Genomic DNA, 72089 nt, shown 5'->3' on the forward strand with positions numbered 1-72089 from the left:
GCGGATTGACTAATATGGAGTGGGGTTGGCTTTTTTTGATGTTATGAGGGTTGATGCTTTATCCAGTGTTTGGCATGTAGGATAATGTTTTCCTTATCCGCCGACTATCAGGTCATTGGCGGATTGACTAATATGGAGTGGGGTTGGCTTTTTTGATGTTATGAGTGGGGTTGGCTTATTAACTTATCCGGTGTTGCTCTGATTTGCGAAAATAGTACAATTACAAGCATGTCCTCAGTCAATTTTTATAATTCCATTAGATGCCCCCATTTTGTATTCGTCGATCTGAAAGAAAACCTTTCTTCTCCGAGACAAATCTTCCTCTCCTCCACGACAAACTCGAGTTCTCATCTGGCTCCGGCTCCGACACCGTCGCTTCTCTCCCGGTCGGTCGTGGGTCGCCTCTCTTCAACGGTTGCCAATCGCTCGCCAGTCTAGCTCGCCGCTCACGCTCGATCGTCGACTTCTAATTCTTCTTCTCCATGTCGCTGCAAGTCTCACTCGCCGCTCCAGCCATCATCTCTGTCTCCGTTCCCGTTCCGTCGACCTCTAATCAATCGGCGGCTAAAAAATTGAAGGTAATTCGATTATAAAGCTCGTGGTGTTAGGGATAGAAATTGGGACTTTTTGAAATTGAGCTTAGGGTTGTTCAATATATAGAAGATTGTGTAACTTTTTAGGGTTGAATTGGTTGATTCTTGTTTCAATTTGTTGTAAATTCGATTTCCCAGATCAACTTTCATGACTCTGGTCTCTGGCAAAGCAATTCAAAACAATAACAACTGATGATGTTAATTACATGACTCTTGCAAAGCAAGCGAAAAATCAAATGGGAGGAGGAGGAGGAGACCATTAATGGTGGATTTCTTTTGATTGGTGCGTTGTCTTCTTTGTGTTACATTTTGTAAATTTTACAATGTCCCTCGTTTAAGTACTGCAAACCTCAGATCGAAACTGGGGTTTGTCTTTTTCTTGGCTCATTTTTATTGGATTATTTGTTTTTATCCGTCTCGAGATTTGTCTTGCTCAAGGTCTCTTGTATGCTTGTCTTGTGATTGTCTTTCGGAAGCTTTGTAGTTTAGGTACTTATTTCTAGTGTACTGAAATAATCAATTCCTGGTGAAAAATTGTTGGGTTATCTCATTTCTATTATATGTAGTATATACCAGATAATGTCTGCTCAGATTTTTCATACGAACATCTTATCGTCACTGTTGCTTCATTTTGTCGGTGTAGAGCTAAAGTGATCAGTCATTAGCATCAGTTTGGAAATGAGTAATGAAGTAGCTAAGTGATCAGTCATAGTGTTACTTTTTAGTCTCAGCCTTAGATGGTTGTTTGATCTATCCAATTTTATAGTATCTCATTTGGAAACAACTAATGATATTACTTTGTTTCTTCTATGTATCAGGCATTCGAGTTGCTTCTGTCGACAATCATGAAATCTAGATGCTTGATTGCTTTCTACTATGGTGGACAAAAGATTTGGATGCTGAGAGAAGATATATTGGTTACGGGGTCCATGCTTTATTGGAAGGCGTGAAGGCTTCAAGTTTTAAGCAAGCATACTCTTTGCCAGGGCACATTCGAGATCCTCCTCCGAATGGATATATGTGTACGCCAGAATGAAGCTGTTGTTTCCTTCTCCATATCTTGAAGGATCAAACCTTTCCGGCTCTGGGAAATACTTGGATTCATATTTGTGCTACTCACTGTCCAATATATTTGGAAAAATAAATGTAATTGACTATGAATATATTCCTATAAGGTAGCTTCATTCGGCTGGATGAGATCATGAATCTATTTATTGCCTTCCATCCTTTAGAAGTTGTGTATCCGGCACATGAGAAATCCGTTAACGCCTCTCGGAAACGTGGAAGATTGTGGATTTGTATGACTTCACTTGTTTTTATTTGTATGGAATTTTACATTTCATGTTTTAAGACTTCAATTTTTGAATCAGATTCTCAAAAATAAATAAATTTATTTGAGTCAGAATTTTGTGCTGCTGAATATGAATATTGCATGATTTTAAATTAGGTTAACTTATAAATTTATGTCTTTGATCATTGTTTTTACTTTTTTATCATGACAATGAGTTGGTTAAAATGGTTTGAAAACAATAATTATATTTATAAATGAAGTATTGAAGCTTAGTTTGCAATTCTCGTTTGATCAACAGCATTGTTTTAGTCAGGAGGAAATTTTAGTAATTAATAGCTTATCCTGCTCGTCTTATCCTGTCGAATCTAAATATATAATAACATAATTTTATTTTAATCACTATTCATATCTTTATCATATTTTTTATCCTATCAATATGAAATAAATCCTAATGGAACTACCAAGACTCGTCAGAGATTTTTTAGACAGCACTTCTATTTCCAAGAGTCGCAGAGGATTTTTTGGACCGCACTTCTATTTCTTTTTTAATTAATCTCTAGAATGAAATTCAGTGTCGGATAATTGGAAAATGAATCACAAAAATTATAATAGTCAAAATTAAAATTCAATAAATTGAATAGTCAATTTGAAATATAAAGTGAAGTCTTTTTTTCTTTTTCTTTTTTTAATAAAATTGTACTACTACATTCTTGAAGTTTATGGAAGAAAAATGACTAGCAAAAAATTTGCCAACTCTGTATATTCCATGCCAAAACTCATAATGGGTGATAGTCACAAAAAGGTACATAAACAACCAAATTGATTTGTTATTTCAGCAGCTAGGAGAGCTAGGGAAAATATTTTTTTGTTCTACAAATTGTATCTACATTAATGAGTTATAGGAATACTGAATCAAATCAAATGTTGATGATCTTAAATTTGGTTCAGTTACTACATAAAAAACATTTTCATCATACTTCTGCAGAAATTTTCTATTATCAAACGTCCAACATATAATATTCAAGAATATTCTTAATATTGAAAAGAAGCTAGAACATCAAAATATTTAACAAGACAATGATATATATTCCGAAGCCATTGTATTACATCAACATTAAACATCCAATTAACATACCATACTGTCTACAATACAAAACATTAAATATCGATTAAAATCTCACATTACATAATCTCAACTTCTACTCGCTCTAATTGCTGGACTGGAGCAACTCTGGTCGGACATAATCGGCATCTGCTGGAATGGAGATCAGCTGCGCACAAACCTCAATGGCCTGTGCACGGAATCAAAGAGGAAGTTGCTGATCAGATCATGGTTAAGTGGAGCACCTTCCTTGATCCCAATCTTGCCGTCATCGAGCAGTTGTCCATCATGAAGGAGACCTCCACGAGCATAAGGAAACAGAAGAAATTAAATTAACTGTACTATGTACTAACTTGAAACAAATTAATTCAAAGAAATTAAGACTACAACTAGCTAGTATAGTAATAAGGGAACAGAAGAGTCTGGCTGAATTATTATTCATAAGAATGATTTTTTCAAGCCTTGATAAAAGTGTTTAGTAAAAGCATCCATTTCGGCCCTCTTAAGTTCCAACCCAATCTGAATCCCACCTTCATCATCCTTACATCTACGCAAACTTAAAGAATTTAGTGAATCAGAATGAAGTGTGAATGCCTTATTTGGGAACCCCCAGCCAAAATCTTCCCTGTATTGGCCGGCAAATTTAGGAGACCCAAAAACTTCGAATAGCGAAGAAAATTGCTCTTCGTCCGCAGTGACCCACCTTTGTAGCCCTCTCTGGGGTCCTTGCCTCTCGAGTTCTTTTAGGTTGTTTATGATAGCTCTTGCTGCAACAATAAACCCATTATGCCCCACTAGCTCACTTCTATTAGCCACCACATAGGTTGATACTATGCAATTTCCAAAATATGTTGCAGGCAAACCAAGTCTATTGCGACAATTTGTTGGAACGGAAAGACAGCATGCCTTGTCATTGGCATCATCATCACTGCTTTCTTCTAGCGATTTTAACAAGCATACCCATATGAATGAACATGTTACAACAAATGAAGATAAATTATTTAAGAAGCATGAGAAATATTTTTTTAGTTTCTCAATTTGGCTTCGGCTGATCAAAAAAGTTGATCTGACTCTATCTGTGAAAAGGTTATCCATATCACATTCTTCGAAGCTTGAGTAATAATCTTGCCACTTCTGCAACATAAGATGCTCGAGATCATAAGGATCTTCAATTGCTTCTCTGTTAAAAGAAGGTATCAAATGACTGTCAACCACACCATTGGATCGGCAGATCGAGGTCCAGGACTGAAAGAAGTTGTTAAAGGACATCCCATCTGCTACAACATGCCTGGAACCAACGCCAATGCAGATACCCTTATTTGGAAACAGCGTTACTTGGATTGCCTGAAGAGATTCCACACTCGATCCGTCAGGAGACACTTGCGGTGGGGGCAGCCTCGGAGCAAACTGGCGCAAAACACTAACAGGTTTTGTCTCATCGCTTACGAGGTAATCAAAATCATAATCTGAACAATAAGCAACGGTGAAAGAAACAGAATCCCCTTCGGTGAAGAGAACGTACGGCTTTTGTGGTGGCGGAGAGAGGATGAGTTTCGAAGCAAAAGGATAAAATAGTTTTAGAGTTTGCGAGAGAGAAGATATAAGTGAAGGGACGGTTATTTGAGTGAAGTGGTCAAGATTATGGGGGTAAGCGTAGAAGAAGAGTGGTCTCATGGTTTGCCTATGAGTGAGAAATAGCAAACGAAGGTCGAAGAAAGTGAGTGGTTGGACTATTGTAGTTGGTAGGGAGCCTAGTGGGGGAGCGACTTGGAATTCATGAGTAACTTTCCACTTCGTGTGCCATAGCTACCAATGCTTTTTCTTTTTTGATTAGTTAGCAATACATAAATTTCTAATAATAATCTCCTCCTCCTTTATAAGGAAAAAAAAAAAGCAATACCTTTTGATATTTAAAGAAGGAAAGGGATCCAGAAAATATAAAATATCTTAATTCTAAAAAAAAAAAAATCCAAGGTACCAGATTTAAAATTGCACGTGGCTAGTTGCTATTAATAATTCTATAAAAAAAATTAAAAATAGTACGTAGTTGACTAGAGATAGTTTCGGTCCCCATACGGCATAACTCAATAATAAACAGTTAAATATATAAATATGGTTTGAATATAAATGTGAACAGGTATTGTGGTCGTTATTGGGTAGTGGAGAGTAATAGGAATATCGGGAACATTGTTTCCGACTTTACTTAGTATCGGGATTACACACTTAATCAACTCATAATCGGTAACAATGGAAACGAATTACATTACTAAACACATCATTACACAATGATTACACTGCATAATCGGAAACATGGTTCCGGATTTTGGTTCCACACAAAATCGTCACCACCGTTTCCGATTTTGCTTGGTTTGGTTTGTTGTGATTGGCTGATTTTTGGACTACACAAAATCGTCAACATCGTTTCCGATTTTGCTTGGTTTGGTTTGTTGTGATTGGCCGATTTTTATACATAATCGTAAACCATGTTTACGATTTTAGCTTTTTCAAAACCGAAAACAAATTTATCGATTTTGGTTTGTGGCAGTGTATTTGATTGATTGGCTGCGTGGAGGTGTGTCAGTTGACCGTGTCAGTTGACCAGCCGTGTAATTGGCTGTGAAGGAGGTGGTCTTGCTCTGTTTTTGCTGCATAATCGGAAACTGTGTTTTCGGTTTTCGTAGTCAACTCTCCCATCACTTCCGCAATTTCCATTGGCTGTGTAAGGCGGTGGGGCTTGTGAATCGTCCCGTTACATGCAAAATCACCACCTGTCGACGCCCCGTTACATGCAATAGATTTTCTTTGGATAACCTGCCGGTTCCATCTCCTACAAATACCCTTCGTCTCTTTCATTTCTGTATTTATAAGAGAGTCTCCTTCACAATTCTCTTCCTTCACAATTCTCTTCACTACTCTTTCCTTATAATCTCTGTATCACTTTCCTTTCTCTTCCGAAATCACAAGCCTCTGTATAATTTTTCTACACAATTCTTTATATTATTAAGGTATCATTTCTTTTTCTTTCTATATTTTTATTTATGATTTGTAAGTAATTATTACATGGTATTATATTTAATGTATGAATTGAAATTCACGTAGTTATTATATTTTTTTGTTTCGATTAAATTTATTTTAATCAAAATGTTGTATATGGTATGTTTTTCATAAATGATTTTATGAATGTAATATTGATTGTTAAGAGTATGTAATTAGTTGATACATTGTATATGAATTTTTATCATATTTTAATTTTATAGATTGTTACATGTTATTATATTTAATGTATGAATTGAAATTCACGTATTAATTAAATTTTTTTACCGAATTCTTGTTTCGATATTTTCCCATTATATTTCTTTTAATCAAAATTTTGTAAATGATGTATTTTGATAAAATCATTTTATTACTGTAGTATTGATTATTATTATTGATTATTAGGAGTATTTAATTAGTTGATATATTATATATTATATATGGAATTTTGTTTCCTTTAATTATAAATATGTAACTACTGAACGTGTCATGTTTTTTAAATACCTTACGTTAATAGTTCTTATTTATTTTTTGGTTGTATTTCATTCAAATAATAAGTAATATTTATTCTCGTACAGATTATGGAGGCGTCTACATCAGGTGTGGCCCAGAGAACTTCGTGGGTGTTGCAGGGACCTGAACTGGACGGTCTTCTGTGGATGCAGCCCCACCACCGATCTGCTCATATATTTCGCGACGAATCGTTGTACGCCGATGGGTTGACTGTCAAAAGGGCGGATAGGTTTATCTGGGATTTAGTTAGAAGTTTGGAATACTGTCCGGACACCGGTCCGAGGACAAATCGACAGACTTGGGTTTGGGTTGTTCACCAGGATCGGTGGAGTGCATTATGACCATCATTTAATAACGGCGTTGGTTGAGCGGGGGCGCCGGAGACGCACACATTCCACTTCTCCATGGGAGAGGCCACAATTACGTTACAGGACGTGGAGGTCCTGTTAGGCCTACGTGTTGATGGTGATCCAATCACAGGTTCGGATGAGACACCCGAGGATCCTCCAGAATTCTGTCAAAGGTTGTTCGGCTTCATTCCAGAGATAAAAGAAGTCGAAAGTAGCTCTTAACAGCCTGTATGACCACATACTCACATTTAACGAAAATGCCCCGGCCACTCAAATTCAAGCGTTGCAGCGGGCAAGATGCTTCGTCGCCTATTTGCTTGCGACGTGTTTGTTCAATGATAAAAGGAACACACATGTAGATATGTTCCTACTAACTCATATTGAGGACGTACACGCATGTGCCAGTCTTAGTTGGGGCAGCGCCCTTCTCGCTCACACGTACCGCAAATTGTCTGCAGCTGCACAATTTGAGGCTAAAGATATTGACTCATGTGGCCTCCTCATCCAGACATGGGCTTGGGAGAGGATTGCTAGGATCAGACCGAAATTTCGTTATGGTCATGTAGCGCCAAATTGATGGTCTTCCATTGGCCACGAGGTTAGCTTACGCGGATAAGTCATTTCAATTCCTTATCCTTATCATGTTATTATCTCCCAATGCTATAATATAATGTATCGACATGTAATTTCTTTATTAGGTGGAGTAGGTACCTTAAAAAAACACAGGTGGCTAGCCACAGCCTTGTGGCAATCAGGGATCAGCTGTCGTGGTTGGGCCTCGACGATGTAAGCTCCCATCATTCGATCCTTTATTCGTCACTTTAATTACTTGTAGTTCAAAAAATAATTGTATGTCCTTAACTGCCAATTTTAATTTTCCATACCTTTCAGTTCGATTGGACGCCATACGACAATCTCCACCACATACTTCCTGACAGGTGTCGTGCAGGAAGTGATATTTGGGGGTCTGTGACTCTTCTCCATTACTACCATATCGTGGAGCCACACCAACCAGACAGGGTCATGCGGCAGTTTGGATTGGTTGCAGCCTATTCCCGGAGACCCTATTCTTGATCGAGAAACCCAACGTCGTCTGCAAGCGTTGAGGAGGTCATGGAAGAGTAGGAATTGGGCTGAGAGGCATGCCACATACATTGACCGTTGGAACATGCGGGCACATACAGTTGTCCACGGGATAGCTGTCGGGTATCTGACGGTAGAAAATGATTACTTTGAGTGGTATAATAGGAGGACAGTCCACTTCGTTGAAGATCCCGGTCATAGGCGTCGAACGACCGGTTACCGTGGTCACACTTCTGTAGCACGATCCGTGGTACGTATATTTTAATTATATCAATACTATACTGATCTTTTTATTGAATTAAATTCGTAATAAATCTTATTTTATGTTTTTAAAAATTATTTGCAGGTAGGTACGCTTAGGAGTATATTTAGAAGGGGCCAGCGGAATGATGTGTACTCTAATTGGACGGCAGAACAAATAACAGATACGTTTCTGGCTACGGGAACACAGGTATCTGATCCGACAATCGGATTAGATCAGGGATACACACAAGTAGATCCGTCCCAGTCACAGGACTTGCCCCACGCTAGGGAGCGGGCGGGCCACCGCCGGGCCCATCGAGGCGCAGCCGACCATCCTCCTTGTGCCGGAACACCACCTCCTCCGCCACCGGAGGTGGTTTCCGCAGATGCCACATGACCAATCCGCAGCAAGTACATCCCAGGGGTTCGTTGAAGGATTGTCATACGATTTCTTTGCAACAGGTTCACACCCTTCAGTCAATCCTCCGCAATTTTTGGCATATGGTTATTATCCGGCATCTCAAGATGTGTCTGCGCTGCTAGATGACCCACAGTGTCTTTCCCGTCCAATTGAGCGGGATTTTCTTCAAAGCGGGCATCGTCATTCCATGAGTTCTGAGTATCCGGCTGCAAACCTTTTTCCACAGTTTCAAACACCGGTACTCGACGCTACTAACCGTGTTGGTTTCGGAGCTCATACAGTTTCACCAACCGAATTAGGTTATGGATTATATACAAGATCGTCTACACATGCCGAATCAACGTACGAGCCCGAGAGTGACGATAATCCAAATGTGGTAATTCCTGGACAGCGTTATCCAGTGCGTGATAATAGAGGGAACCCCCCTAGATTACGCGGAAGTTGTTCCGATCCTAGACATGCCAGAGGGGGACATGGCCACCATTAGTTAGTTTTTAAAACCGTTCAAATGTATTAGTTATGTTATTTTTTAAAACCGAGCCCGAGAGTGACGATAATCCAAATGTCGATTTTTATCGGTATTATATACATGTTATTTATATTTCATATTAGATTATCCATAAATACTACCAAAATATAATATATAATTTAATATGTATTCCTATATTGTTATTTCATATTAGATTATCCATTATATTTGAAATTGATTATGTTATGGATAACGTGGATTATTAGATCTTGGCATATTATTATTATTATAAGTTATTACTTTATTGTACGTGGAGTCTAATTCATATGTTTTCGATGGAAAGAATGTATAAGGGATTAATCAGTTGCTTCATGCTATTATTGGCTATTTTCATGTTTTTAATTTGCTTCGTTTTTTGTGACTTGTCTCGATTCAAATTGTGATTTTGGATGTACGTATATGATTATGTTTATTTGAAAATGAAAGGCAATTTATATTGAAAGGAACTTGATTAAGAACATAAACATAAACATAATTAACATGAAGACAAATAACATTTATTTATAGGTTTCGTATGAACGGCAATCTTATCAATCGTCATCTTGATGATCATCATCGGAAGATGGATTTCCATGCAATCCATATAGGTCGTAGATCATGTTTGTCGGGACTCTGTCTGATGGGGGTCGACTAATCTTACAGCCAGTGATTTTATGATCGAAACTACCGCACCGACTGCACGAAGGTGGTCTGCGGCCTTTCCTGTTGGCGTAGTCCATTGCTCCTTTTCGTCTTAAAAATCACTTTCCAAAAATTAGTTTCGTTGTTCAACGAAACTCGGATCCTCCAATTGCAATCAATACCGTGACGTCGCTCTACGGAATAGTCATGCTTGCGCGTAAGGCACTCTGCAACCCAGGTTTTCTTGTTACTCTCTTTAACGTAATAGCCTCTTCCCCTTTGGGCAGACCACCTTACTATCGCATCACTAATCTCTTTCTTGCCCTTGCTAAAATTTGTTCCGATCGTTATCGAATTAGGATCACCCGAGTACTTAGCTGGTGGAGGTGTCATGCGGCGATTTGATACGATGTCAGGTCCTTCCATATTGCTATACACGTGATAAGTAGGTCGTTCGTGTGTTACGGCTGGCTAGATGTAATCCTCGTCTTCAGATGTTTCCTCGTCGTCCGAAGTGTCGTATTCCTCGCAGTCTTCTTCCGACTCAATCATAGGGAGTCCGGACAATTCTTCATCGTCACTCTCTACTCCAGTCGTCGTCCTCTTCGTCACAAATGTTTACCCGAGACCTACTTGATTGTACGTCGTTATGGTATCCCAATGTTTCTGCAGAAGTTTGATTTGGAGCGACGGATATGAAGACTTCACGACTAATTGTCGCAATTCGATATATCCACGATAGTGAATCGTTATCATGGATTACTATAGGAGCTTGCCTTTCACCGTTGCCGTCCGTGTATACAAATTGGAGGTACAACTGCACCGAGTCTTCCAGACGAATACCAATACTACTATACATTAATTCTAAAAATTCTTCGTAACCCATCATACGGTCAATTAAACATTGTGAGTCGGCGATACCGTAACACATGAATTTATTATCGACCAACTGCAAAGAATTCTTCCAATACAAATTCAAATAAAGAAAAGACATCTCGCAAACGAATTATTGAATGAAGGGAAGATTCAAATGATTGAAAGACAAATTCGTTCAACAGAGATAGAGATAGGAGGGAATGAAATTTTTTTAAAAGAAAAAGATAGAAAGAAATTGATGTAGCTTCTCGTTTCAGCGGAAGTATTTATATAACAAATGAGAGTAACTAATATTCAATGGATTACAACGAACATTCTATTTCTTTCGACAGATACAACAAACATTCAAAAGTTTCGACAGATATAACAAACATTCAAAAGTTTGTAGCGAACCGTGAAGAATTAAATCTAATTAAATCTACGTAATAATCAATTACATGCGTAATAAAAAAATATGTGGCATAATCCACAACAGTATTGTCGAGGTTGGCGTGGAATAATTGGCTAATTATCATGATAGCGTAATCATAGCGTAATTTTTCTTTTTTTGCACATCAAAATCGGAAACGGTGTTACCGTTTTTGCTTAGAGCAAAATCGGTAACATTGTTAACGTTTTTGCTTAATCATCGGTTAATTATCATGCAAGCCAAGGCGAACCAATTATCATGCAAGCCAAGGCGTAATCATAGCGTAAGTTTTTTTTTTGGACATCAAAATCGGAAACGGTGTTACCGTTTTTGCTTAGAGCAAAATCGGTAACATCGTTAACGTTTTTGCTTAGCGTTTTTGCTTAGAGCAAAATCGGTAACATCGTTAACGTTTTTGCTTAATCATTGGTTAATTATCATACAAGCCAAGGCATAATCGGTAACAACGTTGCCGATTTTGTTTAATTATACTTAATTATAGCATAATCGGTAACAACGTTACCGATTTTGGTTAATTACGCATGATTAAGCGCTTTAATCCATAATCGGAAACCATGTTTTCGATTACTCTATTTCCGTTTACCGTTCCGTTTCAAACACTAAGACTGTAGCGCGCTCCAATAATAAATATATCGGGATTAATTAAATACAGGCTTAATGTACATCTGACGACACTCAAATCTTTTATAAGAGAAATTTTCACGTTAGTTCATACGTCTTTTTATAGTGAATTAATTAATACGTTAAAGATTTGTTTTGGAGATTTGTTATGGTGGTGTTAATTCATAAGTGTGGTGACCGAACATTCAAGTTTAGATTTGTTTAGACGGTTTTTAATTTTGAAAAATTTGATATCATCATAAAGTTTATTTTGTCGAAACAATTCCGGATATGTATAATGTTTGGCGCCGCCTCCGTTGGTGGTTGTCGGATTTTGAAATTTTTTATGTTTTGGATGCTTGTGTCTTTTTTTATAAGTCAACATATAATATTTTGCTTATATGGATTTGACTGAGCTACTTAACAGAGAACTGTGCCACGTTGACAGTATTTGACGAAATATATGATTTTGTTAGAAAGACTAATGGAATTGTATAAAAGCATTAGCTGAAAATCGCGAGGTTGTAGTTTGTTGGTTTTGAAAATTTTGACATACCAAAAGTGTTATTATTTTTAAAATGATGAGTTATTAATTAGACACAATCAAATCAAATATTGGAGATCTTAAATTTGGTTACATTTTCTACCCAACTACTACATCCGTCCCTAATTAATTTACATAAAAAAAAATGACATTTAATTAGGACAGAAATAATAATAAAAGATAAAAGTAATAAAGTGCCTAAAAATGCTTTGTTCCATTTTTACTATTTTGTAAAGTAATATATAATTTATTTTGCAAACCCAACCTTTTACATAAAATTAATATTGCATAATAAGGTCTTGCATGATGTTCATGGCAGAAACGGGCAAACTCAAAACAGCAACAATGCCTTTGTTGTTTTCTTCTTGGCCGCCATAAGGAGTAAGCAATGCGTTTTCTGGGGACAACATGCATGGTCCAAACTGGGTGGCCTGCCCCCATCCAAAATCTGCAGACGTCCTGAAAGGAATCCTTGTCAGGAAGTTATGATCGTAGTGGCCATTAAAGAAAGACGTGGCCGTTCCTTTCTCTCAAATGAATCTATAAATGACTGGATATACTCGTGATCAACACCTTTAACAGCATCTCGCACCATCTTCACTGCGGACGAAAATGGCTTTTCAGTCAATTCAGCAGCAGAGCAACGACATTCTGCATATGCGATCGCATTCCCAAAGTACCCTTTGGGCAATTCTAACCTGGCTCTGAAATCAACTGGGAAAAGAATCCTAGTTACTTGATCAGGGTTCATCTTCATTGCCATGCTTTTTAACCTCCAAAGTAAAGCTGCAAGTACTGTAAAGTTTGTGACTACCTCCGATCCTGCACAATCCTTCATGGCTAGGTTCTTTAATTTTGCGAGCTTTGCAGCATCGAAGGTAAATGCTTCGGTCAGCGTTTTTTTCTTCTTTGTAGAGTCGTTCTAGATTTGAAATGTCAATGATATTAATACTATCTACTTTGTAGTTGATCCAACATGGTGGTTGTCGCGGTTTGATTAAACTTCTATCGAGAAAAGGTTTAGTGGTCAGTGGTAGACATCCTTTGGCTGCTGTTTCAGCCCAAGAATTCACAAACTCTTTTCCAGCTATGCCATCCACCATGGAATGGTTGATCGACAAGCCTAAAACAAAGTCTCCACCTTCGAATCTTGTAACCTAGATAAAATTAGGAATGAGAAGCATATGTTGCAAATTTCATTGGCAATTGGGGAAAACTGAGATTTTACCCTCACTGTTTCGAGATGACGAGGATTTACCCCCTTATACCCTAATTGTTTCAAAATGTTAAAACATTATACCCTTACATAGTTAAATCGTGCCAGATGATAGATTATGATCAGAAACAAGATACAAGCTGTTCAACAAAACAGAGGATTTGTGTTTATCAATTTCCACCGGAATCAGAAGGTATGGATCTAGGATCTAATTTTTGGATGGTCAAGAAGAACTTTAAAATATGGTCACTCAAACGAAACTTTTTGATTGGATACATTATTCGAATTTATCAAACTTCTAATCTCATGAAAAGTCGAGCAAGAATAAGGCAGAAACGTATGAAATCCGTCCCTGGGAATCAAAGGATATATATAGTAAGTACCTGTGCAGTCATTAGAGGCGCATCTACACTATCAGCTTCTCCTGGAAAAGAATAAACAAGCTGTCCAAGAACAGAGAAATCCGGAATAGTGATATCCCCAAGAGCCTCGATTATGCAATCAGCCGTGACTGGACACGTCCGGTCCGGTCCGCTCCGTGCGGACTTCTCTCGATAATGGACCGGATATGTCCGTTTGTTTGATGGATTTTATATTTTTTGTCCATATCCGTCCGTCACGATCTGATTTGTCGCTTGAACAGATCAAGTTGAAAGTTGTAAATTGTAGTAGCTTTTAACATATTGTAAGATAGATTGAAACCAAGTTTAGGAATTTTGTTACTTCACCAGGTAGGAGAGAAAAATATATTTTGTTAAAACCATTATATCAAAATTGATGAGTTCATAGGAACTCTGAATCAAATCAAATGTTGATGATCTTAAATTTGGTTCAATTACTACACAAAAAACATTTTCAAGATACTTGCGTAGAAATTTACAATTATCAAATGACCAACAGAGCAAGACGAAGCTAGAACGTAAAAATATTTAGCAAGCCAATGATATATTCCCAAAGCCAATACAGAGTATTAGATCAACATTCAACATCCAATTATCTCATTTTGTTATTTTGTTCACTACGAAGAGAAAACATACCATACTATACATTACAAAGCCTTAGATATCGATAAAAATCTCATATTTCATTATCCCAACTTCTACCCACTCTAATTGCTGGACTGGCGCAACTCTGGTCGGACAAAATCGGCATCTGCTGGAACGGAGATGTCGACGGTAGGTCTTAGCTGCGCACAAACCTCAATGGCTCCGTGCACGGAATCCGAGAGGAAGTTGCTGATCAGATCACGGTTAAGTGGAGTACCTTGGTCAACTGCTACCATAGCTTGCTGAGTCAGGATGTAGTCGAATCGTGGGGCCCACTTCCTCGATCCCAATCTTGCCGTCGTAGAGCAGTTGTCCACCATGAAGGAGACTCCACGAGCATGCATGAAAGGATTCAGAGAATCAACGGATTCTATGACACTTTCGTTTATAATTTCAGAGTATGAATGGCCTTTCTTCCTCAATATCTCAATCTAGAAGGACAAAAAAAAAATATATAATTTCACAATTACTATGAAAAAACTACGAAATAGTATTCAAAATTAATTTTTTAGTTTATATATACCTGTGCCATCATCAATGCGACATAAACACCAGCAGTGAAAGGGTATAATGGTCCAAGGTCGCCTGCTGGACGAGCTGCTCGGACTTTCTCACCAACTTTCCACATTTGTGTTTGATCGATGTTGCCCATAGGGAATGCTGGTAATCCTTCTTTCTCCTGCGAGCAAAAGTTGAAGGCAAATGAATATAAGAAATTGCATAAACCTAAATATAGATTCATATAAGGTAAAAACACATACATAAAAGCGACGACCAGCCAAGACGACACTCCGAATCTCACTGCCGGAGGCAACATCTTCATAACACTCATATAAAATCTCCATGCAAGGATAAAAAGAGGCACTGTATGCAATCTCAAATTCCTTCTTCCCGTCTTCAGTCAATGAGTCGTATACAGCCAACATACCCTATAAAAAATTTACTTTTAAACTATCTGTACTTACAAAAACAAAGGAAAATAAACTAAAAGGAGACTTTTTCCTGACCTTTGTCGAGATAGTCCTGGATATGATTCCTGTAATGCACTCAACTGTGTTTTTGTAAGCATCTTCCTCGCTCATTCCATTTAGTCTGTACCTCCTAAACAAGGACTCCACAATTCCATGAACTGCTCCAAGTAGAATACCTCTCTCCCCAAAGATGTCGCTCTTGTATTCTTGTTCCATTGTCGTCGCGAACGTGAAAGGCGAGCCGAGAGCAACTGACCATCCTAACGCGACTTCGGTGGCTCTACCATCGACATCCTGACGACGACAAGAATTCATTATCCTCCATTTACTTATTTGTGTATTAAAAGTTTAAAACAAGTCCAAATGAGAGAAAGAGAGAGAGTTAAACCTGGTGGACAGCAAAACTGGAGTTGATGCCAGCACCATTAACTTCTTTCCCTTGAACATATAATCTCCGAACAGATGGGCCCATTCCCTTGGGGCAGACGGCAATCACACTAATGTCCATCGGGAAATCAAGACCCATTGACTGCAAATGGCCAAGGAGAAATCCATGGGAAAGCCCAAGGATACTACCAGGCTTCATGTGAGAGAAAACTTTCTCGTAATTGTCTGCCTGCAAAAATAAAAAAAGAGCGTCCACTGAGCACTATTGATTCAGTCACAATTCTGGAAAATAGTTTAGAGTGAAAAACAGACTGACCTGGGCAGCATCAGAAATCAAGAGCAATACAAGATCACTGCCTGAAACAGTTTCCCAAATATCACCTAATGTACCGTTCTCCTCAGTGAAACCAGCACCACGGGCTTCGGCGAAAGACCGGGAGCCCTTCCTCAGTCCAATCTGGAATATAAAAGAAACAAACACCATTCAGACAAGCAATTGATCACTTCATTAAAAAAGCAGACTGGATAGGTAAAGGCATATATGTCAATAAAAAAAGTATAGAGAATGAATAAACTAACCTTGACCACAATATCAGAGTTTACTTCAGCAAGAGAATCTCTCAAGTTCTGAGCTTGTGCAGGTCCCTACAAAATAAAGGCAAGTTAAAGGAAACACGAAACAGGGTAAATCAACTAGAGACATAATATGTCGATCGAATAGCACAATAGATGGAACCAACCTGGGAGCCCCAGCCGATAACACCAATCTGTTTGATTCCCTTGAATGCTTCTGGCAACAACGGGAAAAGATCCCTTCCTCCTCTCACAATGTACTAGAAATAGAGATACAAACAGAATTACGAACAACAACCATTATAAAAGAGACAAGTAACATTGATAAGAAAGATAAAGCTTCCACATTTCTATTCAAATAAAGTATAAAAAAATTAACTTCTTTAGTTCGCAGACCACAAAAACTCAAAATGGGGTTCACTCAGTTCCACAAATTTGAACTTTCAATTAAATAAAGATACTAAATTTACTTAATCTGTACACATAAAATTCATTTCTGTACAATCCATTATCCTATCCACAATGATAAACTGAGCTATTAGCTATACCTCTTCGTGACCAGCTAGAGAGATATTCTCCTTCCTGAAAACAGAGGTTTCGAAATCGAGTGACATTGGAGCTTTAACCGTAGCTGGCATGGAAGATACCATCATACGAGCAGCCATTGAAGACCCACCACAAGAGCTAGCTTTCAGAGGCTTGATTTCATTGAAAAGTCCAAATTTGAAACCTAAAAACGAAGATTTTGGGTTGGAAGAGGTTGAGGAAGACGGCGTGGATAGAGATGGAGTGAAGGTGGAAGCTGATGTTGCAGTGGCCGCCATTGTTAAAAGCAAAATGATAGGAAGATTGAACAAGTGTTCAAAGGGTTTTCTTATTTATAGTAGACGTGTGGCAATCAAAAAGATGCTTCAACCTAGATTAGGCTAAAAATAGTACCAACAGATTTGTACAGTATTTTTTAATATTGTTATCTTGATAGACCAGAAACAGAATCGGTTCGAGTCCTCATTTTCCACTCATGATTGATGAATTCATTGAATTCTTCAGTTCAAAATTTATCAAAATGTTTATATTTTGATTTTTTTTGTTGATGAGTTCAATAAATTATTGAAATCATGATTTCAATTATTATTTTCGAATTAGTTGACTTATTTTACGGCTCAAGAATTCGGCCTAAAACGTCCAACTCGACGGACTATATTAACTGGAAGCCCAAACCCCAATAAGCAAGTGCTTGGGACTTTACATTATCGACCATACGGCCTCGGATCTCTTCAGCTGCATACAATTCGGATCGATAGTTGGGATCCTTTTAGCTACAAATGTGACTTGCTGATAATTGCGGCCTAGCTAGAAACAGAAGAGTAGATGAGGAACACAGAACAAGAGGAATCTAAATTAATCAAAATTGATTCTAGTAGACCGAAAGTAACATTAGTAAAATCTAGAGGTTGAAATAAAAATAATAATATAATTTTAGGGATTGCATAGTGCCACCAATATTTTTTACTGAGGACTAAATTATTATAAATTTAATTTTATAAAGGACCAAACGTGAGAACGGTGCGCCGGAACTAAGTTCCGTAAGCTCCCACCCGGTGCTCCAAGCAGTAGTACTTAGAACCCTCTCCCATCTGAATTTAGGAGCGCCTATTTCTAAATTTTGGATTGAGATATTGACTTTCTTAACTGAAATGCCACCTTCGAAATACTCCTCCAACGGGATAGGGACATGACCCTTTTTTTTCCTCTTGAATCTATCTAGGGGCATGACTTGTTTAAAACATTTACACATCAATTTTGTATACTAATCGATAAAAACTTATTTCGGATTATAAATTTCATTGCTCAATATCAATTGGACATGCATTTAAGTAACTTGTGACACAAATAAACGTATTGATTGGCTTAATACTAACATTACAAAAAAGGTTTTCAATGTACAGTAGTACAGATCAGAAGTACGAATAATTTCTTACGCAAATTGTTTAATTAGGATCAACAAGTGATACTGAATGTGTATTTCTCGGTATTTAATGCTCTCTCCATCCCAAATTAGATACTAATATAAATATAATTTTTTGTTTCAAATTAAATGTTGATAAATTTAAAAAATATTAATTATGTTTTTTTCATTATACCCTCACCATTTTCACTATCTTCACTCTCATGTATTCTCCTTCACTAACTTCACCATCTTTACCCACATATTCTTCATGAGGATTTTTTAGTCTACACAATCACAATTATTTTGGAAAATGAACTAAAAAATATATTTTATTAGTTTGTGTGAAATCTCCTATATTAACATTTAATTTGGGACGGAGGGAGTAATTCGTTAATTCGAGTTGATGCTCTTTTGTACAACCAAAAATGTTACTCTTTAACAATTGTACAAATTAAATTTTCAAAAGCCTTCTACTCTCTACATCAATAAAAAAATTCGTCTAATGTATCATCTTCAACTTGATGATCCATTTAAACGAGAAAGTAGATCAGTGAAAACATCTTCTCTGCAAGGAATCGTAAGACCTCCCATTGGATGATCGAATCCAAATTCTTCCTCAGAGTGGCTTAACAGGTTCTGGAACTTAGGATGGTTCAAGTATGATATTGGAATCTCAACTCTCTTCATTTGGCTTTCTCCCACATAAACAGCTAGATATCCTTTTGGGACATCTGTGGACCTTCCCTTTGATGAAGAACGTCTAAGCTTTTGCGTTGCAATATTAGAGAGTCCAGGCAAACGAAAACCCATTGTGTAGAATAAATTTCTTAACTAAATTTCAACAAGCAAATGGAAAGAAGTTTTTATTTTTCTTTTTAGTTTGGAAGTTGAAGCTTGTGAAGAAATTGATTTGGTTAATTTGTGAAGCTAAAGACTGCATGTATATATAGGTGAAATGAACAGAGAATATATGGAAAATCCATAAAATAATTAGTAGAGTGAGTGGTGAAAAGGTATTTGCATATTTCATTCACGAGGGCCTACATGTATATGAAGGATCGTATGTGTTTGTCTTTCAACTAACTATCAAAACTTTCTAAGTGATTGTGACCACTTATAGCTAGTGGTGATGATTTGTTAGATTAATTGACATGCATGTGGGTCCACTTATTGTGAACGATCATATATGTTGCCTTCCATCTAATACCATTAAATTCCTTGAAAAATTAATCATGTTGCAAGGTATAGCTGCTAACCACTTGATGAAGTTAGGCTGAATAAAGACATACCTTAGACAATCAAATGTGAAAATTCTGAGATTATTATGAGTATACTAATTAATATATAGGCTGTAGATATCTGGTAGATGAAAATTTTGAATGGCCCTCGAGTGTGGAACATGTTTGAAACATAATATATCTCTTTTAGCCATATTAATTTCTTCATATTTGTCACGATCCAAATCTCGTGATAACCGGCGTCGTAATCAACTCAATCTCGAAACTACGACCAGCCTCAAAAATACAAACCACGTTCAAATATAACCAACAGCAAAGTTCAATTATTACAAATTGACTTCCGACTTAAACAAAAATCGGCACTACAACATTAAGCCCATAGCCATCCCACAAGCCAAAAATCGCAAGTCATACTACTAAGTTCTACCAACACGGAGTTATATTAGATACAAAATTTACATGGATAATTTTCAAGTCTAGACGACTAATGCACATGGAAGATATACCAAAAGAAAGATCGAGAGCTTCTGAGATAAGTCCTCAAATCAACGAGACTAAGACACCGAGCCTAGTCCTGCAATCTCTGAAAAAGAGATATATATTTTTGGGTGAGTGGGGGCCACTCAGTAACTACCGAATATAATATACTAAGCAATATAACCATATTCTAATAAATTGTAATCTCCAAAACAGTTATAAAAACCGTTTTGAAACCAAATGTGAAATCACAAATCGATTTATCATATAACCGAAAGAATATTGAATACTCCCAAAATATCAATTTCACAAAGTGTAGTTCATCAAAATACGATCTCATGATAAGTTAATTAAATCACAATATAAATTCGATTTCAAATCCCAATAAAATCACAATCGCTTATCATGGGTTAATCTTCATGGCACGTGCTCCCTAGAACATGTCTAGGTACGAGTAACGACACGCCACCACGTCTTTTGGCTTAGGTGCGCAACCTTTGGCCTCACCGTGGGCCCTTCATCGTTACGAATCGGTCACTCTATCCTCAATGATAGCAAGTGACAGGACACAAAACTAGATAGTCCTATACACGGTATACGGCCGTATCTTACACATATGCCAATCCAATCAAGTCTCGAATTTCTCAAAGTAATCATTTTTACTTCAAATCACGGTTCAAAAATCAATGTGAACTCAAATCAAGTTTCCAACATATGTCGATGTTATATATATAAAATATCACAAATCATGGTGAATCAAATCAGATTTCCAAATATATTTCGACAATAACATAGAGAAATGACGCATTTCCTCAAATAACAATTAAAACCAAGTTTCCAAAATCAGATCATATAATATGGTATTATCATTAAGAAAATATTTAAGACAACGGTTTTATTAGAAAACCGTTATATTATATAGTATCCTATATACGGTACTTACCTCCCAAAATCAAAATTTAGCACTGAGATGACTCACACCTGGTCACCCGTTCGATCTCTGTCGTCTATAATATTAATATTATAATAGAAGTTCCAATAATTAATATCCATCGATAATTCTATATGAAATGCCGAGAATGAATGAAATGCATACTAATGTCGATTTCAATGCATGCAAACCAATATATCAATAAAAAAGTCATTATATAACCTTTTCAGAACTTTTCAAAATACATTATAATCTTTTTGGAACACACTTTTAAAATTATACCAGTCCAATTGAAGCATATATAACTATGAAAAATCAATTAATAACCCATTAAGCTATATGATCTGTATAAAAAAATCATATCCCATATATATATCCATCAATTCTAATAATTTCAAAATTAATTAAGTTTAATTCTAACAAAATATTAAAAATATTTACTAAATATAAGCTGATTTCATGACAACTATAATAGGATTCTAACGGTGATAGACCACAAAGACCAAACACAATCTAAATTTTTATTTTATTTTTAATCTCTAATTATATTTAATATTAATTGAGTACTTATTATTTATTTAATTTTTTTCGAATGAATATCATACTATTTTACATACAAACACACACATCTATTTATATTTAACTGTGAATATTTATATATATACTTACTAATATCTCGAGATATGATAAATATGAAAATATTATAACTACTAAAAAGGCAGACTTACCAAAAAAGTACTCTAATTTATAAACTTTCCGTAAAGATCGGATTGTGATTGGGTGGGGTTGCCCAATATTTTCTTAGATCTCTTCGTTCTTCTCTCCCTCACGTTCAACTGATCTCTTTACCTTCTTCTAATTAATCTTTCTCTTTTTCTTTCTCTCTATCTGTCAATTTCTTTTTTTCTTCTTTTTTTTTCCTAATCTCTATCTGTTTCTTTATATATATACATATAATTAGTATAATATTAAGGTCTATGCTTCCATCAAATGGTGGAAGTCTCTAAACCACTAGTTATATTTTTTTCTTTCATATTTTAATTATTTAATCAATTTTACTTTTAAATTTGATAAATTATAATTTAATTTTTATATTTATATAATTTTTAATGTAATATTATAATAATGTATGTAATGTTACGATATCGATTTCGTTCTAATCGTGCGTCTTATTAAATGATGAATACATGTATATATGATATTAATTTAAAATTATATATCAAATATTAACCGCTTAAAAGCTAGGAAAGCTATTCTCCTCAATTATCAGCAGGCAGAAGTTGTCAATCTTGCCCAATATCTCCTAGTATTTCTATTTTCCTTGCATCAATTTTATTTTTTTATTTCTCACATTTCTTTGCGTAACATAATCAATTTTTTTTTTCTATTTTCCACATATCTTTGCGTAACATATACTCCTTTAATCACAAGTAGATGTAAATATAAATATGTTTTCTTGTCCTAGAATTTATACAAATTTAATAAGTTTTAAGGTAATGAAAATATGTTTTTTTTCATTTTATTCAGTATCATAAATTATGTATATTTTGAATTTATATATAGATTCAACAACTTAATTTAACATATAATTTTAATTCATCTTATATTCAAATTCTATATATGATCATTATACCACATTCATCTACAATATTCGAATAATGCATTAGAGCAATATTTTAGATAAAATAATTAGTGAATCTCACATAAAATTCCGTCAAAGTTAGGTTGACCACAAACTTTTTCAACACATTTTTGCATTATATATACATCAATCATTTGTTGATGCTTATTAAGATTATGTTGCTCAAATTACTATTTTCATCTTTATTCTTTTTAATCCGTACGAAATCTTAAAAATTTGCATCTAATTTGAAACATACGGAAAGTATAATATATTGAAAGTCTTTGCGTAATATAAACAATTTCTATCAATAATGTATACTGACATTAATAGAACAGTTTTTTAACTTTTTAAATGGAAAAATCTCATCAAATATACAGATAGGAAACAAAAACATGTGATACGTATGACCCTCATCGAATTCTAGTTCCTGATTTTCTTCATCGACTACTAAATTACTCGTAAAAGAACAGCACAATGGCGATCCGTTTACCTGGCGTCAAAACAATCATTCGAAATTCATCTAGCTGTATACGTCAGCAGAAGTGAAAAAAACTTACTCGTTGCAGGGGCGGATCCGGGATCGAACGTCGGGTGGGACCGAAAGTAGTTATAAATATTTAGCAATGCATACATGATTTAATTTGGATGAATAGGTGGATTTTATTATCCATATCGAATTTAGCTAATGATATTTAATCCCGATATATTTTTTTCTATAAACAATGGTATAATCAAGACAATAATAATGTGGTGATCGTAGAAAATTTAACTCGCATCGCGGATTCTTTTATAAAATTAAATCGTGATTTATAAAAATTTAATCACAAATGGTCATTAATTTTTACTAAATCAGTGAATTTTTTATTCATTCAAATAAATTTAATTATTATAAATAAAATTATAAAATTTACCTGATACAATAAATACAATCATATTTAAATGTCTTTATTAATCTAATTTATATTTGAGGGATGAGGATTAATTAATAACTTTAATAATCAATGCATAAAAAAAATAACTTTAATAATCATAATTATAAGTACTATATATTAGTACAACGAATTTCGTTGTTCCAATCTAAGTTTAAATGAACCATCGTTTCAAGATCTACTATGTGAAGCCGAAGAAGAATGTTTGTTTAAACATCCAATGGGCGGCCTCACTATTCCATGCAAAGAAGACATGTTCATGAACATTACGTCTCGCTTGAACTTATTTTAATGTGAGGGAGTAGAGAAGATTAGAGTAGAGCTAGTAGAGTAGAGTAGAAGAACCAATTTTCTTTGTTTTTGTATTCCTTTTTTTTTTTTTACCTTTCTGGGAATGAAATGGACATAATTTATACAATAATACAGACATTGAACTTCTAATGAAACTTGCATAATCATTTATCACTCTCTCGAAAGTTTAAGGATACATTATAAGCAAAACTATTTCACTTCACGATGACAATTGAGAACCAAAGGAATACGGCAAAAAATCGATAACAGAGAGTTTCTAGATATTTAAAAACTTAGGAGTTTTTCTTAAAAATCATATCTATAGTGAAAGCCCTATTGATGGGAAAACTTAGACCATGGTTCTAGAAATATTTAGCCCACTTAAACATCAAGTACCACAAATTCAATCCATTGACTTTTTGTGGATAGTTACATGCCCAAGGTTTTTAATCCTCCTTTGAAGGCAAAAGAGAGGCTGGTCTTAACCGTAATCATTATGTTTTCAATTTGAAGGATCCTTCCCTCCTACACAAACATCAAACTTTCTTTGAATTATATTATCTTTAGGTTTTGTGTAGTTATTTTTTGTGCTTTCTTAGATACATTTTTACAAGAATTCTAGTCAGAGTGCTTGTGATTGGTTTTCTTGACATTGAACCATGAATGCCTTGTTTTGAGGGCAAGGAAAGAAACAAAAAATTATTTAGATTGTTTGTCTTGTATTGATATAATCATCCACACTTGTAACTTTATAACGGTGTCATTGTCAAAAAAACAAGTGATATTGAATCTGAATTCTATATAATTCATTATGGGAAGCTCTTTTGTACAACAAAAACTGTTTACTCTCTCAATAATCTAAAACAAAACTTCTAAAAGCCTTCACATAAATACATGAGCACGATTTTTTTCAATCTAATATCAACTTCAACTTGATCAATTCAAGCGAGAAACTAGGTCGTTAAAAATATCTTCTTGGCAGGGAATCGTCAGGCCTCCCATTGGATGATCGAATCCAAATTCTTCCTCAGAGTATCTTAACAAGTTTTGGAACTCAGAATGGTTCAAGTATGATATTGGGATTACAACTTGTTGGGTTTTACCTCCTATTTGGAGGGCTTAAGCCCAAAACCTTATTAGCCCATGAAATCCAAAACCCTATACATGTATTGTGTGTGTCTGCCAATTTTAGAGACACGAGACAGAGAATAGAGCGAGTGAATCGAGAGAGAGAAGTCAGCCGAAGTCCTGTTTTTCATCCAACTTCAGACAGCGATTGTGAAGTCGTTTGTGGTCCGATTTGGGTGAGGTTTGTTGCAGTGTGTTCGTCTCTGAGTCTACCTCAATCTGACTGGTGGTGATCTGCCTGAAACAGCTTCGTTCTGCAGATACACTGGTCGAAGTAGCAGCTGCTCAGTGAAGGTTATTTCAGCTTTGTTTCTCTAATTCATTCTCTCTTGTTGTATTACCAAGGTTGTTGTTGTTGTTGTTGTTGTTACCTTGATGGTTTATGCCTCTAATGATCTCTAGAGAAGACTTTGTTGCTGTATCCATTATTGATTATAGTGGAAGAAGTTAGAACGGTTTCCGTTCCCGTGGATGTAGGTCACTCCGACCGAACCACGTAAATTCTTGTGTTGTTGCTTGTTGTATTTGCTACTTAATTATATTTGATTGCTTGGGTTAGGCTTTCAATTAGGTTCACACAAAGAGTTCACACAAAGAGGGAGAATTGATTCATATTATGCTTCCGCATTTGCGATAATATCGATGTTTCTCCCAACACAACTCTCTTCATATAGCAACCTCCGACATAAACGGCTAGATATCCTTTTGGGACATCTGCAGATCTTCCATTCGAAGAAGAACGCTTCAGCTTTTTCGTTGCGTTAACGGGTCCATGCAAACGAAAACCCATTGTGTAGAATGAAGTTTTTAATTAAACTCCAAGAAGCTAATCGAAAGAAGTTATTTTTCTTTTGAAAGTTGAGGCTCGTGAAGAAATTGAGTTGGTTGATTTCTGAAGTTAAAAGCAAGTATATATAGATGCAATGAAAAGAGGATATGCAAAATTCATAATCTGATTAGTAGAGTGAGTGGTGAAAAGGCATTTGCACATTTCATTCACGAGGGCCTACATGTATATGAAGGATCATTTGTGTATGCAACTCACTATCAAAACTTTGTACGTGCCTCTGACCAATATATTAGTGAATTAAAATAGGATTGAAGACAACATGTGCGATCGAAAATCCAGGTTCTTGATAGACAAGTATAGCGACTGGAGATTTGTTAGATTAACTGATTCATGTGGGTCTACTTCTTGTGAAGGATCATATATTTTGTCTCCCATCTAATACCATTAAAATTCTATAAAAGTGGATCATGTTGAGAGCATCTAACCACTCGATGAATTTAGAAGAAAGACATGCCTGAGACAACTAATTAATGTGCAAAATTTTAGTTTATGGCAAGTTGAATGGCCCTCAATTCTGGATCATGTTTGAGAAAAATATTACCTCTTCATCGCTCTCTTAATATTTCTTCATATTATCTCGAAAAGCTGTCAAACCTATTCTCAATTATCAGCAGACAGAAGTTGTCAATCTTGTCCAATATCCCCTAGTATTTCTCTTATCCACATTTCCTTGCGTGACATTGAATTTCTATCTTTCTACATATAATGTATATGCACTAATAGTACAATTTTTTTAACTCTTAATTAGAAAACCGTATCAAATATAAAGTTAGAAAACAGAACCATGTGAGCCTTAATTGCTTATGTTCTACACTTCAATAAGAATAGCTCATCTCACCAATATTTATATGCATCACAACACTTACAGAAGCAAACTACCACAACCTCACACAACATACAAGAAAAGGAAAAATCTTCCCTATATATACGAATTCTAGTTCTCGACTTTCTTCATCAACTTCTAAATTTCTAGTATGGCCATCCGTTTACCTGGTGTTAAAACCATCCTCCGAAAATCATTTTTCCATGTTCCTAAAGGCTATGTAGCTGTGTATGTTGGCGAAAGTGAAAAGAAGCGATTTGTTGTTCCAATCTCGGTTCTAAATGAACCATTGTTTCAAGATCTACTATGCAAAGCCGAAGAAGAATATGGTTTTCACCATCCAATGGGTGGCCTCACAATTCCCTGTGGAGAAGACGTGTTCATCAACATGACATCTCACGTGAACTCATTAATATGAAGAGAAGTGTGTAAAGCAGAGTAGTGAAAACATTTTTGTAATTAGTTTTTGTACAATATTTTTTTCCCCTCTTTGAAGGGAAAGTGTTAAATTATACAGACTTGATAGCAAATTTATCTCTCTCTATGGTTGACTGATACATTTAAGGGAAAAAAAAAAAAAAAAAACTCACTTCATTCTCCAGGTCGATTGGCACTACAAGAGAAACGGCAAAATAACCATTTGCCCCGTTTCTAAAGCCAATATTCCATTGAGTTACAAACAGATGAAAAAATGCAATAATTTTGTTACCATTTTCTTCATATCAAAATTTCGTAAGAAATACAATGGTAACTAGAATGAATTCATACTTAATATATTTCGAATTAACAATGGCTTCGAAAGAGGAACATCAGCATCATCTTTACGTAAATATCATGATGATGAGATCATCAATATTTTACATTTATTCTTTTGTAACATAAACATTAGCCAATCTTTAGAAGTTGTTCCGTTAAACCCGTAATACAAGAGTTTGGAATATATTATTTCAAATTCCAAGGAAGCAGTTAGTAAAAAAACCTTATGAACGAAATGGCACATTTTTTTTTTTTTTTTTTCAGTACAGGGAATAGTTCCTGGGCTCACTGGAATAAAGCTTTGTTCCAAATTCTTACACAAATGCTTTAATGTTCTAAATTCGAATACAATCCAGCATATTATGCATTTAGACTTTCAATTGCCGTTCATCTGAATTTAACCTTTCCGTCTCTTTCCGTTTGGGGGCCAATGACCACTAGCTGGCTTCTAGCGAATATATAGTACTAGTTTCTTCTATCAGCTCCAAGCTAGCAAGGAAAAAGTCATCTAAATGCATCGAGTGGAGTATTCAATACAAAATTATTACATTTGATCATTTTTTATAATACTACTATACAAGAATAAATATTATTGCTCAATTTTATCAATCGGACATGCACTTTTGTACTTGTGACACAATTAAACGGAGTAACTGAAAAATAATTAATTGATTAGCCTTAGAACATTAAAAAGTTATTCAATATATATACAGATATAAGAGGTATGAATAATTTGGTACGAGAAACTATTTCGATCGTCAGTGAAATGAATATCAACAAGTGATTAATATATATATATATATATATATATATATATTTCTGTTATGAATGATATTTTGTACAACAAAAATTGTTTACTATCTTCAACATCTGACAAAATTTCTAAAAGCCTCCTAATATCTACACGATTAACTATTTTCTTCTAATATCATCTTCAACTTGAAAATCCATTTAAACGAAAAACTAGGTCATTGAAAATATCTTCTCTACAGGGAATAGTAAGACCTCCCATTGGATGATTGAATCCAAATTCTTCCTCAGAGTGGCTTAACAAGTTCTGGAACTCAGGACGGTTGAAGTATGATATCGGGATCACAACTCTCTTCAATTTGATTTCTCCGACATAAATGGCTAGATATCCTTTTGGAACATCAGAAGATCTTCCCTTTGATGAAGAACGTCTCAGCTTTTGTGTTGTGTTAATGAGTCCAGGCAAACGAAAACCCATTGTGTAGAATAAAGTTTTTAATTTAATTTCAAGAAGCAAATCCAAAGAAGTTTCTTTTTCTTTTTTATTTGGAAGTTGAGGCTTGTGAAGAAATTGATTTGGTTTATTTGTGAAGCTAAAGACTGCATGTATATATAGATGCAATGAACAGAGAATATATGGAAAATCCATAAAATAATTAGTAGAGTGAGTGGTGTAAAGGTATTTGCATATTTCATTCACGAGGGCCTACATGCATATGAAGGATCATTTGTGTTTGTCTTTCAACTAACTATCAAAACTTTCTAAGTGATTGTGACCACTTAGTGAATTAAATTAGGATTGGAGACAACTACATGTGAAAATTCCAGGTTCTTGAAGATAAAGTATAGTGAGCGGAGATGATTTGTTAGATTAATTGATTCATGTGGGTCTATTTATTGTGAATGATCATATATGTTGTCTTCCATCTAATACCATTAGAATTCCTTAGAAATTGATCATGCTTAACCACTTGATGAAGTTAGGCAGAAGGAAGACATGCCTTAGACAATCAAATGTAAGCATACTAATAACTACAGATTGTAGATGTCTGGTAGATGAATGGAAATTTGAATGGCTCTCAAGTGTGGAACATGAAAAATATATTATATTTTTTTTGTCGCTGGATCTCTTTTAGCCATATTTATTTATGTAAACTGGTTAAAGCTAGCAAAACTATTCTTCTCTATTATTAGCAGACAAGTTGATCTTCTCCAATATCCCCTAGTATTTCTCTTATCCAGATTTTCTTGCGTAACATATTCAATTTCTATCTTTCTACTTATAATATATACCAACATAAATAGTGCAATTTATAACTTTATTTTCAGGGACAATTTTTTAAGTTTTAATTAGAAAAACCATATCAAGTTAGGAAACAGAACCATGTGACACTTATAAATGCTTATGTCCTACATTTCATCTGGAATAGTTCACCTCATCAATATATATATCACAATACTTATGGAAGCAAACCACCACAACCTTACATAAAATTGAAGAAAAGGAAGAATCATCTCTATATTTGAATTCTTGTTCTCGAGACTTTCTTCATTGAGTTCTAAATTTCTAGTGAAGGGACAACACAATGGCGATCCTTGTACCTGGTGTTAAAAGTATCCTTCGAAAATCATCATTCCATGTTCCTAAAGGCTATCTAGCTGTATATGTCGGCGAAAGTGAAAGGAAGCGATTTGTTGTTCCGATCTCAATTTTAGATGAACCTTCGTTTCAAGATCTACTGTGCAAAGCCAAAGAAGAATATGGTTTTGAACATCCAATGGGTGGCCTCACAATTCCTTGCAAAGAAGACATATTCATTGACATGACATCTCACTTGAAAATATTTTAATGTGAAGAAAGTTGTGGAAAGCAGAGTAGAGTAGAGTAGTGTAGTGTAGAAGAAACAATGTTGTTTGTTATTGTACAATATTTTTGCCCCCTCTTCAAATGGGATGGGTTAAGTTATACAAGAATACATACATTAAACTACAAATCCAACTAGGTAGCAATTTCTATCTCTCTCCGTAGTCGATAGTTGAAAAATACAATTTTTTATTTTATTTTATTTAAAAAAAAAAAAACCTTTATACTCCAAGTCGTTCTTGTCAATGATAATCGATATATTACTTTTATTCTTTTGTAGTATAAATATTAGCTGCATCCACGGAAAAAAAATCTGACCATCTTTTGAAGTTGTTCCTTTAAATCCCTAGAAGAAGAGCTTGCAGTGGCGGAGCCAGGATCCGACAACAGTGGATTCATAAATATAAATTTAGTATTAGGTCCTTATAATTTGTTTTTTTTTTTATAGTTATAGTTGTACACTTCAAATTTTGTGGTTCAAAAATTTGGGTTAGTTTTAACTCATTAAAAAATATAAGGACTATTTTGAATTTTTTTACGTGCCTCCGCCTCTGAGAGCTTGGACTATATTACTTCGGTTTCGGCCTATTCTGCCGTTTCAAATTTTTTAGGATGTTCAATTGCTCACTCAAATTTTACATACTTCACTGCAATAGACAATTTCGGTTTTTTTCCAAATACTAGCAGAAATGCTATTACAATCTGGAGTTTTCAGCATTGGATTTTTTTGATGAAAACACATATTCAATTACCGTTCATTCGAATTTAACCTCTCTCCCCCCGTTCGGGGGCCAATGGTCACGAGCTTAGCTCTGTTCTAGCTACTAGTTTCTTCTATCACTCCAAAGCAACTTGGGAAATGCACCTAGTCGAGTATTCAATATAAAACTATTACATTTAATCATTTATAATACTCCCTCCGATCAACTTCAAGTATCGCGTTATGAAATTTATTTTGGTCCACTTCAACTGTCGTTTTATGAAATCAATACATATTTAAGATCTTTTTTCCAGTCTTATCCTTGCATTTATTTCAATAAATATCCCATTTTGAATAAATATTTACGATTTTTGAATAATAAATAATCGACAAACATGTACTTTTTTCAACATTACGCGACACTTGAAGTGGATTGGAGGAAGTATTATACAAAAATAAAACTCATTGCTCAATTATTTCATTTGGACAAGCTTTTAAGTTACTTGTGACACAATTAAATGGGGTAATTGATAAAAGTTTATTTGATTAGCCTAATAACATTAAAAGGGTTTTCAATATACAGATGAGAAGTATGAAGAATTCGGTACGAAAATTGTTTAATCAATGATATGAGGATCAACAAATTATATTGAATTTGTATTTCTGTATAATTTCATCCTCAAACCTTTTTCTACATAAAAAAATGTTTACTCTCTTCAACATCTAACAAAATTTCGTCTAATATCATCTTCAACTTGATGATCCATTTAAACGAGAAACTAGATCAGTGAAAACATCTTCTCTGCAAGGAATCGTAAGACCTCCCATTGGATGATCGAATCCAAATTCTTCCTCGGAGTGGCTTAACAAGTTCAGGAACTCAGGATGGTTCAAGTATGATATTGGAATCACAACTCTCTTCATTTCCCTTTCTCCCACATAAAGAGCTAGATATCCTTTTGGAACATCTGCCGATCTTCTCTTTGATGAAGAACGTCTCAGCTTTTGGGTGGTGTTAATGAGTCCAGGCAAACGAAAACCCATTGTAGAGGAATGTTTTTAAATTTCAAGAAGAAATTGAAAGTAGTTCTTCTTTTTCTTTTCTTTTTTTCCGTTTGGAAGTTGCGGCTTGTGAAGAAATTGAGTTGGTTGATTTGTGAAGTTAACGGCATGTATATATAGATGCAATGAAAATGAAATATATAAAATTCATAATATGATTTAGTAGAATGTGGTGAAAAGTCATTTGCATGTTTCATTCACGAGGGCCTACTTGTTATGAAGGATCATATGTGTTTGTCTTTCAACTAACTATCAAAACTTTGCAAGTGACTGTGAGCACTCAGTGAATTAAAATTAAGATTGCAGACAACTACATGTGAAAAATCTAGGTTATATATTGACAAAGATAAGTATAGTGAGCGGTGATGATTTGTTAGATTAATTGATTCATGTGGGTCTACTTATTGTGAATGATCATATATGTTGTCTTCCAACTAATACCATTAAAAATTTCTTAAAAAATGGATCATATTGTTGCTAGCTGCTAACCACTTGATGAAGTTAGGCTGAAAAAGAGTTCATGCTTCAGACAACCATGTGACCTTTAATTGCTTATGTCCCTAGCTACACATTAATTAGAGTAGTTTGAATACTGACTTTACTTCACCAATATATATATATATATATATATATATTACATACTCTTACAGAAGCAAAAAACCACAGCCTCACATAACATACAAGAAAAGAAAAATCATCTCTGTACTCTATTCTAGTTCTCGCTTTCTTCATCTACTTCTAAATTTCTAGTAACTAAAGGAATAGCACAATGGTGATCGGTTTACGTGGTGTTAAAAGTGTCCTTCCCAAATCATATTTCCATGTTCCTAAAGGTTATCTAGCTGTGTAGGCGAAAGTGAAAAGAAGCGATTTGTTGTTCCAATCTCAGTTCTAAACAAACCTTTCTTTCAAGATCTACTATGCAAAGCCGAAAAAGAAAATGGTTTTCACCATCCAATGGGTGCCCTCACAATTCCCTGTGGAGAAGACGTGTTCATCAACATGACATCTCACTAGAACTTATTTAGTGTGAGGAAGTAGAGCAGATTAGAGTAGAGTAGAGAGAAGTGTTAGGATTCGATCCGCAAAATACGCAGAATAATATCGACAGAACGATAGGAAGAATACGAAAGTAAAAGATACAAAAGATTTACGTGGTTCGATCAAAACAGATCTACATCCACAACAAGACTCAAGAGTTTTTATTAACGAGGAGACCAAGCCTACCAAGTGCTTCCCTATACAAAGACATTTTTTTCTAAACTAATTCATATTCAATTTAGACTCCAGATACAAACTCATCTATTTATGCTAACATAAACTAAACCTATTCTCAATTGACTTTGGAAAATACATAAACCTATTTCCTACTTTACTTAAGAATACCTAATCTATTTTTAATTGACAAAAGAATACCTATTAAAGTTTATGTAATATATCAATTTGTGACAAACTAGGAATCCTAATTATAGATTCCAAACAATTCTTCCTCTTGACACAAATTTCATAGTCTTCAAGCTCTTCCCGCCTTCAACAATTATCCCTAAAGACAATTTAGGGTTTATCAAATCCAATCATCTTGTTGAACACATCTAGATGATTCATCATTGAGTTTTCCCCTTGGAGTTTAAATTGGTACATCCTCCTTTTTTGGAATATTTTTCCAGTTAGATTATGCATTGAGTGTTTTTCGCCCAACGCTTCCCAAAGCTCTATCGTAGTCTTTTTATCTATCACCTCTCGCAACACATTATCTGAAAAAGATAATAAAATAGTACTATGTGCTTCACCTTCTATGGAGACTTTCTTCTCAGCATCCCACGCCTCTGGCGCACCTTTTTCGGTTATGAGTTCTCGACAACCCAGAGGACACAAGAGAGCTTCCACTTTCACATTTCAAAGATTAAAATCGTGGAAGTATCAAACATTTCAAACTTTACCGCAATGGCTTTGATACCAACTGTTAGGATTCGATCGGCAAAAATATGCGGAATAATATCGATAAAGTAATATGAAGAATACGAAAATAAAAACACAAAAGATTTACGTGGTTTGATCAAAATAGATCTATATCCACAACAAGATCCAGGCTACCAAGTGCTTCCCTATACAAAGACACTTTTTCTATACTAATTCATAATCAATTTAGACTCGAGATGATTCTCTATACGAACTCATCTATTTATACTAACATAAATTACATCTATTCCTAATTGGCCTAAAAAATACATAAACCTTTTTTCTACTTGACTTAGGAATACTTAATTTATTTTTAATTGACAAAAAAATACCTATTACAGTTTATGTAATATATCAATATGTGATAAAGTAGGAATCCTAATTATAGATTCCTAATAAGAAGAAGAAACAATTTTGTTTCTTTGTGCACAATATTTTTTCCCATCTTGGAATGAGATATTGAACTTCGAATTTAACTTGTGGTAGCTAGCAATTTATCTCTTTCTCCATAATTAAGGAATCCAATTTAATCAAAGTTATTTCACTTCATACTCCAAGTCGATCGGTGAACATCTTGATCATCAATTTTGTTAAGCTAGCTTCGGAACCTCAATTCGTTTCCACTCTGATCGACTATGATACTTTTGTAACCAAATTACAATCTTTAGGAGTTGTTCCATTAAATCCCTCAAAGAAGAGCTTGGAATATATTTTTTTAAATTTCAAGAAAACAGACCTAGTTTTAAGAAACCTTTTATGAATAGAAATGGCAAAAAATTGAAATGGAAAAGAGAAACATAAATAATTAAATATCTATATCCAAGTTCTCTTTGTGCTCTGCTCACAGATTTTACTTGTTTCCCTGCAATAGTTCTTTGTTCCAAATTTTAGCAGAAATGTTCTAAGTAAATTCTAATACAATTTGGCATTTTATGGATTAGAATTCTTAATGTTCATGCAAAGCACCGATTCGATTGTAGTTCGTTCGAATTTAACTTAGCAGACTCTCTCCGCTAAGAGGCCTGTATGGCCACAAGCTACCTTTGTTCTATTTCTTCTATACATCAAACTCCAAACCAACTAGAAAAAAGTCATCTAAAGGCACTGAGTGGAATATTCAATATAATTATTACGTTTGATCCTTTTATAATACTTAAAAATTTCACTGCTCAATTATATCAACTGTGCATTTAAGTTAATTGTGATACAATTAAACTGAGAAATTGATAATTTTTTTATTGATTAGCCTAAAACCATATGCTGAATGTTTGCTAGCAGAACACTGGTCAACCTCTGTCTCAACCCAGTTTCGGTCCCTGAATTAGAGCAGGCAAGACTTCCAAAGCCTATATGGTCTCTTCTGATTCAAAGCAGGTTTATCCACTTCTTTATCCTTCTGTTCATCAAGATACTCAAGCTTCTCCATCTTTTGTGCCATCTAAGATGACCAAAGTAAATCTCCCTCATCTACTTGATGCCCCTTTGTCCTCTGATTATGCTTTGGTTGCTCCCTCTCTTGTCCATTAATCATCCCCAGTTAGATGTTCTTCACGAACTACTAAGAGAAAAAACCCTGAAAAGAAGTTTGTATCAAGTGAATCATGTAAAAGGGGTAAAGGAACAACCGCCACATCAATATTAAGGATTCAGTGGCTGCTTATTTGCTGAGTTTTTGCTTAAAGAATGCATTGAAAGTAAGAGGAAGTGGAGACCATGCCCTTGCTATGAAGCCGTGAGACTGCATAAAGATTAGAATTTTATGAGTTTTGGTTTGTTTTCCGGATTATTGATCTATTTGAGATTGGTCTTTTGTTGCTTGTGTCTAATTTTTCAGATGATTGTACTGATTTTCCAGGATATTTTTGTTACAAGCATGCACATGATATCGTTGTTGTTTGTAGTTTTTTTTGTTTGGAATAAACGTCTTTTTTGAACTTAGTTACGGTAAGCAAGTTTCTGATATAGAAGATCCACCTAAGTAGCGACTATAGAGCATACACACTTAACCAACCGATCACTAAGTTACATTGAGTCTTGCAGCAAAATTATAGCAAAGATTGGAGCGAACCGACAAAAAAAATGTAAGCCCCAATAATGCAAGCAATAATAAAAATAAAGAAGACACGATATTTAACGTGGTTCACTCTCAAACTAGGGCTACGTCCACGGACAGAGCCAGGCCAGAAAAATCACTAGTAGAAAAAGTATACAATCTTATTTTCTACTATCTACTCTCTCATTGGAGTATCGTAATTAGCTATCTAATTACGGAACATATTTTATGCCTCACTCACTCTTTTTCTCTCAAGAGTATTACAAAAAAACCACTCTCTAGCTTCTTTCTCTTTGCCCTCAATTGTGTTCTGTGTGTTTCAAGGCTGAAACTCCATGCCTATTTATAGGCAAATCTCTCATGTGTAAAACCAGCTCCTTGCATGCATGGCTAATAAATTAGCCAACCACCATGTCAAATCATGAAGAAAAATTACACCATGCATTCCTTCATTTTAAATGTTGCGGCTGCATAGTCTTTCACCAAGGTAATTTTTCTTTTCCCATCTTCATTGTCTCTACACCGTCCTAAACTAATAGCCTCAAGTCTATCATTTTTATTTGACTTTTCTTTGCTATTAGGGATTGCACACTCATCAATCTCCCCCTACAGCCCTAAGCGAAGGAGATATGATTCAACGGGATTTAATGAGACAATGTCATGCTGATCCAATCGGCACATGACTAGTGCTTCTCCCGAGTTACTACTTTCGTAGTCATGTAAGCTGCATTCCTATCCGTATGAATCTTCTTCAGACTGAACTACTTATCTTCAACTGCCTGTCTGATACAATGGTATCTCATGTTGATATATTTTGTCCGTACATGGTACATAGTGTTCTTGCTTAAGTCTAGTTCAGTTTGACTATCGCAATAAACTATGTATTCCGGTTGCGACATACCAAATTCTTGAAGAAACTTTTTCATCCAGAGCATCTCCTTGCCAGCTTCCATGGTTGCTATGTATTCAGCTTTAGTGGTAGATAGCGCCACACACTTTTGTAATTTAGACTGCCAAGAGATAGCTCCCACTGCAAATGTAAACACGTAGCCTGAAGTAGACTTCCTACTATCAGCATCTCCCACCATATCTGCATCAGTGTACCCTTTAAGAATTACTTCCGACCTTCCGAAACTCAAGCACAGCTTGGAGGTCCCTCTAAGATATCTGAAGATCCATTTCATAGCTTTCTAATGTACCTTTTCTAGAATTGACAAATACCTGCTCACTACGCCAATTGCATGAGCAATATCTGGTCTCGTACACACCATTGCATACATCAAGCTTCTGACCGCTGAGGAGTACGGTACGTTAGCCAATTCACTATAATCTATCTCCATTGTTGGACAAGCTCTCTTACTGAGCTTAAAATAAGCAGCAAGCGGAGTTGAGACTGGCTTCGAGTTATTGAACCTCTCAAGTACACGTTCAATGTACTTTTCCCGTGATAGCCATAGCTTTCAAATCTTCTGATCACGAATGATGTCCATCCCCAATATACGTCTTGTCGGTCCCAAATCTTTCATCTTGAATGTTCCTGAAAGATCCAACTTCAACTTGTTGATCTCCTTGACATCTTGTTCCACAATCAACATATCATCAACATATAGGAGAAGAATGATGAATTTTCCGTCGGAAAATTTGTGGATGTATACAAAATGATCTGCCTCCGTCTTATTGAAACCATGACTCACCATGAATGAGTCAAATTTCTTGTACCACTGATGAGGCGCGTGTTTCAATCCATACAGGCTCTTCTTCAACTTGCAGACCATTTTCTCTTTTCCTTTCACCATGAAGCCTTCAGGTTGTTCCATATAAATCTTCTCATCAAAATGCAGTCTTCACATCGAGCTGCTCCAATTGAAGGTTTAGACTAGCTACTAACCTAAGTAAAATTCGTATCGAGCTTATCTTCACGTCGTATGAGAATATCTGGTCAAAATTGATGCCTTGCTTCTGCCCGAAGCCCTTCACCACGAGACGAGCCTTGTACTTTATCAGCTTGTCACCTTCTTTCTTCAGTTTATACACCCACTTATTCTTGAGTGCTTTCCTTCTTGTTGGTAGCTTAACCAATTCATAAGTGTTTTTCTTTAATAGGGAATCCATCTCTTCTTGCATGGCTTTCTTCCAACAGTCTTTGTCTTTACAAGACTGTACACTTCCTGGAAGCTCTCTAGTCCCCCTCGTCAGCAATTAAAATATACTCAGAACTGGGATATCTTGCTGTCTGTCGGACCTTCTCAATTGAGGTTGACCAGCTTTTTCGTGCTCCACGTGCTCAACATCTTCAGCATTTGTAGATGTATTGCCATCATCTACACTCTCTTCTGCTCCCCCCGCGGCTGATTCTTCTATATCATCCTCTTGTTCTGATTCAGGCATCTCCACTCCATCTGTGGCACTGTGTGATGGAGCTGACTCTGATTTTACGTCAATTATACCTTCTGCAGATTCCCCATCATCTGCTTCCGTGTGTAAATTTTCTATGGTTTCATGCTCATAGAAAATTACATCCTTGCTTCTCACAATCCTCTTCTTTACCAGATCCCATAGCCTGTAGGAAAATTTCTCGTCTCCATATCCCACGAATATGCAAGGGATTGCTTTATCATCAAGCTTCAATCTTTGTTCGTTCAACACGTGCATGAATGCCTTGCAACCAAACACCTTCAAATGAGAGTAAGAAACGTCTTTTCCTGTCCAACTCTCTCGGGAATATCAAATCTCAAAGGAACCGATGGCGATCTATTTTTTTAGGTAGACCGCAGTGTTCATAGCTTCACCCCAAAATGGCTTGGGAAGTCTTGCCATTTTCAGCATACTTCGAACTTTCTCGAAGATAGTCCGATTCATCCGTTCTGCAACACCATTATGTAGTGGCATTCCCAGAACTGTCTTCTCATGCCGGATACCATGTTTCAAGAAATACTCCTTCAACTCTCTTGAGACATACTCTCCACCATTGTCTGAACGAAGACACTTCAATGGGTTCTTGGTCTCTCTCTCCACCATGGCATGGAATTGCTGAAAATATCGAAATACCTGGCTCTTCGTTTGCAGCAGATATATCCACGTCTTTCGCGAAGCATCATCAATGAACGTGATAAAATATCTATTGACACCCAACGAATCTACCTCCATGGGACCACAAACATCATAATACACTAGCTAAAGCTTATCTTTCTTCCTGTTGGAGTTCTTCTGAAACGCAACTCTATGATGCTTCCCGAGTAAACAATACTCACAAGGGTTCAACAACTTTCCTTTGGCCGCCGGGATGAGGAACTTCTTGGCCAAAATGAGGAACTTCTTGGCCAAAAGTTTCCATCCTTTCTCGCTCATATGCGCCAGCCGCCTGTGCCATAAATTTGGTGAAGCATCATCTGCAACTGCATTGAGTTGCCCTCAACACACCTTCATGTGTGTTCTATACAACGTACAACAACGTTGTCCTTTCGCTACCACCAAGGCTCCCTTGGTTAGCTTTTAGCTGACATTTCCCATGCAATTATCATGTCCATCCTCGTCCAGCATCTGTACAGAAATCAAGTTCAGAAGCATATCAAGAATATGTCTCACATCTTTCAGAGTTAGTATGCATCCGATATTTGTCTGTACACAGATGTTGCCAATCCCCACGATTCGAGAAACACTGGTGTTTCCCATATTCACCTTGCCAAAGTCTCCTACTTTGTAAGTAGAGAAATATTCTCTCTTAGGGGTAAAGTGGAATGACGCGCCAGAATCCACTATCCACTCGACATCTAAACCTGCTACATGACAACATACTCCTCCGTTACAAAATAGAGTTACTCCACCAGTTTTACTAAATGATGTCGTAGTTATTGTATTTCTATCATTTCTTTGCTTCTGATTCTTGTCATTTTCTGGCTTCAAGAATTTGTAGTCTCTCCGAATGTGGCCAAGTTTACCACATTGGAAACATTTCACTCTGCTCTTAGACTTGGATCTCTCTCCCTTGAAATGTCCACCAGCTCCTCTGCTTTTGCTTCTACCTTTATTCTTCGAGACAAAGGCGTGCGACTTGTTCCTGTTTGTATATTTTCGATGAATTTCTTCGTTGAACAGACTTGCAGTAATCATACTCAAAGTTACTTTGCCTTGTGGATCAGAATTGCTAAACGACACCACCAACGTGTCCCAACTATCAGGTAATGATCTAAGGAGCACACATGCTTGAGTTTCATCATCAAGAACAAGACCTGTTGTAGTTAACTGAGCTACCAGGTGTAACACCCGTACTCCATATTATATGTGAATAGTATAGTACAATAGCGATTAGATTACGTGAGTAGTATAATTTTTGCAAATTATGTTAGAGAGACTTAATTCGATAAAATTAATTTTCGCCAAAACATTAAAAGCCATGCGATGCAAATAAATCCTCGATTATAATTTAAAGATGAATGGATAGATGACCTTACTAAAATTTATAAAATCCAGTGACAAAATTAACATACCCTGAATTGATTAAGTAATTGATTAACTAAATCATTCATCTACATACCTACTCTACTAGTTTTTCACCTCATGTTTGGCAAACCAAAAACCCATTCCCTCTCGACAACTAACTAGTGTTGTCTTAAATTGAATGTCAGCACACTAGTGAAATGTATACAATCCTTTGTCAGACAATGTTTTCTTAGCTTGCCAGTACAAACCATAATTTCAACTCTACATACCCATAATGTTAAATTACCATGTACTTTTTCCAACTTGTCAGCCAACCTCTGTTGACAACTTCACTTGCACAGCCACTTTTCTTCAAGGAAATTATCTTCCGTGTCAACTGGAAATCCAAGTTACAGCTGGTCATCTTGAATATTTGGCTACAAGAGACAAACAATGCAAGATAGTCAAAAGCATGTTCTTACACAAAATTTTGCTAGCCTATAATTCTTGAAATTTAACACACAAACACATGCATCTGACAACCCATATCCACTAATAAATCTCCATTCACGGCCAGCAAAGATCAATTCAAGACAACCAATTGACCAAAACCATAAAGATACAAAAATCATACCATCTTTGTCAAGAAACCTACAGCTGTATTTTTAAACCTACAACTCAGTCCTATTAACTCACTCAGCATTTCAACATGTTGTATGTTTCTTTCACAGAGCCATTCTATAATAGAATCAAGCAAACACACAGAGAACCAATCAAACCAAACAACTCTCTATAATCCAAAACATTTCCAAAACAACCTGCAAGCATTTCCAACTAATGCAGACAGTTTAATCAATTCTTTTCAAGCCATTGCATTCGATCAAAACACATATCACAGCCAATTTTTTCAGAAAATCCCAAAACAGAATCGATCAGAAAATAAAAGTTTTCAGAATTCAAAAAACCTACCTTAGTTGTATTCTTCATGTCGGTGATCACCAATATGGACGCCGTTGACCCAGCAGCCAACCGGAGAGGACTGAGTCACGACCGAGTTAACACTGAGTCGTGACTGAGTCAGCCAATTCGAGCCTCAATTGGGCGTTCCTAACCTGTCTCAAAACCAACAACATCAGAATTAATCGATTTCAGCACGAACAGGTAAAAACTCGATTTCAATTCCGGCTAAATTAGAATGTTTTTAAAGCTGATTTTTGTATAGAAATGGTGTAGAGATGACGTAGATTAACATATATAACAATCAGGCGAAACCCCAATTTTTCAAAAATCAATTTCAGTTTAAATGAAATAGAATTAGAGTAAACAGACCTCAAAATCGTACTCCCCATGCTTTAAAATATCGAAATCTGTCGAAATATTTTAGAAACGGCGACGTTAGCGGTCATTCGGATTCTTGAAAATTCCGGCAGAACCGAGAGCGTTTCAGTGATGTCTTGGCGAGGAAGAAGAAGAAATGAAATGAACCGATCGGTTCATTTATTTTTATACTCGTTCAAGTGTTTAAATGGCTATTTAGTCCTTTCGTTTCTAAAATAATTTCAGAGCTACCAGCGCGTCAGAATTTTAGTCAAGGGTTATTTTAGTCTTTTACAGGTTTGGATTCCGAGCATAAATTGAAACCCTAAAAATAATATTTTTATATTTCGAACCTAATAAAATCATTTTTACTCAACCCGAACCTACCAAATTTTTACCATAGCTTAATTGGGCTTTATAAAAAACTTCTACAGAAAAAAAATTCACTAATTTAATGAAGTGTATTAATGATGATCATAATAATAGTTGTATTAGTTTTGAGAGAGTAATGATTGTTATATATCGTCTAATAGGTAACGAAATTACGGGTGACATTGGAGAAGTAGCTAATATCGATTAGCAAATATCGGTCTTCATTACTGTGAGTAGACTTTTAATTATGTACTTCATGCATATTGTTTGTATATATAATATATATAATAACTACCTAGGATTGGTTGTGTATACAAATATATATATATATACGAATTGAAAAATAAATTGAAATTGATATTTATATTTATATATATATATATATATTTTGGGAAAAATATCCGGAAATAATTCTAAATAAATTAAGCGGATAAATGTTCATAAAGATTTATAATAAATTACTATTACATGTAACCACATGTGGAAACTTTGGATAAATACATAAATCGATTCCTGAGTTCGACGGAACTCACGATAGGAATCCACGTTGGTTCTACAGAATGTCTAGAAGGGTAGTCATGACACGGTGCTGGGCTATGGAGTGTCTACGGGCTGTAGTTCATAAGCTTGACTAGAGCCTGGTTGAGGAGTAGTAAAGTTAGCTATTCTAGCTAAGGACACTAGACTTTATCGGTAACCGATAGAGGTTCGAAAAGTGCGATTAAGTGGTTACCATATAATAGAAATAAATAACTTATTTATGAATTGTTTGAATTGATTGAAAGTTATTTTTTTATTTCAAACGCGTAAAAATTATTTGAGAATAAAATCATCGACTCGTCTAGTCGACCAGGAAAGATATTGGTGATGCATTACATGATGATATTTTCAAATATTACTGTGGGTAGAATCTAGAATATATATAAGGGAGGAAAAAACTCTCTACGGGATTTTATATCTCATAAACGTTGAATTAAATTTTTATATGTAACGAATAGTTGGAAAGTTCAGCTCGCACTTGTAGAATAAGATCTCTTACGGAGACCGAGGTAGATTACTCCACATCCTCGAGCAGAGCATAATATTTATCCTCATTAAATAACTCTTTTGGGCGGCACTTGTGCCGAAGTGTGTCTTAGACTTAACCTGGTTGTTATTATTATTATAAACTTATATGTATTTAATTATGTTTTAATATATTATGGAGAAGATAAAACTCGAATAAATATTTATTTGCAAAATTGATAAGTATTAAAAAAAAAAATCCCTGACGCCTCTCGAGTGATCTTCCGTCCTTAGAGGGAAATCACGAGGGGGTGTCACACCAGGCCTTCAAACACATTCAAGTGTTCGGCAACCGATTGTCCCTCCTCCAGTCTCATGTTCATGAGTCTACGCATCAAGAAAATTTTGACTTGTGCATTTTTTCGTCTCATACATGGACTCTAACTTATTCCAAAGAACTCGGGGTTCAATTTCTTTGGCAACATGGTTATAGATGCTGATATCCACCCACTGACAGATAGATCCCACCGTCTTCTTTTTCAGCTTGCCCCACTGTCCGTCTATTAGTTCATTTAGCCTACCTTAATCTCCTTCAACTGGATCCCATAGATCCTTCGAGTTGAGGTGATCCTCCATCATTGTCTTCCACAATGAATAATTTATTGCCGTCAATTTGACCATCGTTCCAGAATAATTTTTCGCCATGATCTCCTCCACGATCTTTACTTCACAAGCTAGTCTCTGATATCGAATAAATGCCTTCCCCGAACTTAGTTACGATAAGCAAGTTTCTGATATTGAAGATCCACCTAAGTGGCGATTATAGAGCATACACAACTTAACCAATCGATCACTAAGTTACATTGAGTCTTGCAGTGGAATTATAGCAAAGATTGGAGCGAACAGACAAAAAAATGTAAGCCCGAATAATGCAAGTAATAATAAAAATAAAGAAGACACAATATTTAACGTGGTTCACTCTCAAACTAGGACTACGTCCACGGACAGGGCCAGGCTAGAAAAATCACTAGTAAAAAAAGTGTACAATCTTATTTTCTACTATCTACTCTTTCATTGGAGTATCGTAATTAGCTATCTAATTACGGAACATATTTTATGCCTCACTCACTCTTTTTCTCTCAGTATTACAAAGAAACCACTCTCTAGCTTCTTTCTCTTTGTCCTCAATTGTGTTGTGTGTGTTTCAAGACTGAAACTCCATGCCTATTTATAGCATGTCTCTCGTGTGTAAAACTAGCTCCTTGAATCCATGGCTAATAAATTAGCCAACCACCATGTCAAATCATGAAGAAAAATTACACCATGCATTCTTCCATTTCAAGTGTTGCGGCTGCATAGTCTTTCACCAAGGTAATTTTTCTTTTCCCATCTTCATCGTCTCTACACCGTCCTAAACTAATAGCCTCAAATTATCATTTTTATTTGACTTTTCTTTGCTATTAGGGACTGCACACTCATCATTTTTTTCTGTAACTTGAGGGGGTTACGCTTTTAATGCAAACGGGCGTTTTAATGCAAAGGGTTTTGATTCATGTACTTGTCTTAGATTTATATCTCGTTATTATTTGTAGTCTTTTTCACTAACTTGAGGGGGTAACATGTTTTAATGTAAAGGGTTTTGATTCATATGCTTGTCTTAGATTTAGACCTAATTTATTTCGGTTTTTATGTATATATATAAGAAGTAGGAATATTGGAATGCAAATTGTTTTATCAGTGAAATGAGGATCAACAAGTGATATATATCCAATTCGTATTGCTATATAATTTTATTAACTCGATTGGATGTTCGCTCTTTCTCTACAACAAAAATTGTTTACCTTTCTTTTACAATCTCTAAAAAAATCTAAAAATCCTTCTATATCTACATGAGTAACAGTTTTTGTCTAATATCAACTTGAACATGATGATACATTTAAGCGAGACACTAGATCAGTGAAAATATCTTCTCTACAGGGAATAGTAAGACCTCCCATTGAATGCTCGAATCCAAATTCTTCCTCAGAGTGGCTTAACAGGTTCTGGAACTCAGGATGGTTCAAGTACGATATTGGGATCACAACTCTCTTCATTTCGCTTTCTCCGACATAAATGGCTAGATATCCCTTTGGAACATCTGCAGATCTTCCCTTTGATGAAGAACGTCTCAGCTTTTGTGTTGCGTTAATGAGTCCAGGCAAACGAAAACCCATAGCACAAAATAAAGTTTTTAATTTAATTTCAAGAAGCAAATCCAAAGAAGTTCTTTCCTTTTTCTTTTTTTCGTTCTGAAGTTGAGGCTTGTGAGAAGAATTGAGTGGTTCTATTTGTGAAGTTAAATGAATGTATATATATAGATGCAATGAATGGAGTATATGCAAAAATTGTAATCTGATTAGTAGAGTGAATGGTGGAGATGCCTTTGCTATTCATTCACTAGGACCTCGCATGTGTGTTTGTCTTCCAACTAACTGTCAAAACTTTGTAAGTGGTTTTGAATAGGCATTTCCTTCTGGTCACTGAATAATTTACTGCAGACAAAACGATCATAAATGTTGTCCTCCATTTAGTACCATTAAAATTCTGTACAAAATTGGACATGTTGCAAGATAGCTGCTAACCACTTGATGAAGTTAGGCAAAAGAAAGACATGCATGGGACATCAAATGTGAGAAATCTGAGTTATGAGTATATACTAATTAATAACGGTTGTAGATAAACTGGTAGATTAATGGTACATTGAATGGCCCTCAAGTCTGGAACATGTTTAAGACAAATATTAACTGGTTAAAGCTTACAAAGTACTATTCTTTTCAATTATCAGCAGACATTAAGATTGAATTAGTTATCAATAATCTTGTCCAAATCCCCTAGTATTTCTCTTATCCACAATTATTTTCCTAAAGAAGGTCGCCACACATTCAATTTTTATCTTTATCCTAAAACTAAACCATACTCATAGTTGCATATGTCCTACATTTTAATATATATATATATATATATATATCACACACACTTATAGAAGAGAACCACAACAGCCTCACATATCATCTCTCTATTCGAATTCTAGTTTTTTTACTTTCTTCATCAACTTCTAAGTTACTAATAAACGAACAGCAAGGATGGCTATCCGTTTACCTGGTGTTAAAAACATTCTCCGAAAATCATGTTTCCATGTTCCTAAAGGCTATCTAGCTGTATATGTTGGCGAAAGTGAAAAGAAAAGATTTATTGTTCCGGTCTCAATTTTAAACCAACCTTCTTTTCAAGATCTACTATGCAAAGCCGAAGAAGAATATGGATTTCAACATCCCATGGGTGGCCTCACAATTCCTTGCAAAGAAGACATATTCATAGACATGGCATCTCAGTTGACCATATCTTAATGCGAGAGAATAGAGTAGAGTAGAGCAGAGTAGACTTTCTTCAACTCATAGTAGAGTGAGCTGACGAAACATTTTTGTTTATTTTGTACAAAAAGTTTCCCCCTCTTCGAATATGGGCTTAAACTTCTAATGCAGATTTTGTAATGCAATTTAATCAATATTATTTCACACCATACTCCTAGTCAAATTTCATGATCATCAATATTTTAAGCTAAGGTTCAGAACCTCCGGCATTCATTTCCAGTATTATGGACTATATCATACATAGACACGGAAATGTCTGACATGACATATTTGATAGACTGTGATGAACTGATCTCTACAGCAAGAGAGATAGCACAAGCACAATTCAAGATCAATTAAACTAGCTCTAAAGATTTGTAGCTAAAGAAATCTAATTTGCAGAAAAGAAAATCGATGATTACTGCCTCCATGTTGTTGGTTTGATGAGATTATACTTAAACTTGGTTAGACTCATAAGGTTTGGGGGTCTCCTAAATAAAACTAAGGCTAGATCGATTTAAGTGTTCCTAAATACCAATTATAGGAAAGCTTTTAAAATTGATACAAAATGGTGAAGAACTTGAATGCTTTTCTCTGAAATTTCATTCACAGCTCATAAGAGTAAAGTTTACAATTTAAGGACTTTATATATCAGTCCAAAAATAAATCTAGACATCATTAAACTGGAATTACAATTTTTGAAAAAAGGAAATACTATTGCTAACTTGTAAAAACAGGAGAAAAAGCAAAAGCAGAAATTTACTTTTGGGACCACAAGCTGATAAAATGCAACATAGCTCGATCCAATTTATATTTCTTGAGCACCACTTCTCTTCTTTGTTTTAAACTTTGTGGTAAAGTAAAAATGGTAACTTGCAACTATAAAAATCTTCTTCTTTAAATTGTAGATCAAGCTTCAAAATATCTTAAAAGTTGACTTTGGAGTTGACTTTTGTTCTAGACGTGATCAATGATGACAACCACTGTAGAAAGCTTCTAAATGCTCTAACCTAACTTCACTTCTTCATAAACTTAACTGGAAAATAAAATGGCTATAGGATTTGTTTGAATATCAACTGAAATGTCTAAGTACAATGGCCAATCTCATCTTCTCAAGCTAAAAACTTACAAAAACCTCCATAACAATTTTCAAATGCATAATGTAGCTTTACTGAATCGAAAGAAACAAGAAATCTAGCTAGCATACAAAATCTCCAATTTCTAGCAGTAAACTCAAGAACATAACTGATCTAACTTGCAGATTATTCATTACTAAGTAATTGGTAAAATTGATTTAACCATTCCATTTGCAGCATCCAATATAATGAATCTGGAACTTTGAATCGATTGTTTTCATCAACTACAACGAAAGAACGACTAAACCCTAGTTTATTCTTGACGGAAGCTAAAAACGGAAACTCTAAAACACTGTAGCAAGCTTTAAAAGGAAACCCTAGACTTCGAATTGGGCATTTTCATTTTAGAGAATTGTAGGTGAATTATCGGTAATATCGTTGATCGGTACGCTTCCCTGAGTCGATTTCATATTGTCCGGAGCTCCGATTATTCGTCGTCCGGCCACAGTGAAGTCAATTACATTCTCAGTCGACTGAACTTTAGAGTGTGTAGCGACGTCTTCCAGGTTTCTTTCAGCAGCAACAAGGTCCCTGACTTCTCCTCGATGTGCAGTTTGGTCCATTCCTGCAACAGTAATCTTCCTTTTCTCTGCATTCTTGAATCGATTTTGGGTCCATCATCGGCTGCCAGTTTCAGTCCAGAGTTGTTGTACTTCTTTTTGAACACCTCGAAAAAGACTTTTGCTGCTATCTTTCCCAATGTATTGCCTTGAAGCTCTGATTTCTTCTTTGCAAGCTTAGCTCTAGCTAAAATCTTCTTCTTCTTAGTTGATTCAGTTCTTAATTCAGTCTTTACATTGATCAAATTCTCCAACACTTCCTAATATGCTGGCCTCACGAAACAAGCAATCTCAACAATATCTAGAAGTTTCCCTCAAAGTGGAGTATGCAAAGGTGTTAAAAAAACCTAGTAAAAATAAAACTCTGTCATTTTTTTCGCGCCCTCTCATATCCGAGACTAGTTCTGTTTTTGCCTATTCGGCTGTTTAACATTTTTAAAGGTGTTTAATTGCTAGGTTCTCAGATTTGACTTGTTTAACTGCAGTAGATTTTGTTCAAAATTCTAATGCAAATGCTCTAATGTCCTAAATTCTAAAACAATATGGCATATGCATTAGACTTTTTTTAAAAAAAAATAAAAACTCTTAATTAAGGCTGATGAAAAAAACAGATTCAATTACTGTTCATCCGAGCTTAACCTTTTTCTCTCCGTTGAGGGCCTATGAGTGTATGATCACTAGCCGACTTTGTTCTAGGTAATCGTTACTTGGGATAATCAAAATGATCCTCCCTCAACTAACACATTTCCAACATCTGGCTCCTCCAACTTATATCGGAAGTTACTCCAAACCAACAGCAGGGAAAAAGCAATGTAAATGCACGAAGTGGAACTGTTTTGGATAGTTAGACAAGTGGAAGCCAAGAAAAATAGAAGATCGATTCTTTCATTGGAGTTAGGAGCAAAGCTGGGATGAACAATAATTCATTCAATTTAGTTTACATCAATTTTGTAATAATATTCAATATAAATTATTATGTTCAATCATTTTATAATACTTAAACACAAGTATAAATTTTATAGCTCAATTGCAAATGGACGTTCAAAGTAGTTGGTAAAAAAGGTTTTCAATAGCCTAATGACATTAAAAGGTTTTCAATATACAGGTAACGAGTATGAATAGTATGCGAATTGTTCATTCAGTGAAATCAGGATCAACAAGTAACATTGAATCTGCATTTTTGTTCAATTCACTAACTCCAATGGATCGATGCTCTTTTGTACAAAAAAATATGTTTACTATCTTCAACAATCTACAAATTTTCTAAAAGCCTTCTACCATCTACATGAGTAGATTTTTCCGTTTTCTATGGACTTTAACTTGATCCATTTAAGCGAGAAACTAGATCAGTGAAAACATCTTCTCTGCAAAGAATAGTAAGACCTCCCATTGGATGATCGAATCCAAATTCTTCCTCAGAGTGGCTTAAAAAGTTCTGGAACTCAACATGATTCAAGTATGATACTGGGATCATAACTCTCTTCATTTGGCTTTCTCCCACATAAACAGCTAGATATCCTTTTGGGACATCAGTGGATCTTCCCTTTGATGAAGAACGTCTCAGCTTTTGAGTTGCGTTGATGAGTCCTGGCAAACGAAAACCCATTGTATAGAATGAAGTTTGTTAAGGATTTTGAAAGAAGTTTTTTTTTTCTTTTGGCGTTTTGGAATTTGAGGATTGAGAAGAAATTGAGTTGCTTGATTTGTGATGCTACAAGAATGTATATATAGATGCACAGGAAAAAGAAAATGAAATAAAAAATCATAATATGATTGGTAGAGTGAGTGGTGAAGTTGCATTTGCACAATTCATTCACGAGGACCTCCCATGTGTGTTTGTCTTCCAACTAACTGCCAAAACTTTCTAAGTGATTTTGATTAGGAATTTGCTGCAAACCACTTGGTAGTTAAGTTAGGATTGCAAACAATTTCATGTGCATAAATCCAGGTTCTCTGTCCTATAAGTAGAGATTGTATAAATCTGATAGACGAATAAAAAATTTGAAGGCCTTAAAGTCTGGAACATGCTTGAGACAAATATTATCTTGTCTTCGTCGCTCTCTTAGCCACCGTGGTAACTGGTAAAAGCTGGCAAAATATTTTCTCAATTATCAGCAGACAAAAGTTGTCAATCTTATCTAATATCTCCTATTATTTCTCTTATCCACATTTCTTTGCGTAAAGAGGGTCTCCACATACTATTCAAATTCTATCTTCCTCTTATTATTCAATCGTACAACATTTTAACTTCTAGTCGGAAAAACCTGATGCGTTAGGAAACCGAACCATGTGACACTTAATTGCTTATGTCCTACATTTCAATTAGAACAGTTTGAATACACACTTCACCTCATCAAATATATATATCACACACACTTAGAAAAGAAAACCATCAACGCCTTACATAACATTACAAGAAAAGAAAATTCATTTCTCTATTCGACTCGTAGTCTAGACTTTCTTCATCGAATTCTAAATTTCTAGTAAAAAAACAGCACAATGGCTATCCGTTTACCTGGTGTTAAAAGTATCCTCCGAAAATCACCATTCCATGTTCCTAAAGGCTATCTAGCTGTATACGTTGGCGAAAATGGAAGTAAAAAGAAGAGATTTGTTGTTCCAATCTCAGTTTTAAACGAACCATCGTTTCAAGATCTACTATGGAAAGCCGAAGATGAATACGGATTTCAACATCCAAAGGGTGGCCTCACAATTCCCTGCAAAGAAGACATATTCATCACCATGACATCTCAGTTGAACATATTTTAATGAGGGAAGTGGAACAGAGTAGAAGAAACAATTTTATTTTTTTTTAAGAAATTTTTTGACCTTTTTCGGAATGAGATGTGCTTATAAACTATACAGTAATAGAGACATTGAACATATAATACAATTTGTTTTTATTTACTCTCGCTCGATTAGTTCTGTTTCAGCCTATTCTGCTGTTTTTCAAATTTTCAGGATGTTGACTTGCTAGGCTCACAGATTGTTTCACTACAAATTGCAATAGTTCTTTGATCCAAATTCTTACACACATGCTCTAATGTTTTAAATTCTAATAGGAGTACTTGATTCTGCCATTTTATGTATTAGACTTTTTTTAAGTTTCTTCTGGTTCATACAAAATACCGATTTATTTACTGCTAATTAAAAATTAAACTCATTTTCTCCTTTCAAACCTATGACCACTAGCTATCTCTGTTCCACCTAATAGTTACTTCTATCACAAGTTACTCCAACCAAAATCACTGAGTGGAATTGTTTTAAGAGACCTCCAATGGAAATAGGTGTAGTGGTCGGATCCTATTTAACAAAGTGAAGATAAGTTGAATATAGTCTGATGTAATCAATGTCAAAGGTATACGATCCGCTAATATGAGATATAGATGATATTTTTGGCAGAACAAAATTATTTCAACTTTATTTTGTTTTTCTTTTCTTTGTAAATCATGATATTCCTGATCTTGATCAAAAAATTAATTTTAGATATCAACTATAGAGAATAATGCGAAATGTTTATGCTGTGTAAATTGATATCAACAACTGATGTTGAATTATTGATTCTGTATTGCTAATATATTCAAAAATGAGGGTATACTCCTTTATACAACAAAATAATTTCCCTATCCTAACAAAACTTTTTGAAGGTCTTCTACAATTCCTACAAGCTATAAGACCACATGTCAACGTCAACTTGAACCATTTATGCGAGAAATCAAATCCCTGAAAATATCTTCTCTGCAAGGGATTGTAAGACCACCCATAGGATGATCAAATCCAAATTCTTGTTCAGATTCGCTTAGTAAAATCTGGAATTCAGGATGATTCAAGTAGGATATGGGGATTACAACCCTCTTCATCTGGTTTTCTCCGACATAAACAGCTAGATAACCTTTAGGAACATCTGCAGAACTTCCTCTGGATGAAGAACATTGAAGCTTTTGCTTTCCATTAATGATTCCAGGCAAACGAAAACCCATTCTCAAGAAATTAAGTTTTTAAATACCAAAGGAAACAAAAGTGAAGGTTTAGTTATTTTGAGTAATAGAAGGCTCTTGGAGAGTTTGAGTTGCTTGCTTTTGTCAAGTTAAATGAATGTATATATAGATGCAACGCAAATATATGATTGAAAATAAAAATCCATTAAGTAGAATATATGGTAAAGACACATTTGTATGATTTATCCATGTGGGTCTAGTTGTAATGAAGGATCAAATGTGATCTCTTCTAACTAGCCATCATTATTTGGTAAGTGCCATGTTGCTAGCAGGTTACACTTGCTTGAATTAGGATGACATGAGGCACTCCCGAGACAACAACATGTGCAACATCTACGTATCTGAGTAACAGGGATTGTATGATGTTGGGAACTACTAGTAAAATTTCTAGGAAAATGCCACCTTACCAATATTTTTTACCTTGCACTATTTCACATTTGGCGTTTTTATCTCAATAATCACCAGACACAGGAGACAGACCCGTGTGAATCTCAATTTCTTATGTCCTACCCTTTAATCAGAACAATACTTCATCTATATATATCACATACTCTCACAGAAGCAAACCACCAAAGCCTCATTCAACATTCAAAATTAAAAAAATCCTTTCTTTCTCTACACTCTTTAGTACAAAAACTGAAAAATGGCAATCCGTTTTCCTCGTGTTATGCAAGCTAAAACCATCCTCCGAAAGTCAAATTTGTTCTCAAATATAGCTGGCTCGGAATCTTCAAATGTTCCTAAAGGCTACCTAGCTGTATATGCTGGAGAAATTGAAAGGACGAGATTTGTTGTTCCGATCTCATTTTTGAATGAGCCTTCTTTTCAAGAATTATTATGCAAGTCCGAAGAAGAATTTGGATTTCAACATCCCATGGGAGGTCTCACAATCCCCTGCAGCCAAGATATTTTCATCAACATGACTTCTCACTTGAATGTATTTTGAAGTTTAGTGCAGAGCAGAGTTTAGAGTAGAATAGAATAGATAGAAGAAACTTTTTTGTCTGATTATGTACATGATTTTTACCCTCGGAGAATGAGATGGGCTTGAATATACATAATGGAACTTTTAGTATATTTTTGTTACACATTTCTCTCAAGATCAATGATTTGATTTATTCAAACTTACACTTCACTTTAAACAACTTGCGGCGGAAGGCAAAAGATTAATTTGATAATTTACAACAAAGCAGGGCTAGCTGAAAATTCTTCAATTTCTAGTTTTGTATGATCTGCACCTTAAAATCACAAAACAAAGAAATCTGTAACCAAGAACGAAACTAATCATGATTCCTATGTTACTCCATTTGTGAGACTCTTTCAGTCCTCTCTGATTCAAAAACTCATCACCATACAAAAAACATTCTCCTCCCACGAATTCCACGCAACTCCTCGTTCCTGCATACTGGTTTATCATCAAGCACTCTAGAGGATACTTAAACAAGCTCAAGTAGTGCAAGAAAATCCAGAAGCAAGGTATGTCTTCCTTTCGAATAAAATATCCAGAAAATAGAAAATAAGTCCCTAGAAACCCAGAAATTATAGTCGTTCCCATGATGAAATCCGGAACTAGTGCACTGAAACATGGGACGAAAGAATTCGACATTAGAACCACCATGTATAACACCAATGAGAAATAGAGAAACGCGTCAATCTCCTTTCTCAACCCAACTAGCCAGTAAACAGGAATTGTATATGTTAGAGTCACTGCTAGTAGAAAAGGAAGGTAAACTAGAGTGTTTGATATTATATACGAAGATACTCTGTATGCTCCTCTAGATGTTTCTCTCATTAGGATTTTCCGCTCTTGAAGGAATATTGGCAGGCCTTCTGCTGTGGACGATACTAGGAATGTGATGCTGAAAGCAAAAAACCCGATTTGTGTCTGTAGCTTAGATTTTGAATTCATGAAAAGCGTCCCGAGCGCTATTCCTGCAACGATGGATTGTATAATTCTACCGAAAAATAGTTGCTTGGTTCGGAAAATATTGTTGAAGAATCTCTGACTCAATGTTAGTATCTCACCGAATCGAGAATTTGGGTAAGCGATTTTGTTTTTTTCTTCAAGAGTGGAAACTTCTTTGATTATGCCATCGTCGTCTGTTTCGCTGTCGAAATCTATTATAATCTGTTTTTCCATAGATTCAATGGCGAATTCGTGAACATTCACGCGATGAGGAATGGAATGGCCTAGGAATCTGATCAGGTTTTGCTCAAGAAGAAGCAGTGATCCATGGTGAAGAACTGTTCCATTAGACAGGACTAGGATTTGATCAAAAAGCTCTAGGATTCGGAAACCAGGCTGATGTACTGTTAAGACGATCGTCTTCCCTTTCTCGCGAACCATAGATTTTAGCAACAAAGCAACACCAAGTGCTGAAGCTGAATCCAATCCTGAAGTTGGTTCATCAAGAAAAAGCACAGATGGTTCATGGACTAGATCAACTCCAATAGAAACTCTACGCTTCTCACCACCAGAAATCCCACGTCCATCTCCTCCACCAATCTCTGATCTGCCACGTGTACTAATCCTAGCTCCTTCATCAACTCTTTAACTCTTTCAGAAGCTTTTACTCGGGATCCATGCAATCTGAGATAAGCGCTGTAAAGCAGCGTTTCTTGGACTGTTAAAAGTGGGAAAAGAATGTCGTCCTGCGTGACATAACCAGATAACCTCCTAAACTGAGAAGCTTCCATTTTTTTCTCGTTTATAAGGATATCGCCGGAAATTCTAGTCCAAGGGATTACTCCGGCGAGTACTTCCAACAACGTGGTCTTTCCGGCACCGCTGGGACCGGCAATCGCTAGGATTTCCCCTGCTCTAGCTTCACAATTCACATTCCTTAGAATGTACTTGTTTGAATTCACCACTGATCTCCAGAAGAAGAAGACAGCTTGATCTGGAAGCTTGTAGGAAAGGTTTTTGGTTTTTACGCCATAACCATGCGATTCATTTGTCAGTTCCATTGGAAACCCCACAAAAGAAAGTTTAGTTTAATCTAGAAATTAAGAAGATATATGTGAGAAGATGAGCTAATTAACTCACCAAACAATCATGCTAGACTGAATCTCCTCTTATAAGACGAGCATGCAATGCAAGTACCATTAATTTCCATTGAAAAATGGAATGAATGCAAGCATATGAAAATCAATTTATTTCTGAAATTGGATGAATTTCATGCTTTGATGAACATTTACCTCGTGAGTAACCAATTCAACATATTTAATGCAAGAGAAGAGGCATTTCCATACAAGTGTTAGTTACTAGCTAGCTATCACATGGGAAGAAATCGTAGAGAAAGAAATTCAAATTGACAAACAAGTAAGAGATATAATAATTTCATGGAGGGGAGAGTTGACAGGTTCAAAAGAATATTCAGTTAAAGTGGACTTTTTTACTATTCACGAGCGGTTACGATACAGAGTTTAATTAATGTTTATGACTTGGTCAGTGTGAATATCATCATCCATGTGAAAATATATGTATGGTGGACTAGTAATTACAGTAGTAAATACTTTTTGTGAGGAGCAGTTCAGTTATACTCCGTATTACTTTCGATCATTTCAAGGAGCTTTCTGGTAATACGTTATAATTCCTAAATGCAACCTGGGGTTTAAGAGTTTGTATTGTGATCTTCAAGCATGAAAAAGCATTTCTTTGTTAGACCGTAATCTTTTTGAATCAAAAGTTATTTGTCGTTACTTGAATAGTGGCCGTTCTTTTGATTCATGGAGGAAAAAAGCAAAGCGATTTTTGTAGGTGTATGTATAAAGTATCGAAACAACGAAATATTCTTGTGTAGAAACTTCCTCCATTAAAACGTGCGAATCATCTTTTATGATGTGTATGGCTAAAATCCCCACTTTTAACCGAAACAACATCATTTTTTTCTTTTTTCATGTCAAGTTTTTGTTATGGATGGATGGAAGCTTTGTTACTTTGTCATATTGATCATACCATATAGCTAGCTAACTTAACTGGTTAGTTAACAAGTATGTGAACGGCCCAATGTTCTCGTGGGCTTTTCAAATTCTGATCACGGATGTATAATATTTTTTCACACATTAGAAAATAATTTTCTTAGAATGCTCTTGGGAAAAAGATTTTACATGTGATTCATTTCATGGGGATTTTACTTGTCTTTTTTTATAAAATGATATTTTTTTCATATCAAATTAATGCAAATATAAATATATTTTTTTTCTCAAAATATATGTAAATTTGATTAGTTTAAGGTAAAAATAATATGTTATTTCCATTTTATCCACTATCTTTCTACTATCTCAAGTTATAAATATTTTACACTCTATGTATACATTAAACAACTTATTTCAACACAAAAATTTTAATTTATTTTATACTTTAATTCTACTAGTAATTATACTACATTCATCTACAACATAAATAGAGTATATATGATTAGTTTTTTGGACAAAACAACGAGTGAATCTCATATACAACTCGATCAAAATTAAGTTGACATAAATTTTTTTCAACATATTTTTATATCCTATATTTTAATAAAATTTAGACATTCCCTTACGTGAAATATTAATATATCCGAGGTCAGAAGAATTTAGACTTGCAAGTTACATCACACCTTACCTGGACGAGGCATCAATAACTTTTGATAATGAGTGGGATTCTAATTACTACTTTCGTCTCAAAATAAATACAAAATTTTACATGTAATTTACATTAAAAAATTTACATTTATTTTGAGACAGAGTATAACCAAAATAACATGGTACGTGGTATGATTTTTAACCTAGATGGGATTTGATAAATTGAGTGACAAAGAACATATCAGTCCCTCAACCATACAATTTATAATTAGGCATTTCCCTAGCTATACCCTTGAACTTGAGGACAAGTCGATTAATGTCTAACAAATCTCTTTCACCTTTCTTTTGACAATGGATTTTGGGCATGGTGACATTTGTATTGTTGCCAACTTCACTTTATGGTCCCCGGCGGCTTTCCTCATTGCATATTCTTATTATGATCAACAATTAAAATTCGATCTCTCTCTCTCTATATATATATATACATTCCGTAGACTACATTACTATACGATAAATATAGTGGTCCGACCGTGTGTACATGTGGAAGGTACTGTCCAAATCTCTGGAAGCCATTACATGCATCGATATCGTATATTCGAATTCTACTACCGACCGAATTATTATGTATTTACCTTTTAATAAAAATAAAGTATTCTAGATATTAATTACAGTATATAACAAATTTACTAAGGGTTGGGAATTCTAACATTTAATTAGATATATATAGACGAGAGAAGAAATGTGAAGTTTTAATTTATATATATAATGGATATATGTGAATTACATTTAGCATACTTGTAAATTCGTCCCGCAGTCTCACTTGTATAGAATGAACAAAATTTTATATCAATGGTTAAATAGTGATTCGCGGACAATTAGGGCATGACCCAATGATTAGACACTTTTTCTATTAGAAGTTTATAGATTCGATTTTTGAGAAAACTGGCTTTGAACGGATAATTTATAATAGAGTTTATAAAAAAAAATTATGGATTCGACTGTTGGGGACCGGATCTTAGGTTTGTAGTAGAATTTATAAAAAAAAAAAATAGTGATTCGCGTGGAAGGTTCTCACACCCAACGTTTAACCCATGTTTTTTTTCTAGGAGAAATGTGACACGCGTAAATTTAGTGGTGTATTATTTTCCTCTAAGTATGTATTAATCTGCATAAATTTATGTTTAAAGTACTCTAGAAGTTCAAAGAAATCAATTATTAATCTAAGGGCCTCTAAACTACTAATTAAATTATAAGTAAAACTAAAATTAATCATTCTGTAATGTGTTATCACTGAAGATAAATGTGAAAGTTGTACGAGGTACGATTTTGTTAATCCTTTGATTAATTTTGTGAGTTGTTATATTCTATCACTACAGAACGTGTTTTTTTCATAGATAATTAGTGTCTTCATTATACTGTTGGATTAATGTTAATTGACTTTTTAAGTATGCGCAAGGTCACTTTGGTTTTGTTGTTGTAGAGGTGGTAAATTCATAGTGTACGTAGTTTTTTCTTATTCGACGTCGAAAATTTCATGAAGAAGTATTGAGTGTACGCAACCGAAGATTATCCCAGATTAATTGTTATATACAGACCATATATTCGACTTCGCAACAAAATAAAATAAAAAGAATTAAAGCATTACTAACCAAGAAGACATGAATATCTAGGTATCTGAAATTGATTTAATGGTTATTCAAAAAAAAAAAAACGTTGATTTAATGTATTATATACATGTCTGGCTTAAATGCATGACCCCAGAATAGAGAAACAAACAAACACGGGGGCTGAAGAATAAAGATTAATAAAATGAATTTAATCCCCTCGATGAGTAGCATTTAGTGTGTAGCCTATTTCAATCATGAAATAATACTTCTTCCATTCAATTCAAAACTCACTTTTCAAATATTTTTAAAAAAAAATTATTCATTTTTTAATGTCAAACAATGGTTTATTATAATATCTTTTTATTTTATAATTTTAAATAAAATATTAAAATAATATTGAATTCTTAATGGCATTACAATTGTAAATGAAAACATAATTTAGTCTTTGATCATATATCCAATCATTTTTTTAATTTATATGAAATTGAGTTTTGACAATTAAAATATAGGATGGAAGAGTATACAAGTATCTCAAAGTTTTCAATTTCTTTAAATTTAAGTCACAAAAAATAATAATGTATTTTATTCTTTCTATATATCTTCTCTTGTACTTACGTGCGTAAGTTACAGCTACTACGAATGATTGCTAAAACTAGACAACAAAATATCAACGAATAATTTATAAATAGGTAGAAATATGTCACGCTCATATCATATCGTATATCAAAATAATTGATTAAAGCTTCTTAAACAAGACATAATTAGAAGAATTAATTGTTTAGATCAATTTAAATAATATTGATGTAGGACCAGTTAAGAGTCATTGGTTGTATGTAAATATCTATATGCATGTATATGTATGGTGGATTAGGTTTCTTAAGTACCTACTAAATAAGACATTGGTGACAAAATTATTTAGTAATTAGTTTTACATTGTCACAGTCGACGTCAGTACGTACTATCAATTTGAAATTAAAATCGATTTTTCGATTAGAATAATTGTTTTTAATTTTGAACCAACTCTGAAGTAGTTAACTCGATTAATCCTAACAACAACCCAATTCAGTTGATCCAGGCCAATTAGTTCCTCATAATTAAATCGGCCTATCAATGTCTGTTTAATAAGGGGAAGACTTACGTACGCTTCTTTACGTACGCTACGTACGTTTCTCTATTTTAAACAGTTGTATTGTCGGTCAAACGTACAACCGTTTAAAACAGAGAAGCGTACGTAGCGTACCTAAGAAAGCGTACCTAAATTTTTTCAGTTTAATAAAACATTCCTTTCCCGAATAAAAACGGATGCCTAGGCCTAGCTGTCTTTTTGTTGGTTTCCTGGCATGTTAGGGATTGTGCAGACTAGAATGCTTTCCTAGCAACAAAGCCAGAGAATAATAATTACGTACTTACCTGCAAAATTTCTAGGATTAGAAATCAATAATTAATATAGCTTGAATTACAGTCATTGGATAAAAATAAAATAATAGTGTTCCTACTTCCTGCAGTACAGTCACATGCAAGAGTATAAGTTGGCAACTGTAAGATTCTTCCTAGCTAATTGCAGGTGAGCAGTCCTTCTCCTTTCAATTAATTGAATGTCATATGTATAGTATCCATTTATAAGTAGGGAGGTCCAAGATGACTAATTAGTTTAAGACACCATGGCTAAAAAATAAACTTGTATTGGAGATGAATTATCATATATGCAATTATTAATTTATTAACTAAGCTGAATTAAATAACTTTCAATATAGAAAAAGAAAAAAAAAAAAAAAGTGTTATAGACAGCTCAAGAAAGAGTTAATTACGTAAATATGTATACATTCGAATAGATGGACAGACTATGTGGCGGATTGCGGAAGGTGGACAAAAATAAGAAAATCGAACACATCATGTTCGATTTTCCTGGCTAAAAAGAGATTAAGCTTAATTAAACCATAATCGAATTCAATGTAACCGAATTACATCATTAGCAAATCATTACCCAATTAATCCTACCCAAAATCGAACATGGTATGTTCGGTTTTGAATGTGATTGGCTGAAATCTGTTAAAGCAGCATAATCGAACATGGTGTTCGATTTTGATACACCATAATCGAACATGGTGTGTTCGGTTTTGAATGTGGTTGGCTGATCGAATCTCAGCATAATCGAACACCATGTCTACGAATTAGGAATTTCGTTGAATGTGAAATATTAATAATTTCTCAAATTCATCAGCTGCCTCAAATTAAGAGTGAAGTATAATTAGCTTTATCAAATCACAAAATTCATGGAGAAGATAATATTATCTGCTGCAACAAATAATATAAATCGAAAACAATTAGGAGATATACAACCGACAACAAAATATAAAAGTAGTATTTATTTAATATTTTTTATTTTGACATAAATAGTATTAATTTATCTTTCACTTATACCGTTTGCTTATAAAAAAAAGGAAAAAACTATGAAATTCTTAAACTAATCTAAAGAATAAAACTTATGCGGGAGATTGAAGGTTTGGTCTTATCTAAATCGATTTGTGTCACATATGGAAACAATTTGATTTGGTTAAGTAAGATAGAAGTAGTTAATTAAAATATATGGCTCAGTTTGACAAAGAAAGGAAGTCGCATACATAGTATTCGATCATGCAGAAAATTTAAAAAAAAATTGGATCATAATCGATTGCATAGTGTTCGATTTTGTGTTGTGCAAAATCGGAATCATAGTGTTCGATTTTGTGGGGGTCCTCTCTGCATAATCGAACACAACGTGTTCGATTATGATTAAGCATAAAGTTAATCACCTCTAAACCATAATCGAATTCAGTGTTTTCGATTTCCTTAAATCCGTTTACCGTTCCGTTCCAATCCCTAAGACTGTAGCGCACTCGCGGAAGAAACTTGTCGTCGACATTTTTAGTTTTTCACTAAAATGAAAGTCGGACATATATGCAGGGCAATTAACATTTTGATCACAAACTTGATTTTGCCCTTAAAATTCATAATAAAAAGAGTTGAACTCTAGGAATATTGAACTGTATAAATATACGTACTTGGACTCATTTACTATATGTTAAATAATAATTGTGTATTTCCTAATGATGATATATGAAAGAGAGAATACTATAAGTGAAGGTAAAAAGGACTAACTACTATTCCTAAAAGAAAAAAACAAAGAAAAACCAACTGCTACATTCGTCTCTAATTATTTATCATATTTTCTATATATTTTATATAAAAAATAAAAAAGATGACAGTTAATGAGGGACGAAAAGAGTATTAGTTTTAGTTTGTTTTTGTTTTGTCATTCATTAATAAGTGGAAACCTTGGCGTTTCCTGAACTTAACATCCCGATAATTTTGCACTAAGTTTTCTTATGTCTGATCATATATATAGGCTCAGCCAACTTAATTAGGCCACAAAATTAAAGTAATGCTATATTCTGTGTGGTACTAACTAATTTGTCTAGGGCTGCTTATCGGCTAGTTAGCATGCTTTTTATGCTTTAAATTCATAATTTGATCAATCATTCTCAATTTCTCATCGTGACTATATATATGTTCTGTTAATGTACTCACCATCGAAGAGAACCTGACCTTGCACTTGATAAATATTTAGGTGATTCAGAATAGGAATATATTAAATGTATCTAGTCCCTATATCCATCGATCGGTAGGTGTGACACGATCGATAACCATTTGTGATCACATTCGCAGGACTTGATGAACATCGTCAAAGAGTACTGTTGACTGGAGCATCATCGACGAGCTCCTCGGACACGTTAATGGTCTTCTACTTAATTATTAATGCATTCACCTTAACTTGATAACATCGTTCGTAGTAGCCGTGGTAGCCGAGTGAACAGAAATATTCACAATCACAAACAGGACACGAGAGGACAGACGAAAAAATTTGTCCTCACTTTTTAAGGGCGAAAGAAACAACCTTAATTCATAACGTACCACAGTTATTCTTTTCTACCACCGTTTAATTAAAATTATCCGTGAAATTTAGCAGGCATGATTCTGAAGCAAAATAATAATGTTTCGAAAATTATACTTCTTGTCTTGAATATTTTCCAGCTAGGGGACAACCATCGACCCTCGTACATGTACGTTCGGAATATTGATCAAATATTATTATTCATCTAATTAATACTTCAAAGAACTGATCCGTTTAGTTTTAGAGAAAATTGATGGTCCTCTAAGTACTCCTCATTCCAAGAAATTCAGTTGCAAATTGCGACGGACTTTGCGACGGAAATTGGAAATCAGGATGTGGATTGTTGACTTCCCTTTCCAGCAGATCTTGCGATGGAATTTTTAGTCGTAAAAAATTTTAGGACAGAATTTTCTGTTACACATGAAAAAGGCATTTATCCAACAGAAATAGCGAGAGAATTATTTGTCGCAAAGATAGTTGCGACAGAAATATTCAGTTGCACATGGAAATATATGTTGCGACAAACTTAGCAACGGAATAATAAGTTGGGCTACTCTTGCAATGGAATTTTCCGTTACCCATTAAAAAAAAAAATTATGCAACATTGTTAGCAAGGGAAATTTCTGTTACGCTTGATTTTATCAAAAAATTATTGTTGAATTGATTTATATACATATATATATACACACAAATTAATTAATTAGGAGGATAATATATGCATTCGTCTAACAACATTTAATTCATACAATTTATACAATTTATAAATGGTTAGATGTATATAAATTATGAACTTTTTTTTTAAAATTATAAATTATGAACTTTAATTATATGAATCCACGTTTATCTAATTGAAATCATTAGAAAATCATCCATTTTATATGTTTTTATTTTCAAATATGGAATCATTAAGGGTATAAAAACATTCAATAAAAATGAATTGGTTCAATTCTACTACCTAAGCAATTAAAAACACAAATTAGTGACTCAAGTTGGTTATTATTATATGATTGGATTTTTCTATGATCAGAATTAAATAAATTATTTTCAAGAAGAAATAAAATCAATTGTAAGAAAATAAATGTATTACTAACTCAAACATAACCTTACTAGTTAACAATACTACTACTAATAATAGGAGGGAAGAATAGTTTTTGTTTTTGAAGCCAGGAAGAATAGTTTTAGTAGAATTGTTCATTGATTAATCTTTGAATTGTTTTAAATTTATTATCTAACAATTGATTTTTTTTCAAATAATTTATTTAATTTTTATTGAGTGTGATTTTATATCTTATAGAAAACCAATTAGTTTCATGATACAAATGAACTCTTTTTTACAAATATATAAGGAACTCTTAATTTATTTCAAATTAGAGGAACTTCTGTAACTTTAATTGATTTTGTCATTTATTTTCAAAATAATAAATACTACTCCTTCCGTATCTTTTTTTTAAAAAAATAATTTACGTTTTGAGAATATTAATGTATTTTTTTTATTTTTATCCATCCATTTACTTTATACACATACAATTAATATTTAATTAACAAAAAATTTATAAAATAAAAATACTTTATATATTAAAATTAATGATATTTATATACATAAAAAATGTAAAAATGGCATCTACTCAAATTCAAAATAAAAAGATAGTACATTAGTAAAGGAAAATAGATAAATAAAGAGATAGTACATTAGTAAAGGAAAATAGATAATGGTTTAAAACGAAACTATGAAGAAGGATTGAATACAACATTCTTAACCGAATAAAATATTAATGTATTAGCAAAACAAGAACACAGACTCTTTGATGCTCATTGGCCCGATAAAAATGACACGGATTGTGGACCACCAATTTAAAGCCGTTGATGAATAAAATCTAACGGTTCATATCTCATTTCCTTTATATTTCTCTTCACTCCCACCATTTTACAAAAGCAGTAAAAATTTACCACACATCGATTCTTGAAGGTAATATTTAGTTGAGAGGAGGTCGAATCTTTGCACAATCGATTAGGGTAGCTCATTTGTTGTTTGGAGGTCACGAGTTCAAGTCATAGAAACAACTTCTTTACAAATGCAATGAAAATGCTGCATACTACGACATCCTCCCCATATCTCCAAAGCGGGAAGTTTAGCGCACCGAGATTTGCCCTTTTGCCCTTTAATTTCTAGTTGAGAGAGACCTGAAGTCATCTCTCAGTCAATTATCCCATAAAAAATGAGGTTGTCTCTCTACCCTCGATCCAATCGTCTCCGATCTACACGCACGATGACAGAAAGGAGAGAAATTCTGACCTCACAATGCCAAAATTCAGGTTAGATTTGGAATCTATTGTTTACTTTAGCATTGAAATTGAATTTTGAATTCCATTCCTCTGATGTGTTTGTTTTGGTTAGGTGTTGCAACCATAATTTAGGAGAGTGGATCAAGGTTTAGCCGGAATAAAAGATGGAAAAGATGGAAGTTTTGGTTGTTGTTGTTGTTAGTGTTGACAAATGCATAAATCTGGACAAGCTCATATGGAAGCAAGTTTTGGTTGTCAAGAACAACATATGGAAAGGGCTGTCAAATTTTTTTTAATAATGAAATCAATTAAGCGATGGAAATTTCCCTCACGTCTAATCACCACTGAAATTTTGCGACAGAACATAGAGTTCCGACGGATTTATCTGTGGCTAAGACAACTGATTTTCCGACGTACTTTTTTGTAGAAAATTTTGAGTCGGAACATTTCGTCGGAAATTTGAGATGAAATTTCCGTCGGAATTTCAGTTGCAAAGAGCTTGAGACTAGCAAAATACCGTGCAATTGGTTTGGTCGCTAAGTTCTGTTGCAAAGCCTAAAATCCGTTGGAAACACATGAAATCCGTTGGTATTTTCCGTCTCAAAATGGCTTGTTTCTAGTAGTGCCTAAGGAAGGCGAAGTACAAGATCACAAGACTGAAAATACAATAGAAACAGAGAACTCAGAGTAACAAAACCAGAAATTTGTAACCGAAAAGATGATAGTCATATTTTTGCTTGTTTTGATTTGAATTTGAAGCTAATCGTTGGTATCTAATGTGTTTTGATCTTAAAAAGTTAGTTTTTGTTCGATTTACTACTAAGACTTCTCTCAAATTACTAATGCAACCAAAAATAAAAAGCTATTTGAAACTGGAAAAAATAAAGTGATGATCTATATTTTCTTAACTGTAGATTTCATTCAAAGCTCATTAAAAACGAATAAGGAAGATAAGGTCTTTATATACTAATCCAAATCAACCCTAGACGTAATAAATCTTTATTACAATAATTGAAAATAAAATTCTGAGAAATCAAAAGATGTTTTACAAAATCAGGAAGTGTCTTAAAGTGAAAACTACTAGTGGTTTTGTATGAATCATCACAAAATGCCAAATGACTAAGGTAATTCGGTTTCTTGCTCTCCACTTCTTCATATCAGCTTTTACCCCTATGGTAAAGTAAACTGGTGAAAACTGCAACAATAGATATTTCTTCTTCTTCAAAATTTGATCAACCTTGTACAAATATTCAAAAGTTGATTTTGGAGTTGACTTCTTGATTCTAACATGACAAATGATAGCACCATTGCATAAACATTCTAAATGACTTCCTTGATGATTCTGTAAAGCTACTTTTTTATTCTAATGACTAGAAAATAAAATGATTACTTGACTTGTTTGAACTTCTATTGAAATGAACTAAGTACAACAACTATTATCATCATCTCATGCTTTAATCTTCCAGAAACATCCATAACATCTTCACAAGACATAATGTAATTTGTCTAATTCAAAACGAGCAAGAAAAGTGACCAGCATACTATTTTCCCAATTTTCAGCTATGTTTTCCAATTTTCCAGAATCCTACCACACATTTTATTCTAGACAACATAATTAATAAAATTGATTCAACCAAATGATTCGTAGCATACAATTAATATAATCGAAATAGAACTTTGAATCACTCGCTTTCATCAACTACAGTAAAAGATCAGCTAAACCTTAATTATTTCAAACGGAAGATAATTAAATCCAGAACTACTACAGCATAAGCCCTAACTTGAAATTGGGGATTTTCATTCTACAGAATTGTAGCACAAATACCCGATATGTCGTTGTTCCTCACACTTCCATGAGTCGATTGGTATAGGTCCGGTGCTCCGCCAAATCGCTCACCGGCCGACACAACGTCAATTGTGTTTCTAATGTGATAAGTTTCAAAAAATCCAGCAGTGTCCTTCTCTTTTAGTGCAGAGTTGACAAGGTCCTCCACCTTTTTCCAGTATGCATTTTCATCCTTGACAGTCACACATTCTTCCTCATCTTTGATCTTTCTGCATAATCTTAATCCGTCCAGTCTTTGCTCCTTCTAGCTTAGAATCATTCAGACTGTTCAGAAGACCTAATGAATGCCTTGATGCCTTCTTTAACAACTTTTTCCATCGAAGATCTTTTCTTTTTCAGCTGCAAGCTTTTCTTTTCTTCTTCTCTTGTATTGACAAATTCTTTTATCATTTTTTGAAATGCAGGCTCTAAGAAACAAGTCAATCTAACAAAAATATCGTAATCATTCCGCTCTTATAGATGAAAAGATTGTAATGGTTAAGACATTGACCCAATGATTAAGATATTTTCTCTTCCGTGAGGTCATGATTTCGTTTTGAGAATAGACCTTAAGTGTGGAGATTGTATCAGACATATAAAAAAAAAAGATTTTAGAATCGTCCTTAAAGTGACGTCAATGTATTTTTGTTTTATTTTTGCAATTGACGTCAATGTATTTGGATTTAAGAAAGCAGCAGAAAATACACAAACTATAGCTACTATATATATATATATATCAAATAGTTCCAAAGAATCGTGAATTTTGTGTGGCTATAGTTGGATGACGAAATCAATGGTCGTCAGCTTTCTAAACGAAAATGCAAGTGGGTGGGTAATTGGGTTGTCTCAGGAAAAAAAGCTTTCCAAATATATTGTCACAAGCAAACACTATTTGCTAGCTACATACAATCCTGCCTTCCTGTTTTACGTACGTATATGAAAGTGACAAGGCTAAATTCCTAAATACTGTTCATCATAAGAAATTTAATGTAGTCGTCTCCTCTCCGCCATTATTAAGCCCCTACTACTCATATCATTCTTCTTGCCCAAAAAAATCAAGTCTTATGTAGGAACCTTAATGAATTAACCTTGTATGTTTTTGTACAAGTACAACATTCTATCAATACAAGTTTTCTCATTAGTACGCAAATTAATGTATATTCTTCCGTCTTAAAATACATGATGTTTTCTCATTAAATCGGAAGTAGTAGCAAAATTACTTCACTATACTTTGGGTGACAATATTTGATACACTGACATTGTTGTATAACACAATTGTCTATTTTCTTTCGAAATTTTATCATTAGTCGTGTAATTCGTGTGTGCATTTTATAATGCTTTAATTTGTTTTTCACGAGACTAATTATTGGACGTTTGAAGTCAACGTTCCACCAAATGCCTAATTTCCTCCAAAAAATCGATCTAGAGTGGAATTCCTTACGCTAATCAAACCAACACATAGATATAACGTGTGGGTTAATACGCATTTAAACTAATTCTTATTTCCAAATCAAAACTTAATACAAAATTTGGACAAATATATATAGAAATTATACAAAGCAAGAAGTATATGGCATACAAATTAAGAGAGAGAGAGGAAGCCATGGTGGACTATATCGATTTGGTCTTTTCTCATACCAACACTATAATATTCTTACAGGACCACAAAGAGGTATGTAGACCCCCTTAGACCGTCCATTTTATATCACCAAAAATACAATCCAGAAACGTTAAATTCATCACTATATAGTACTATAATTACTGTTTAAGTGTTAGTAATTATTAAGTTAATTTAAAATGATCATTTTAAAACTGAATTGACATGAACTATATATATAAATTCATAATCAGACTCATTGTAGCCACAACAAGAAGAGGAAAAAAGAAAAATCCTCCATTGAAGCTTAGTGAGCCATGAAAGCTTATTACGCAACTATCAAGGAGAAATGGAAGATTTGTACATTAACATGTATATTCTGCTGTATAATCCTGTTATTTTCATACACTTACGACCAAAATAGCACAAACCTTACGCTTCTTCAAAGTATAGTGATTACTCAAACTTCTTCCTCTTATGAGCCTTTCATTGATAGTAGCAACAACTTTACAATTCCCTCGTTACAGGACAAATTGGTGGCCGGAGCAGCTGCCACCACCTCCTCCGTCCAGTTTCAATTTCCGGAAACGATTGCGCATTTGACGGCCATAGAGAAAAATCAGAACGTTACGGAGAATCAAGAAGAATCTGTTAAGTTTCCTTTAGCAGAAGCGATAACGTCTTTGACGTCCGTTGATGAAAAGGTCAATGTAACGGAGGAAAAAGAAGAAGGGGAGGAAGGGTGTAATATCTTTAATGGGATCTGGGTATACAACCCTGAGTCAAATCCTATATACAATGTATTGCAATGTCCATTTCTTAGTGAACAAGTCAGCTGCCAGATTAATGGACGCCCGGATTTTGATTATGAGCATTGGAGTTGGGAGGTTAAAGGGTGTGAAATTCCTAGGTAACCTTGATTAGTTTAATTTCTTCTTCTTTTTTTTTTTAATTAATATAGTAACTAATTAGCTTTAAAGAAGTAATTTTCTTAATCTTCAAAGGTTCAATGGCTTGGATATGCTAGAGAGACTTAGAGGGAAAAGACTTATATTAGTTGGAGACTCACTTAACAGAAACCAATGGGAATCTCTTGCATGCCTGTTGTATTCCGTCCTGCCTCCTTCTAGAACTCACGTTGAGGTCGATAGCCATCTATACAAATTGTTTAGAGCAGAGGTAATTCAATAAATTATTCAGAAATATTCTTTAATTATTCTTAGATTTTTCTAATGCTTATAATTAATTAATAGGACTATGAATGTTCCGTTGAGTTCTACTGGAGTCCATTTTTAGTACAACTTGAAGAGAACAAAGAGAAAGGAAAAGCAATACTAAGTCTAGACAAGCTAGATGATTCATCCAAGAAATGGGAAGGAGCTGATATCATGGTGTTCAATAGTGGTCATTGGTGGACCCACCCTGGAAAGCTTAAAGCGTAAGTTTTTACTACCTCCGTCCCTAACTGTCACATTTTCTATGCATTTTATCTAAAAAATATGATATTTAAATAGGGATGGAAGGAGTATTTTTTATCATGATTTTTCTGGTGAATTTTTTTATAAATTGATCTTTTTTTTTTTCTTTTTTGCCAGGTGGGATATATTTGAACATGGTGGAGAATTGGATGAGACGATGGAGGTAGAAACAGCATATGAAATCGCAATGAAGACTTGGGTCAACTGGGTCGATCAAAACGTTGACCGACGGAAGACTAAAGTTTTCTTCAGGACCATATCGGCGGTACATTTTGGGAAACATATATGTTTCGGTAAAACGGAACCGTTAATGGATGACGAGTATTTAAATGTACTCGTTCCGAATTTAGTTGGAGAGAATATTGAGAGAATAATTGGAAGCGTGAAGAGTACGGAAGTGAGATACTTGAATGTCACGAAACTGACTCAGTTTCGTGTAGACGCTCATCCAGGTATGTTTTCAAAAAAGGAAGGGAAGGTTCATCCTGATTGTAGCCATTGGTGTCTTCCTGGTGTGCCTGATACTTGGAATAGACTTCTGTATGCTACATTAGTACTCGACAATGATCAAATATCTCTTCCTGATGTGGATATTTCTCAACAATGGAACGAAACTAATGAGAAAATCGAAAATGGCACCGAAATATCGGAAATTTCTAATGATGTGAAGCAGGACGATACGGAAAAGAATATTGAAGAAGAAGAGTGTGACGTCTTTGAAGGGAGATGGGTTTATAATCAGGATTCAGAACCTCTGTACACGGATTCGGAATGTCCATTTGTAAATGTAAATTTTAGATGCCAAATGAATGGACGGCCAGATTTTGATTATGTGAAATGGAATTGGGAACCTACTGGATGTCACATTCCTAAGTAAGCTGCCAATATATATAGCATTTTCAGGAAAATACCCTTTTCTGGTTTATTTTTCACACTTTTTCCTGGTTTTTTTTTTTTTTTTCAAGGTTCAATGGGACAGATTTGCTTGAGAGGCTTCGAGGAAAGAGATTCGTATTTGTCGGAGATTCCATTAACAGAAACCAATGGGAATCTTTGTCTTGTCTTCTTTATTCTGCTATGCCGCCGTCAGAAAACAAAGCCAAAATTCAAGCCAGGGATACTACTTTCAGAATAGATGTCAGAAAACATATCAAATTTATCTTTATTAGTAGTTTCATGAACGAATTGAGTAATTTAAGCTTAAAAAATTGGCTTTGTAGGAATACAATTGTTCAATTGAGTTCTACTGGAGTCCATATTTAGTACAACTTGAGCAAACCAACGGTTCTAAGATTCTAAAGCTCGACGTAATTTCCACCACAGCAAACCAATGGAAAGGAGCCGATATCATAGTTTTCAACACCGGCCACTGGTGGACCATCGGTGCAGGGCCAAAACGGTAAATTCAATCCATCGACAAAAAGCAATATATCCGAAACGGCACATTCTATTGATTGTAACGAGTAATTATTCACGCAGGTGGGACCTTTACCAGTATAGACGGAAAATCATGCAAGACATGAATAAAGAAACGGCATTCAGAGTAGCAATGAAGACTTGGTCTAAATGGATAGATTCAAATCTAGACAGTTCTAAGACAAGAATTTTTTTCAGGAGTTATTCACCAGCACATTCAGGAAAGGCATGTTATGACAATAAGAAGCCGCTAACGGGCGATGAATACTTACGTGAGTCAACTTATCCGAAGCCAGTTTTCAAAATCATGGAGAAGACGATCAGAGGAATGAGGGCCGAAGTAGAGTATTTGAACATAACGAAACTGGCTCAGTATCGAGGAGATGCTCATCCAGGGTATTATCCATTACCACAGAAGAGAGGAAGGTTACTTAGAGGAGGAAGAAAGAGGCATGGTTCGGAACAGGTCGGAGATTGTAGCCATTGGTGTTTGCCTGGACTTCCAGATACTTGGAACTCGTTACTGTATGCGAAACTGATACGTCCTAGGAAATCTCAGAATGTTGAAAGGCCAAAAGTACAGGAAGTTTCAATTTCTAATGAGCTAGTACAGAACCTAGAAAGGCCGAATGATTTCATACAGCAAGTTTCAGTTCCTAGCAACCAAGAAGAAAACCTAGAAAGGCCAAATGATTCCACACAGCAAGTTTCAGTTCCTGACGAAACAGAGAAAAAAGAGTGCAATATCTTTGATGGAAAATGGGTTTATGATCCTAATCCAAGTCCATATACAGAATCCACGTGTCCATACGTGAATACTCAATTTACTTGTCAGCAAAATGGAAGGCCGGATTTCGAATATGTAAATTGGAGATGGGAACCTGCAGGATGTCAGATTCCTAGGTAATATAACATTCTTCATTTTCATATTCATTAGATGAGATATATATTAACAGTAGTTTTCTATCTCAGGTTCAACGGAACGGAGATGCTAGAGAAACTTAGAGGGAAGAGAGTGATATTCGTCGGAGATTCACTCAATAGAAACCAATTCGAATCTCTGTCTTGTCTTCTTTACACAGCCCTGCCATCTGCTCAAGCTAAACTTGCAGCCTCGCGTGCACATTTTAGAGTAAAGCTAATTTTTTTCTTTTTGCATACACGTAAGGTAACTCCATGTTGTTTCGGGATTAACAGGAGAGCTTCATTTTTCTGTTTGCAGGAATATGATTTTACTCTTGAACTGCATTGGAGCCCATTCTTAATACAATTGGAACCCAACTATGCAAATGGCAGTAAGACTTTGAGGCTCGACACGATTTCAGATACTGCAAAGAAATGGAAAGGTGCTGACGTAATGGTGTTCAATTCAGGACATTGGT

General features: G+C 34.7%; 12 protein-coding genes and 1 pseudogene across 12 annotated transcripts in view; 6 read left to right on the forward strand and 7 right to left on the reverse strand.

Annotated features, from left to right (window-relative positions):
- Nucleotides 1–3424: 3424 nt before the first annotated feature.
- Nucleotides 3425–4660, reverse strand: LOC139885285 (coumaroyl-CoA:anthocyanidin 3-O-glucoside-6''-O-coumaroyltransferase 2-like). The gene has a single exon (XM_071869207.1). The coding sequence runs from the start codon at nucleotides 4658–4660 to the stop codon at nucleotides 3425–3427; it is 1236 nt and encodes a 411-aa protein (XP_071725308.1).
- Nucleotides 4661–14553: 9893 nt separating this feature from the next.
- Nucleotides 14554–17246, reverse strand: LOC139885297 (ketol-acid reductoisomerase, chloroplastic-like). The gene is made up of 9 exons (XM_071869218.1): nucleotides 16971–17246; nucleotides 16590–16682; nucleotides 16429–16494; nucleotides 16166–16306; nucleotides 15851–16078; nucleotides 15499–15756; nucleotides 15253–15420; nucleotides 15015–15170; nucleotides 14554–14922 (listed from the first exon to the last, which is right to left on the reverse strand). Exons 1-9 carry the CDS (start codon nucleotides 17244–17246, stop codon nucleotides 14554–14556), a joined length of 1755 nt encoding a protein of 584 aa, XP_071725319.1.
- Nucleotides 17247–18886: 1640 nt separating this feature from the next.
- Nucleotides 18887–19183, reverse strand: LOC139885286 (auxin-induced protein 15A-like). The gene has a single exon (XM_071869208.1). The coding sequence runs from the start codon at nucleotides 19181–19183 to the stop codon at nucleotides 18887–18889; it is 297 nt and encodes a 98-aa protein (XP_071725309.1).
- A 7632-nt stretch (nucleotides 19184–26815) lies between these two features.
- On the forward strand, nucleotides 26816–27082 carry LOC139885287 (auxin-induced protein 15A-like). The gene has a single exon (XM_071869209.1). The coding sequence runs from the start codon at nucleotides 26816–26818 to the stop codon at nucleotides 27080–27082; it is 267 nt and encodes an 88-aa protein (XP_071725310.1).
- Nucleotides 27083–29756: 2674 nt separating this feature from the next.
- LOC139885288 (auxin-responsive protein SAUR21-like) lies at nucleotides 29757–30020 on the forward strand. The gene has a single exon (XM_071869210.1). The coding sequence runs from the start codon at nucleotides 29757–29759 to the stop codon at nucleotides 30018–30020; it is 264 nt and encodes an 87-aa protein (XP_071725311.1).
- Nucleotides 30021–31484: 1464 nt separating this feature from the next.
- LOC139885289 (auxin-induced protein 15A-like) lies at nucleotides 31485–31778 on the reverse strand. The gene has a single exon (XM_071869211.1). It carries the CDS (start codon nucleotides 31776–31778, stop codon nucleotides 31485–31487), a length of 294 nt encoding a protein of 97 aa, XP_071725312.1.
- A 14265-nt stretch (nucleotides 31779–46043) lies between these two features.
- On the forward strand, nucleotides 46044–46307 carry LOC139885284 (auxin-responsive protein SAUR21-like). Its single transcript, XM_071869206.1, has one exon. The coding sequence runs from the start codon at nucleotides 46044–46046 to the stop codon at nucleotides 46305–46307; it is 264 nt and encodes an 87-aa protein (XP_071725307.1).
- Nucleotides 46308–49321: 3014 nt separating this feature from the next.
- LOC139885290 (auxin-induced protein 15A-like) lies at nucleotides 49322–49612 on the reverse strand. The gene has a single exon (XM_071869212.1). It carries the CDS (start codon nucleotides 49610–49612, stop codon nucleotides 49322–49324), a length of 291 nt encoding a protein of 96 aa, XP_071725313.1.
- Nucleotides 49613–50505: 893 nt separating this feature from the next.
- On the forward strand, nucleotides 50506–50775 carry LOC139885291 (auxin-induced protein 15A-like). The gene has a single exon (XM_071869213.1). The coding sequence runs from the start codon at nucleotides 50506–50508 to the stop codon at nucleotides 50773–50775; it is 270 nt and encodes an 89-aa protein (XP_071725314.1).
- Nucleotides 50776–51695: 920 nt separating this feature from the next.
- LOC139885282 (auxin-induced protein 15A-like) lies at nucleotides 51696–51986 on the reverse strand. Its single transcript, XM_071869205.1, has one exon. The coding sequence runs from the start codon at nucleotides 51984–51986 to the stop codon at nucleotides 51696–51698; it is 291 nt and encodes a 96-aa protein (XP_071725306.1).
- Nucleotides 51987–52647: 661 nt separating this feature from the next.
- On the forward strand, nucleotides 52648–52950 carry LOC139885292 (auxin-responsive protein SAUR21-like). Its single transcript, XM_071869214.1, has one exon. The coding sequence runs from the start codon at nucleotides 52648–52650 to the stop codon at nucleotides 52948–52950; it is 303 nt and encodes a 100-aa protein (XP_071725315.1).
- A 264-nt stretch (nucleotides 52951–53214) lies between these two features.
- Nucleotides 53215–54971, reverse strand: LOC139885294 (ABC transporter G family member 10-like; annotated as a pseudogene).
- Nucleotides 54972–71695: 16724 nt separating this feature from the next.
- Nucleotides 71696–72089, forward strand: part of LOC139885295 (protein trichome birefringence-like 1) — a 1222-nt gene continuing 828 nt past the window's right edge. The window contains exon 1 of the mRNA XM_071869215.1: nucleotides 71696–72089. This exon is cut by the window's right edge and continues 25 nt beyond it. Within this exon, the coding sequence (XP_071725316.1) occupies nucleotides 71696–72089 (394 nt within the window).

The sequence above is a fragment of the Rutidosis leptorrhynchoides genome, unplaced genomic scaffold (assembly GCF_046630445.1).
Source record: "Rutidosis leptorrhynchoides isolate AG116_Rl617_1_P2 unplaced genomic scaffold, CSIRO_AGI_Rlap_v1 contig93, whole genome shotgun sequence".
In the NCBI taxonomy this organism is placed as follows: domain Eukaryota; kingdom Viridiplantae; phylum Streptophyta; class Magnoliopsida; order Asterales; family Asteraceae; genus Rutidosis; species Rutidosis leptorrhynchoides.

What these genes read in the sequence shown, in the direction of transcription:
- LOC139885285 (XM_071869207.1), bottom strand. Translation starts at nt 4,660, where the DNA reads ATGAGACCACTCTTCTTCTACGCTTACCCCCATAATCTTGACCACTTC.
- LOC139885297 (XM_071869218.1), bottom strand. Translation starts at nt 17,246, where the DNA reads ATGGCGGCCACTGCAACATCAGCTTCCACCTTCACTCCATCTCTATCC. An exon ending in ACTCTGATATTGTGGTCAAG is followed by an intron (nt 16,307 to 16,428) that starts GTTAGTTTATTC and finishes TTTATATTCCAG; the next exon opens with ATTGGACTGAGGAAGGGCTC. An exon ending in TCGCATTGATGATGGCACAG is followed by an intron (nt 14,923 to 15,014) that starts GTATATATAAAC and finishes TTGTCCTTCTAG; the next exon opens with ATTGAGATATTGAGGAAGAA.
- LOC139885286 (XM_071869208.1), bottom strand. Translation starts at nt 19,183, where the DNA reads ATGGGTTTTCGTTTGCCTGGACTCTCTAATATTGCAACGCAAAAGCTT.
- LOC139885287 (XM_071869209.1), top strand. Translation starts at nt 26,816, where the DNA reads ATGGCCATCCGTTTACCTGGTGTTAAAACCATCCTCCGAAAATCATTT.
- LOC139885288 (XM_071869210.1), top strand. Translation starts at nt 29,757, where the DNA reads ATGGCGATCCTTGTACCTGGTGTTAAAAGTATCCTTCGAAAATCATCA.
- LOC139885289 (XM_071869211.1), bottom strand. Translation starts at nt 31,778, where the DNA reads ATGGGTTTTCGTTTGCCTGGACTCATTAACACCACCCAAAAGCTGAGA.
- LOC139885284 (XM_071869206.1), top strand. Translation starts at nt 46,044, where the DNA reads ATGGCTATCCGTTTACCTGGTGTTAAAAACATTCTCCGAAAATCATGT.
- LOC139885290 (XM_071869212.1), bottom strand. Translation starts at nt 49,612, where the DNA reads ATGGGTTTTCGTTTGCCAGGACTCATCAACGCAACTCAAAAGCTGAGA.
- LOC139885291 (XM_071869213.1), top strand. Translation starts at nt 50,506, where the DNA reads ATGGCTATCCGTTTACCTGGTGTTAAAAGTATCCTCCGAAAATCACCA.
- LOC139885282 (XM_071869205.1), bottom strand. Translation starts at nt 51,986, where the DNA reads ATGGGTTTTCGTTTGCCTGGAATCATTAATGGAAAGCAAAAGCTTCAA.
- LOC139885292 (XM_071869214.1), top strand. Translation starts at nt 52,648, where the DNA reads ATGGCAATCCGTTTTCCTCGTGTTATGCAAGCTAAAACCATCCTCCGA.